The sequence below is a fragment of the Etheostoma spectabile genome, chromosome 11 (genome assembly GCF_008692095.1).
Source record: "Etheostoma spectabile isolate EspeVRDwgs_2016 chromosome 11, UIUC_Espe_1.0, whole genome shotgun sequence".
NCBI classification, from domain to species: Eukaryota; Metazoa; Chordata; class Actinopteri; order Perciformes; family Percidae; genus Etheostoma; species Etheostoma spectabile.
Window position 1 is genome coordinate 13,876,792 of NC_045743.1, and position 63,396 is coordinate 13,940,187.

A 63,396-nucleotide genomic window follows, 5' to 3' on the forward strand; every position below is an offset into this window, starting at 1 on the left:
GTATGGTATTTAGACATCTAGTAACACACACATACACACACTGTGATTTTCTGCCGGGAGGGTTGTCCAATGAAAATAAAGCCAGCATCTACTCTAGTCTCCATTCAGAGCAGGGAGGCTCAGTGGACACAAGCCCCAGACAGATGCACAGACACGCTGCCCCGCATCACTGGGCATGGCCCTGTACTCTCCAAGGCCAAGGCCTCTGTTGTTTCAAGAATTCTAGGTTGGCTTGACCACCGTCATCACCACTCTGCTCAAAACCCGACAACTACTTGTACTTCAGAAGGCAATGACCTACTGTATTCAGCAATCAGTACATGCAGCTAGCCTAAACAAGGCCACTCTCCCAGACAACTGACATTTTTTTCTAGATTCACATCACACACAGTAGCGATGTGCATGCTGGAGAGTTTTAAGTAAAGTAAAAGTTGCAATACCACAATATAAAATACTACAAATACATTTAGTTTTCAAAGTTTTACTAAAGTAAAACAATAATCAAAAGTAATGTTACCTTGTGTGTATAGTGTTTATGAGGCATCATATTTGATAACCTCATGATATCTTTACTGTACATACAGTTTATTCTGAAATGTACAGTAGTCAAATTTGAGTAAGCAGCAGATACTCAAGTAAAATATATATAGTTTACTTCAAAAATGCACTCAATTGCAGTATTTGAGGAAGTGTACATGTGTGCAGTGCTTTACTGCTTTGCACTGCAATTTTCCAGAAATTAATTGTTAATCAAACATTCCAACTGCAACAACATTCATTCATCTACATTGTAGACAGGAGTCAGGCGTTAAACTGCCCGCCTTACAATTATAAGCCTGAGCCAAAGCCACCCCTAACTACATGGTTGTTCTTAAATTAAGGCCCATCCAACATGTAATGATATGACATCCAACTTTCAATTGGCCATATAGAGATCATACAATGGTTATTCCTGTGGATTATTTTTAATCAGTACAGAACAGTGTTTACTAAATGAAACCAGAGTACAGAGTATAAATTGTTCATTATTGTTGGTGCGGTGGCACAATAGTGCTGTGTGTTTTTTGTTGTTGTGGAGTGCCAGTGTGATTTAAAGCTGCTGACAGCACCAGACGCTTACACTGCACTAGGCTCCTGCTGTCTCTCGTCCTCTATCATTTGTATCGATGGATATAGTCTGTCTGCTTGCCTGACAGCCAATCTCTACTTCTCTTCTCTTCCTTCCCGTTCCTCCATCCCCAACCACCGCTCTGTACTCCTCCTCTCTCTGTTTCTAGCATTCCCCCATCGGCTTCTCTTCTGTTTCAGGCTTTCACAAACATCCATGAGATTTAAAGATTTTTTATTTAAATTTTTTTTACTGATGACTACACCTCATATTTTTACACTAACAAATTCAGTTACATTTCAGATATTCTGCAGATTGTTTAACCTTTTTGCCCATAAATCTCAGGTAAATAAAGTCACTTGCATTAAAGCATTCACATTTTTGGTAAAGAAAAACAAATCAATACAAATATATGAAGTATACTATGGTTCAGGCAGACCGAGCTGTGATTGAAACTTTGGAATTGTTAATGTGTTTGCTAAATACATACAACCTAAGACTAAACATAAGACTACAAAGCCCTAAATAAGGCTAGTAGCTTCACATTCAGGACGTTAAAACGTTTTAATGGTGATGTCTTATTCCTGATGAACCAGTAGGGTTTGCCTTATGCTACAAAGAGACAATTCCATTTAGTTTAATTTCACTTAATTTAATGATTAAATGTTGCTTTCTAACGTATTTGGAATCTATTTTTGTTGATTCATTTTGAAGTTAAGTTTGCTGCCCTTGGATAAGTGTACCATAAGGCATGCATGTTAATATGTATTAGGATTAGGGGGATATTGTGATCAGGATTTTGCTTTGTATTATTAAGAGAGAAGGGCAGAGAAATTTGAAATTGGGTTGGAATTAGAAAAGGATGTTTACATCCAGACATGAACAGAAAACAACAGAACAGTGGAGATGCTTGACCAGTTTAACACCAGAGTTCATTGACCTAGAGTGGTAACATTACAGGCCGATACGTATGTAGATTTTCTCTCAGCCTCTCGCTCTGTGTGTATGTGTGTGTGTGTGTGTGTGTGCGCGAGAGAAAGAGAGAGAGAGAGAGACAGTGAGAGGCTGAAAGAAAATAAGAGAGTGATAGAGAGAGGCCCCAAACAGTACCTGTGTATAGAAAAATCCTTCAGTGCAGCACCTGTGTCTGCAGAGAGATCTAGCAGCGCGCTGTGCACCCTTGTTACAGAACACTGTTGGGATGTTGATGTTTTGCTTGATTCACAACACATCTTCAGGAGACTAGTTTTTCATTGATAGGCTATTTACAACTTGTATGATTTTTTATTTATTTTTTTATTGTGTAATTATTGTACAGTTTCTGTAGGGATAAACCCATACCCTCTTGGTTATTAAATAGCATACCTTTACCTGTGAGTATACACTGTGCATTCAGATCATTCACTTAAGTAAAAGTAAAAACATCACCATGTAAAAATCAATTAAAACAATAATAAACAATTAAAAAAGTCCCAAGTACAGCTATTATCAACAAAGTCATCACAAAAGCATCAACAAGTAAAAGTACTGTTAATGCAGAATTTTCCCCATTCAGATGGTTTGCTAGTAAGCATCTTATATTATTACATTTAACGTGTATGCAGACTTTCGATGTGGCAGCTTTGTCAAGCTATTTTTTTTTCTACTTTATCAGATGTTGAATCTGTAAGAAAAGCGGATACTTCTCTTTAGTGAAATCTAAATTTGGAAATTGTCTATTGTCAGAGAAAGGTAGTAGAGTCATACAGATAGTATGACAAATAATTGTCATTGTTCAGTTTTTCAGTGTGTGCAGATGTGCTGCTAACCTGCAGTATATTTATATCTGGTGTGATGTGTGGAAGTATGAAGTAGGCTAGAATCAAATGGAAATAGTCTAGTGCAAGTAAGCCTACCTTGAAATTGTAGCTGCTTTAGTAGAATACTGAATAAATGTAGGCCTACTCACTGTAGCTGCTTTAGTAGAATACTGAATAAATGTAGGCCTACTTACTGTAGCTGCTTTTCGGTACAGTATAGTGAATCTATCTATCTATCTATCTATCTATCTATCTATCTATCTATCTATCTATCTATCTATATATCTATCTATCTATCTATCATCGGACTGAGTCATGTTTCCTTGAGTTACATTGAAAAAAACATGACCAATTGTAATGTCCCCGGTCCCCAAACGGGTTTTTGAACAAGCGACCTATCCTCGGCCCTCTCCGGCTCTTTCCGTTGATGTTGATGGTGGGTTCGTCACCGCCTCTCTCAGACTGCTTTATGTCTGGCAGCAGAGACCATGCGCGGTCGCCATATTACGGAGCACCCCTCCCCTTCAGTCCCGTCACAGCACAGAGCCACAGCAGCGTTGCAGGAGGCTACATACACTGAACAACGCTACCGCTGGGAAGGACCAGTGATACAGCAAAACCAAGACTAAAACGAGGATTCAGTGGAATGGATTAAACATTTGTGCGCCGCTATTAAGTGATTGTATTTGGTTTTACATCGCAGTGCACCGGATGAAAGGTTGCTTGTTTACTTTTCCTTTCCTTTGAACAAATTCAGCAGCTAAAACGACTCGCTATAGTCTGTGTTTAGCTAGCCGGGGATGGAGACAGGCGGCTAGCTAGCGGACGTTACTCCTCTGCCAGGCTAGTATCTAATATAAGGCTAACTTACTTAGCAGCTGTCGTGATTTTAGTACGAGTGGCAATTGCAGCATATTTTCTTATTACAAAACCCACAAAATGTTAGCTTGTGCTTAACAAAGGCGCAAACGGATAACACTGGCGGTTATCCGGTGAATTAAAATTGGCATCAGCTGACGTTAGCTCGCTAGCTGATCAGCAAGCGGCCACTAGCCTCTTTTGCCTCGCTACCTGTCATCGGAGAACACTGACTCGTGTATGAGAGGCTATAAATTACATATTGGCACAACTTTGCCTCATATTGGACAACTGGTTTAATATTTATTTTTTGATCGTGTTGTCTGTTGATCGTATTTTAGTCAAAACGGCGCCGTTAACGAACTGCAACCTTATTGCATACTGTCAGAGACCAACTTCCGCCCGGATTCTCTCGAAATGCATCATCCGGACCCTGCAGGAGACTCTGGCAGTGTTAGAAAGATGGCGCACCCGGCTGTCTTTCACAGAAGGGGTAGCAACACAGGCAGCGGGAGCGGCTCCACGCTGTCAACACCGGCAAGCCCAGTGGTCAATAACAGCCACGTCCCAGCCGATGATTATCAACCCTCCCTGTTGATCCAGTGCCAACCTCCTGCTGGTTCATCCTCCCCAGGTCCTCATCATATTCCACCCCACAGCCTGAATCTGCATTCCCAGCCCCAGCCCACACAGTCGACTGGAGCTCAGATAAAAAAGAAGAGTGGTTTCCAGATCACAAGTGTGACTCCAGCACAAATATCTGTGAGTACCAACAACAGTATTGCTGAGGACACAGAAAGCTATGATGACCTGGATGAGTCCCACACAGAGGATCTCTCTTCTTCTGAAATCCTGGATGTGTCCCTCTCCCGAGCTAATGACATAGGTGGAGCAGAGAGAAGCTCTTCGGAGGAGACGCTGAATCATTTCCATGAGGCAGAGACTCCTGGAGCTGTCTCCCCCAACCAGCCTTCACACCCCCATTCCCTGAACCAGGCTCAACAGCATGGCGGGGCAATGGTGAACGGGACTGTGCACCATCAACACCCTCATCATCCTAACCATGCCCAGGTCTACTCTCTAACCTCTGGACCTGGGAGCACTCAATCTGCCCTCACTTCTGGAGCTTTACCTTGTGTCACCCAGAAAATGCCTTCTAACGTGGGGGTCCCTCAAGAGAATGTTTCCCAGGCTGCCCCTCTAAGTATTGTTGCTCAGCCTGTTGGGGTTGTGACCCCTGGATCTGTCTCTGGAATGCACAGCTCTGCTACGGGCACTACGGTTAGCATAGTTAATCCCCAGACCAGCACTGTTAGTAATGTGAATATGTTGAGCTCTACCAACGTGCCTGTGAGAGGGGGACTCAGCATGAACGCTAGCAGTGGTGGCTTTTCTCTCAATGTGATAAGCGGCAGTGGGGGGAGCGGAGGTGGTGCTGTGGCAGCTGGGGGTAACCCTATAACCACCACTAATGTCAGCTTGATCCAGCAACAACAAAATATCAACTCCAACATCACTATGACTACAACTACTGCTGCTGCTGTCCGTGCCTCTGGAGGGATTGGACTCTCCAGTGGGATCCAGGGAAGAGTTGGATCTGCTGTGCTGCAGCCTGTGAGTGCCCCTGTCACAGCTGTGGCCACAGCCCCTGTACCAACCCCTCTTGCCCAGCCTGCCCCAGCTGCAGCCCCTGCAGTGGCTACCACCAGTTCTCGCTTCAGGGTGGTGAAGCTGGACTCCAGCTCTGAACCCTTTAAGAAAGGAAGATGGACATGCACTGAATTCTATGACAAGGAGACCCCAGCTTCTGCTCCCAGCTCCTCTGCATCTGATACTGGGTCTCTCAGCATGCGCCAGTTTGTCTATGAGAGCTTTGCTGGGGCCTCAGAGAGGGAAAGCACAAGTGGTAGTTCTGTGAGTAGCGCTATGAGTACATTGAGCCATTATACCGAGAGTGTGTGCAGTGGAGAGGCAGGGGGACCCACAGTACAACAGCATACCCAGGATTATGCCTCCCCTCCTCAGGGCTTTCAAGGAATCCTCCCCAGTGGCTCAAGCATGGGAGTGCCCCAACCTCACCTGCACCCCCAGGATATTACCCATTCACATGTGAAGACTACTGTGGCCCCCTCGGCCCCTACTAACATTCATCAGCCTGCTCCCATGCAAGGCCGCCACACCGCTAGTGGGCTCCCTACGTCGGCTCAGCAGCTCACTTATGCCCAGGCAGTTGCTAATCAATCCTCAGGCTCCACACATGGCCTTGTGGGTGTTCAGCAGCAGCAGCAGCAGCAGCAGCAGCAGCAGGTAAGCTATGCTACCCTGCCACAGCAACCACCTGCTACCACCCAAGTAGCCCCAGTGCAGGTGAGGGCACCTGACTACACCCATTCACACCAAGGTATCCCACAGGCTGCTGCTTCTCAACCTCTGTCAAACCAAGTTGGATCAGCTCCCTCCGGGTCAGCTAATGGAGCATGTCAGATGATAGGAGGCCCGCAGCAGTCACAGGCACTCGTTCAAACACAGCTCCAGCAGCCCTCGGCCCTTCAGGCTACCCCCTCCAGTATGACCCCTCATGTTGGAGTAGCAGGTCTTGGCCAGCAGCCTCAGAATCACCCAGGCCATCTGGATTGCCAGCAGCAGACACCACAGTCACTCCCAACACAAATCCAAAACCAGGGCCTGGGCACCCAGCTGCCCTCAACAGTCCACCAGAGCCAAGTGTCTGCATCAAGTGTGCCTCCTCCCAACCCTCAGAGCGCTCCACAGGCCCAGCCCCAAGCCCACAACACTGGGAATAGTGGTAGAATGCCCCCACAGGGTGTTTCACAGAGCCAACTGTCTATTGTTAGCTCTTCCCAGGACAACAGCAGTGCCCAGGCCCTGGCTCATGCTGCCCAGGCCAGTGCCCTCTATGCTAGTCTGCCCACTTTCACCACCACTCAGCTACAGGACGCCCAGCGGCTGCTCCTCCAGCACCAGTCGGCTTTGTTGGGGCTGCCCAAGCTGTCCGGAGGGGAGGATGGATTTGGATCCAGCACTGGCCAGTGTAATGAAGCTGAGGGCATCACCGCTACCGCCAGTGCCTTAACTGCATCAGCTGGTCTCAAAACTGCAGATGGAGAGGAGGATGGGTAAGAGATTCTATTTCCTTAATTGTTTTGTTTATATTTATTTGTTTGGTTGTAACCACATTTCGGAACATTGCCAAACATTTTAGCACAAGTCGGAATATCCAAGTAGATTTCTGAGATATGTCCTGTTAAATGTGTGTTGGTACACCAACTCAGCATTCCGAGTCTTGTGTGTGTGAAACTGGAGGATTTCACTGGTTGCTGTGGCAGCTGTGAGGGAAGAAAAGTGTTGTTGTTTTCCTAGATAGCCAGCAGACCGTTGCCAGGCTGCCACAGTCTGTATGTCTTCTGTCAGTGGGACACAGTGCAGGGCTCAGCTGGATGTGACGTCTACTGTCTTTATCAAGTGGCTGCAGTGATTCAACATTTTACCTAGCCTGACTCCTGACTGTCTTCCTTACAGGGCTCAATTTCTGCTGGGTGCACATTTCGCCACACACACTCTCTCAGCACATTTGTTGTTGAAAAGCAGGAAACAAGGTGGCGGCTGTGTGATTATTTAATTATTTTATGTATAGCTTTTCTGTTTAACAAACCAGAAAAAAGCACAGAACACAACAAAGTAACCCGCCCATAGAAAAGCAAAAAACAATAACGATAGACTAACAATAAAGGGGTTGAATGAAAAAGAACATATTGTAACCAAGTATGAATACATCATATATACAAATAGAAGATGTAAAAAAGGGGTTGCTCTTTCAAGAAACGATAAAACCAGTTGACACAGTCACCAAGTTAAAATAACTGTATTGAACAGTCTTACGATGTAGGTAGTGCAACATTTTTTAGATGAAAGCCCCAGTACACGGGTCTAGTACAGTATCACAGTCATAAACATTGGAGTGGCAGGCAGAGATATCTGACCAATATCTGTGTGATTATTTAGTTAGCGAAAGAACAGAAGGTAACTACACATGTGATACAAATGATAGTCAAATTCTGCAGATGAGAGAAGACATCAGACCATACTTAATTTTGTTTTACAGCCCATCTCTCAAAGCAGGGTTTAAAAAGACACTACTATCGTTCGATGAGCTCATGAGGAACAGATGGTGGTTTTCTTGTTGACATAAAAATATAGTGCGGTAGTACTTTTCTTCACTAAAAGCGTATTGATTTTATTAAGAGCTCTCTCTCTCTTTGCTGACTATCTCTTTTTCCTTCAGCTCTTTCTCCTCTAGGCGTTAGTGTGCTAGTGATTTATGCTGTGAACCAGCTGAAAGTCCCGTGGAATGTCCTCCCTACAATAAGTTTTGAGAACTGATTTTGAGGTTGCAGGGGGATTTTAGTCACCCAGCCGCATTAGGAAATTGCCCACATTTCAGTCACTCTTACAATCTTAAGCCCATTTGCGGGATCTCTGAAAATGTTTCAGGTTGTTTTGCATAGCCGAGTTATAATTATAAAGGTAAGTTGATTACTGGACTGGTTTTCAATACTGGGGACGTAACATGGTTGTAATGATGCTAGTTTAGCTCCCGTCTATCTTTATGGGCCAGTTAGATGGATGCTGAAGGATGGCTACTGTTATCACATGACGTTTAACTCCGAGGAATGTGAAATCTATGGGGATCAGGTGGATTATTGTCTTTGATGATAAGTAGCATTCGGGTGAAACCAAAGCCCTTGTTTCAAATGAGAAGATTGTCTTGGGGAATTAGGCTCATTGTTAATTTCTTCGTAGTTTACCTGCTGTCACGCGAATGCAAGTAGGTGACCGTCTGTTTTCTTAGTAATGGGTGGCTGCAACAGGAACTGGCTCAATTTGAAGTACTGACAAACTACACTGCTTAATTGGAGAATACATACATTTAGAAAAGCAAATTGCTCTGCAGAGTTATATGTACATTAATAAAATAAAATGCTAAACCTGAGGAAAAACCTGAATGAATAGGATCATACTGAGCACCCACAGCGTTGAGGCCAAGCTACGTTTTGGTTACTCCTTCACTAAGGAATCTGTTACTCTTACATTGTTATCCATGTAACTATTTGCAATGCTCGGGGAACTTTAGTTGTGTATGTTTTAGTGTATAAAATCTTGTCAGTTCTGTATTGTTTGTAAGTGAGTTGAGCATTAATTTAGCAGTTTACTGCAGATAATAAAAGGCTTGATGTATGAAGTTTTTTTTAAATAACGGTAATATTTTGAGAAAGAAACTGATAATAGGCTATTTTAATAGTAGGCCACCTTTACTTTGGTTTTCAGGTAAAGTCCTTGGGACAAAAATGGGGGAAATATCCTTAATTTGAATAAAATCTAAGTGCGGCTGGGCAACAAACTTTTATTTGTTTGAACAGAATGTTGTGAAATGCTAACAATATATGTTCCTAACATCACAATAGGATTGCACTATATGCAAACGTCCAGTATTATTGAAATATTGCCTTAAATCTCATAGTTGTAACATAGAAGTGACTGAGTATGAATTGCTTTCACTTGCTTGCAAAAAATAATGGCCATTTTGTACAAATAGGTAGTAAAGTATAAGTGATTGCACCTTTGTAAAGTCACTTAACTGACAGCATTTCTAAGACCCAGGACATTTTTCCTTTGCGTACTAATGCCAAGACAGTCCCTCTCATGAATCTATTGTTGTAGAAGTATTTCAAGCATGTTCTGGGGGGGGGGGGGTTCAGTGCCATTACATTTCATATTTATGTGGCATGAACTCCCTCTCATAAATTCCTCTGAGACAGCTATTAAAACGCAGGGTTTCTAGTGTCGGGGGGGTGGGTGGGTGTTGCATTTGCTCTATCCATGACAGTTTATGGATACATTAGTGGGTGCTGGTCATGTGTGTGGATGCGTGCTAGACTGCGGGTTATAATCTCATGATGTGAAACAGTGGTTAGATAAAGAGGTCAAATGTAAAATGTCATGAGCAAAATGTAACTATGCGAAAGCAGCATTTTGTGTTGATGCTTTTGCAGGTTTCCACATGCATCCTTTGGCACGTGAGGATGGTTGCTGTTAAGTGGGTGTGTTGTGTGTGTGGGTGTGTGTTGTGTGTGGTGGTGTTTGTGTGTGTGTGAGTGGTGTAGTGTGTGTGTTGTGTGTGGTGTGTGTGGTGGGTTGTATGTGTTGTGGTGTTGCTGGTGTGTGTGTGTGTGTGTGGTGTGTGTGGTGTGTGTTGTGTTGTGTGTGTGTGTGTGTGTGTGTGTGTGTGTGTGTGTGTGTGTGTGTGTGTGTGTGTGTGTGTGTGTGTTGACGTCTTGTAGTAGTTCTTGTTTCAACTGTTCGGATGGAAGACGGTGTCTGGATGAGAGGTAATGTAGGTCTGGTTAGCAAAGTTGTCTAGCATAGTTCAGTAGGACCTGGGTAGGACTAAAGTTATGGTTTCTGTTACCTTTCATGTAAAACACTTTATTAACAGCTGTTGTCATTGACAAATTGGGTGTTTTTGAGGGTATAACTCTTATAGTTTGTGCTTTTTTTCCAAGTCACACCCAGTATCTCTAAGGTTGACCTTTTTTATTAGTAAGTACATTTGGAAAACAACCCTTGATGATTTGAGATTTTGGTCCAAGCTTAACTACTTTGTTTCTAATTTTTAGTGGTTTCTAGCAGCATGTTAGTACAGTTTGAATGAAGCCATGTTGGTATTAACAAGATATTACATTTATTACAAAACGTCTTGGAATAATAAAGCGATTATTTAGTCAAGCATTTTTTTGTGATAAAAATCTGTTACAGGCAAAGATGGACAATATCACCACTTAAACATATTTGGATCAAAGCCAACGGCCAATGTTCTTTTTTTTTAACTTCTTTTTTGGGGAAATTACATGTATGTGCCTGACAAACAGGAATGCATTTATTTTTCCAGCTAGTCTCAGAAGTCAAAAGCGTTCAACACCAGTACTGTGTTGAACGCAAGAATTAGAAGTATGGTTGTTCTGACTAATAACAGCACTTTGTTAAATAAAAAATAAAAATAAAAAAAACACCACCAAAGGTGGTTGCATTGGTGTGTTACTTCAGCCACTATGAATGTAGACTTTACGGTGCCATTTACAATGCATTCTGGCAATATTTTAGCCATGTAGAACTTTTTTTTGCCATATTTACCTGCATCCTTTTGGCCGAAGCCCCTGCTGTGCCAACGCAATGGTCTCATTGAAATGAATGAGGATGCTGCAACACAGCGCTATTGTTGGTCTGAACACAGCCAAGGCTCGGGGGAATGTGGCTCTGGCTGGCAGTATGATGGCTATCTCTGCTGCTGGCTGTTTTGAATGTAATCTTGCCCCTGGCAGTGCAGGGAGCCAGTGTGTGCTGGGCCTGTTGCTCATTGTGCGGAGATCAACAAGATCCCCAAAACTCACCACACAGAGAGGAAATGACCCAACCTGACCCAGCCCATCTATGTCAGGTCTACTGAAGCTTGTTGAGAGCACTGAGGACACAGCAGACTGGACCAGATGAAACCAGACTGGGCAGAGTTGTGCATCAGTGTTCCAGCTCTGATAAGTCCCGCCATTGTGTTGATCCACTATTTCCTCCATTAGTGTGCCCGCTCTGTAGATTTCTTTGTATGAGCGTTTGCTTGGGGAAGGTTATACCATAGATTTTGACAAACCTGATGTTGCAGTCTGTCTGTTTCAGGCAAAATTTTCTTTAATGTTTGTTCCCACAGCTGTATGAGTTTAGAGGCAACACTGTCATTTTTTCAGGCCAAACCCACATTTGCCATCCTATTGAGTGACATAGGTATCCTGATATATCATAGATGGTTTCCTTCCAATAAATTCAATAAAAATATGCAAAATGGTGTAATACCACAGCGTATACTCATATACTGCATTACTGCACAGCACAGATGGTTCTGAACATAGCAAAGTCTTACATGGGGTTGACTTAATTTTGAAGGCAGTTAGAATGAATTCCAATAGTGACCAGTTTTAACATTTAGAAAATGTTTAAAAATGATGATGAAAAGTAATATTTCATATATCTTTGATATGCTGACAGTCGTTCCTAGCGTCGCTTGGTCCATTTTCTCATGTGAATCTGTGATTTTGTAATTTTCATTTGCGTGTAGCAAAACAGAATGTGTCAATGATGCGCTCCATGTGCTGATTATTAACAACCTTACTTGGGCATTTATGTTCATTGGTCACTCCAAAAAAGGCATTTATCAAAGGCTGCTAAATCCAAATGATGAGAATGGTTTACCTTCTATATGTCATGACAAACACGCAAACTCAATCAGCATCAATATTGTTCCAGTGTTTGGCTGATGCCTTTTTATATACAGCTCTGGCTTGTCCAGTTGAACCAAAAGTGTTTTCACTAAATGTAAACAGCATTTGTTATTTGTTATGCTGGCTGACGCCCCCCCCCCCCCCCCCCCCCCCCCCCAATTCCCACCACATAGACCAAGCCAGAGAACACCAGAACACAGCAGAGCAGCAACATGCTGTGTATGAGCAAGAGAGGGAGGTCTCCCTACACGCTACTGAATATTTACTATGTCTTTCTAAGCCAAGCGATGAAACCATGAATTGCAGAATGAAACTAATCAAATGAAGACAGTGAGCAGTTTACTGTGTGTTGATGAAATGGAAGTTAATTCAAACCACTTGCATATATGCATATCTGCTATAAATTGCCCTTGTTTTGCCCTTGTTATTTGTATGCTTTGTGCATGCGCTTGATTCCATTTGTCTCCATTCCTCCCCTTTTAGATGGTCTATTTTCCATCAATAAACTGGATTGGTCACTTAAGAGTGAGTGGGAACTCCCTACATGCTATGAATATTTCTTTGTCCTGTCTAAGCCATCGATGGAAAACATGATTGCAGCAGAAACTAACAATAAGACAGTGAGCATTATGGTGTGTTTGATGAATATGAAGTTAATTCAACACACATTGATATATGCATATCTTTATAATTCCTATTTTTCCGTTGTTATTATGTATGCTTTGTAGAATGCTCATTGTATTTATATGTGTACTTCTCCTCTTTTAATGGTTCTATTTTATAATAAAACTAGATTGAAGTCACTTATAGTATGTGTGGTAATAATGGCTCATAATGTGATGATAATGGATTGTGTATTGTTTACTCTGTCATTATGGTAAATTGCCTTCTAATACTATGTATATAACACACATACACATATAACAACAACATTTTATATATATATTGTGTGTTATGTATGTGTTATATATATATATATATGTGTATGTGTGTGTGTACATACAGACATTATGCCATGTTTAAAAACTGCTCCTGCTGTTTTCATTTGGTTCTTTTTGTACCTGTACAATACTGGCAGAAGCACTTCAGATTCCTGCATCAATGATTACTTGTTTATTTATTGTCTTTCCACTGAGAGGGTCTGTAGTGCATCAAAATCAATACTGGTCATCACAATAAAATCACACCCAAAATGGGTTGTCCCGTTGGGTTCTTGAGAGGTGCAGTGTTTGCCTCTCAGTTTCTTGTGTGAATAAGACAGTTTGGAGCCCTGAAAAGAAAACACATTAACCAAAATAGATATTTTTGTAAAAAAGGAGTCACTTATTAATTCAGGAGAACTTAAACATTATAATCCCTCGTAGATTGTTTGGTTTGGTGCTTGACGCTAACGTTTTACAGCAACATTGTCAAGTTTTGACCTTATGCTAATAGCGACACATAGCTTTAGGAATCTATAAAAGTTAATAATCACTGTAGATGGACACTGTACTTCCTATAGTCATTTGAAGTGTTTGCTATGTACAGTACTTCACTGATGCTCACCAGTTTAATATCTATGGTAAACAAAAGTTCATGTACTCATGAGAACAGAGAGACATTTTGTTTTCTCAACTCTGGTACAAAGATTGAAACAGGATTGACTCCAGATCCTTGATGAAATAGTGCTGTCTTGTTAACATGGGGTTTGAACAGTTAAAATAAGTGCAAGTAGAAGACACTTGCTTTAGCTATGTGTTGTTGAAATGTACTTAGTATCAAAGAAATAGGTGTTCTCATCATTTGTTGGAGAAGCCAGCTCTTTTGTGGTAATTATTGACCATTGTCGCTCGTGTGGCATAATATTTATGTAATGTTTGACTGTTGATGGGTTTTATGTTCAGCCACTTTTTTTTAAGGCTTTAGTGGGCTGTCACTGTCATCCCCCTAAACATGCAGGCAATGTGCTGAATCATGGCGGACATTCCTGTGGTCAGAACACTGTTCAGTCAGCTTCAGGAATCTCTCTCTCTCTCTCTCTCTCTCTCTCTCTCTCTCTTCTCTCTCCTCATCCTCCTCTACTCCTCACTCACTCACTTCACTCACTCCTCCTCACTCCCTCACTCCTCACTCACTCTACTCACTCCTCACTCCCTCACTCACTCACACACACACACACACACACCACACACACCACACATACATATAAACAAATACTGTGCATGTCCCTCAAAACGTTATTTTGCCTTATATTGTGACAGAAGACATATTTAGCGGCTAGCCATGCTTTTATATACTTCCATCTTCCCCTAATAAAAAAGGAAGCTTCCTGTCCTCAGTGTAGGCAGTGAAGCTTGGTATGCACTCTCTCATTCACACAATTAGAGAGTGCAGTGGATGACTTTGCAATCAATCAATCAATCATTACTACATGTCAAAAAGGCAGGAAGTTCAGAAGGAAAGGTAAGTGCAGACAACTGCACGATTATGGCCAAAATGATAATCACGGTTATTTTGATAAAAATTTTGATCGCGATTATTTGTTGATTTTAACCAAAACAAATTTTATTGTCAAATAGGCTATTTATAACTGCGAGAGGGAGTGTGATGGACGCTACTCACAGAGAGACAGCTGATCATTACCGGTCGAATGGCGGATACACGTCGTGTGTATGAAATGTCTGTATCTTCACTGCGCTGCATTTTTATGAACTATGATATTCTGGCCATGGGTCACATCTCTGGTCCTGGTCCAGCAGACTCCGTCTCACACGCTATTACTCTACCAACTGAAGTTAGCTGCATTCAATAACTTCTGTGTTCTTCGCTGTGGCGGCCGCGATAGCAGAGTTACCCGCGGAAACACTGGTACAAATACAGGTTTGCCCCTCATACTTAACAATATACAGCTGTGTTAATAAAAAATTTAAACTGTAGACAAATGTCAGAAGTGTGGACCGGCACCGCTGAGTAAGAGGAGAGAGAGTAGGACGAGAGAGCGTAGAAAGATCCAACACAGGCACGGCTTTACAGACGAAATGGGTCATGTAACGCAAAATTAAACCATATCCATATAAACAGCATTGCAGCGGATGCGAGGACATTAGCACCGGTGCGTCCTAGAGGAGCTAACAGCTAACAGACGCTACTAGCTAACAGCTAACAGACGCTAACTAGCACTGGTCACTGCTGTTGTCTGAAAAACCACAGACGGAACAAAGTGTTGCGTTTACTGGTAAACTGGTATACCTTAAGACGTATGACCGACTGCTATCTGTTGAGTTTTCCTCCCGTTACTCTGTCCTCTGGGATGTCTACATCTAGAAACTTAGCTGCGCGGTGCAGGGAACTACTCTGACAGGCTCATGAGCAGACGGCTTTACGGAGCGGTAGATTGGCTTTGCAAAAAACCCAGAGCGTTCTATGAAATGACGCTTAAAAAAAATAAGTCGCTCGATCACGCAAATTTGATCGTGGGAAGTCAAAATCGTGATCGCGATTAAAATTAGATTAATTTTGCAGCCCTAACTTCTGTTATACCAAACTTTAACTTACAGCAATTGTTTGAAGTGCCCATATTATGGAAAAAATCACTTTTCTGGGAGTTGGGGTGTTACTTAGTGTTTTTGGTGCCTCCACACACATACAAACTTGGAAAAAACAACTATGCTGTTTTGAGTGAGATACGGTTTATGAATGTCCTGTGCCTTCAGTCTCCGGGTGAGCTGCTCTGCTCACTAATAATCTGCACGGCTTTCTACGTAACCAGCCGAGACAAGGTGGCTAACTGTAGCATGCTAGCTCATTCTCAATGGCAAACAAGTGCGCCCTTGTTTAGAAGAAGTCTCTCAGCTGCAACAATTGAAAACAAACAACTGGCAGTTTGGGAAATGTGCTTTAACTATTTAAGAGGGTGAGACAAGAAGATCATATCAATGTCTTTGCAAAGCAGCAGTTGGGGCAGGGTTAGCATAGTTAAGCAAAAAAAACTGAGCTGATGGAAATGGCTAGCCTGGCTTATCACAGTTTCCTGCTGAAATATTAGAACCAGTCTGATGATCATCATGTAGTGTCCTAGGGGTAACTATTGATTTATGTGGTTTGCTAAGGTCGTTAGAGCCTCATTGTTTCAGCCTGGTTTCGACTTGGCTGTGATGACGTGAGAGCTCTATGTGAGAGTCTTTTCCCATAGGGGTTGATATTCATTCGCTCTTGCTTTGTGTGAGCTAATCCCTTTCTCTATGCTCTATGTCTGAATGAGGAAAGCTGCTGGAGGGAAGGGTTGAAGTTTTTTTTAATTATGTTTTCCTTTCAGTAGCCCAGCCAGCTGCCCCTTAATAACACAAATAAAGCACAGAGACACTTGGCTCATTTATTATGTGTGTCCAGTACTTAATGTCTGTGTACTGTACTCGTTTGCCATATATTGTTATTTAAGTAACTAGCACAAATACACTTGCTCCTGTTTTGTTGGTGAGCTTTCTACGTTTGTGTGTGCCAGACAGTTTTTTAAAATAACATTTCATCTTTTCAATGTTGTATTTAATACTGTTTTGAAGCAGACTGAATGTTCAGTACTGTTTGCAGTCCAGCTCACTCGCACTTCTCTGTGGAATAACCAAAAGTCGAAGGTCACACGAAACATTATCTTTAAATAATTTGATGCTAGAATAACGTTCTAGCATTCCTCATATTTCCTTTGGTTTCCATTGGTGCAGTCAATGTAGCATCAATGCCATCTATAAAAGTACCACTGTACTTGTTGTAGTGTTGTACTACCCCCTGCTGGTTGGCAAGCTGTGAACTGCCACACCGGGCTCATCATATACTGTATGTGGGTCATGTGACTGCTGTTTTTAGGCTTAAATTAACCAATTTGCCAAGCCCTATATGTATTAGCATTGACGTGTCAAGGAGAGTGCTGGAGTACACTCCTCAATGCTCATTTCAGCATGCTAGCCTCAATGCTGGGAGGGGAAAGTGAAGCAACAGTATATTTTCTTATAAGCATTTTATAAGAAAATATAAGGACTTAGGAATTTGAATTTTCTACTTGCTTAATGTCTTGGCAGATTAACTTTTAATCATATTAGGCCCAATTCCATCATCATTTGTGTTAGTCTTTTGCACATCTTTTTATGTAGCTAATGTTTTTTTATTTTTTCTAAACCTTAAAAATTAACTTTTATATTTTTTGAGGATTGCATGAAATAGGTTCATCACTGTACAATATAGAAAAGTAATGTGCACCCAGGGCTGCTGGGAGGTACTGATCACTGTAAGTAGACTTGAAAGTACAAAAAACGTGTTGCACACTCTGGCTCTTTATGCATTTCTCTAAATATTTTGATGATGTTTCGGCCCCTAGGCCTTCTTCAAAATCAACAATCAAAGTCAGACACATTCACTGATGTTACATAGGCCACACCCTTGTCACAAATCTGATGGGGATTAATCATATTGCACCATTAGGATAAGAAACCACCATATACATACAGTATAGTGATCTTAACTTTATATTGTTTAAATGTACATAAATATTAAACAATTCTAGTTGTTATGTGTTAGAAAAATTATCCCCTACACTTAAAATACAGAGATGAACTGAAGAGCAAATTCTGCAGTGTCCACTTACACATTGAAACTCCCCTCCCATCTCCATGCCTTGAACAGCTGTACTATATGAAAAGCAATTAAACACAACCTGACATATGAAAGGGAGTGAAGGGAAGTCAAGCCAGGTTTTGGAAGATAGCTTTGAATTATGTGACCTTGGGCGCTTCAGAGATTGCTATAAAACACAAAAAGTAAGAGACAGTCAGTTTAACAGTTACATTTTCCAACAATATATAGCACATGTCCATTCATACAGTCCATCACTTTTAATAATTAATTAAAAATGACATTTTGTACTGAGTGGTGCTGCAATAGAAAAGGGAATCTGTTTGAAAAGGTCTATGCATGTGCTTCAGTATCTGAGACTTCTTGAGAATCGGTCATGTGAGATTTATGGAGGTCTCAAAGCAGTTGTACGGTAAAAGTCACATAAATGGTATCCTTGACGTTCCACTTCCGGGATTGCCAATGGAAATTCTGCCAGATTTCACTCATTTAGGCCCAATATCCCTTGCCTCGGGCTTCCTTTGTGTTAGCATTTTAAACTCAGGTGGATTCATGAGGACTATGGTTAACTGCTCCTCAGATCTCTGCATGGTAAATCCAGACAGCTTGCTAGACTGTCTCTCCAATCTGAGTTTTGTGTTGCACGACTTAGACCACTTTTAACCCTTGTGCTGTCATCCCGTCGACCTGCAACTTTGTGTTTTTCTGGGTTGAAATTTCAACATTTTGTTGTTCTTTTTATACACTTTTCTCAGTTTTTTTCCCCTTGCTTTTTTGTAGTTTGTTTTTTTTCAACATTTGTCACTTTTTTTAAACGTTCTTTTCTGATATAGAAAGTTTTTGTAAACTGGTCAAATTTGACCCCAGGACAACACAAAGATTAAACGTACACATGTTCCAGATAAACAAGTTCCTTCCCAAGGCTTTTTTGCAGCGGCATTACGGCTTTTCCGGGTGCTTAAACCACAGCCCGTCTTTCTCCAGCCAGACCTTCCTCCACAGCGTTGCGTTGATGGTTGAAAGCTTGAATAAATTATGGAGGGGGTGGGACTGAAGGTGGGATTTTACCTCTAACTGCCTGGGTGTGAGTGAGTCACAATTGGAAGCAGTGCCGTTCATGAGGGGTCACTCTAGAATTTAAGGAGCCTTGGATTAAAAACAGGCTACTAGTCCCTCTAGTGGCCAATAAAAAACACCACAATATCTCAATGATTTTAAAGGCTTTGCTCAGCCAAGATCTTAATTTTTGGCTTGTTAAAAGTTTATTTTCCAAATAAGTAATACTTTTTATGAATGCACTTCATGAGTTTTCTCTGATTGCAAATAAAGCCAAAATAATGTGATCTTAGTACGGTTAGGTCCCATTGAAGAGACGAGCACATGGGTGAGCAAGATATAATTATACGTGTCACTGCAAAGAAAAACACCCGTTTTATTTTTTCTCTTATGTAGTGAACATTTTACTTTCACTGTACAGTACGTGACCCAGAGAATGTAGTAACACAGGTACACAGCCTATGAAGTAAACCATGCCTCTTTATTATAATACTTATTTTCTTTCTTAATTTAACATAAAATTGACAATAGTACATGTATCCTCGTCAATAAACAAACAAAGCATTAAGCAAAGCAAAAACTGATTAAGTTAGGAAAACAAAATAGTCACTATTGACAAAACTGAGTGGCAAAAAAGTCATCACTGCTTTTGTGCTTACATTTTATTTTAATTGCAACCCCCTTGTCATTTTCGTTTCTATGAACGTGTATAGGGGCACGTGCCAACATCTAACAAAAAGATTAGCTTTAGCTCAACAGTACGTATAACCACATATGTAATCACAGTTTGGCGTATCCAAACAAACCAACAATTACCATCAACAGCCATACCCCTTAGGACCTTAGCTAATGTCAGCAATTAATTGTGATTAAACAAAGAAATAGGGATTACGTAAAAATGTTGTTATTAGACAATTATAACGGGCCCAATCAACCTCCTTTTTTGGGTAATTCCAGATAGATATGAAATCTTACTGGCTTAATGAGGCTTTGTGTGAAAAGCAGTGAGTGACTCGATTGGCTTGTTAGGTCTGAACGTTGATGACATGTCCGGCATTTCTGTTATCAGCAAGGCACAACCAAGCAAAACACATGGGGTATCAAGTTTGGGATTAATTGGTGCCATTCTGCAAAAGGTGAGCAGCACACTTAACATGAATTCAACCCTACAACAGGAGCCTATTCAAGTCTTTTGTGAAAGTTTAATTAGTAAAAAGGCATGCGTTGGCTCTAGCATTTGCCACCAGGTGGCAGCGTACACCAGCCTAGATCTCTGAAGTCTCAATATATCATCTAACAGCCAGTGTGAAAATATATATATTTTTTCCAAAGTAATCAGATGAAGCAATGTTAGTATTTGCCTTTTTTACTATTGAGTCAGCAGTTTTAGTATTTTCCGTCATGTACAGTAAATATTGGGGTAATGTTCACTGTTACAGGAGTAAGGAAGAAAGGTAGTAGATTCAGTAATCAATTCAGTTTTAACCATCAAAGCAAATTTTCTGCAATTGATACAAATGGTAAAGTGCAAAATAGGATGCTTCTCTATTAGCAGTGTAACATAATGTGGCTTCTTGAATTTAAAAAGAACATCTATGATAGAAAGTCTTTTAATTGCTAAATACTATTGCATAATTAACAGTGTGTCATGCTCAGGAGGAATGTTAAGGAACCTAACTGTGGCTGGGAACTTCATCAGTTTTTACTGTTTTGACTAACTATGATCCGCGTTTTATTTCAAGTTTGGTCGAATCCAGGTTATAGGAGGGCAGCGTAATGGTATACTCCTCTTCTGTTTTCAGTCAGAATGGCTACTGATTGTCAACTGAAAAAGCTAGAGAGTGCATGAGGTTGCATCTTATCTAAGGCGGTCCAAAGTGTCAGAAAAGTCCACTGTGGCAGAGAACATAAATCTCCAATTTATTTTACTTAATTCAAGTTAAAGAAAGCTTTTTCAATGGAGAACAGGGGACTTCTGAATTGAACTCTGATTTCCCACCAGAAGATGGCAATGTGGCTTTTAGTTACTCTTTCTGCATACAGTAATAAAATGTGTTGATAGACCATTTGTATCGGACTGTGGAATTTCCTTGTCAGCAAACCTTTCCTCTAGCTGCTTGGTAACTCCGTACAACATACTTTGGCGTTTTTGGTAAGCTCAGAAAGCAATGACCAAGCTGTCCAGATGAAACCTCAGAAATATCATACTCTGTAAGGGTGGCCTTAACAAGTATGCCAGCAGTGTGTAGGGGTGAACACTGTACATGTGAACAGGATTTATTGCAAGATATTCAGCTGATCATTTGTACCAAAACCAAACCAGGCCCGGATAGTATACTGAATATAAGAGCAGAAATATCCAGCAAAGAATCCATCACCTCAGTGAAAGTGGCACGTTGATGGTGAAAGCATCTGTATTGTCCTGCCTGACTATAAAGCTGTGCAGGAGACAACAGTTTGTTTGTTTGTAGCTAAGCTGTGCTTTTGATAGCTTTGCTGTCGTCAGAGAATTAGGCTCTGACGGTGAAGTCATCTTTTGTTAATCCACTCACTGCTCTGTCCTTTTCTCTTCACTTGTAATCTTGCATAAATGTACACACACACACACACACACACACACACATCTGTCTCTCCCCTCCCCCCTCTCTTTCTTTTCTCTCTCACTCTCTCAAATGACACCCTCTGTCTTGATGAGAAGGTAGGGAAATTAGGCTTGCAACGTAATGGCTCTACAGCTATTGATTTGATGAACTCTCCCTGACTGTTACTTTCTCACCGTTACCCTACTGCAAGACAGCAGCTGAACCACAGCTTTAGGACTCATACAGCGTGTGTGTGTGTGTGTGTGTGTGTGTGTGTGTGTGTGTGTGTGTGTGTGTGTGTGTGTGTGTGTGTGTGTGTGTGTGTGTGTGTGTGTGTGTGTGTGTGTGTGTGTGTGTGTGTGTGTGTGGTGTGTGTGTGTGTGTGTGTGTGTGTGTGTGTGTGTGTGTGTGTGTGTGTGTGTGTGTGTGTGTGTTGTGTGTGTGTGTGTGTGTGTGTGGTGTGTGGTGTGTGTGGTGGTGTGCAGCGCGCGCGCCAAATGACCATGCTTCACCCTGACCCCTCAGTCTGTCAACCCAAAGTGAAATAGAGCCGAGCAAAGACACTGCAGCATGGGAGGGATGGCAGAGAACGGCACCGTAAAACAAAGCAAGCAAATTGGAAGGAGGTTTTTCATTGGTTGTAGAATTTCTAAAATATTATATATTTGTAAAGTTGTCTAACAGAAAAAGGGAATATTTCTATTGGGAAGTTTAGGAAGAATACAGGGAACTTTGCAATTAAGCTACTTTATCACATGTACCTGAATATTTTTAGTTTGTACTGCATATCAATAGCTTTATCTTTTTTTTTTTCATTTACATCAGCTGAGCTGTAGTGGAAACTAATGAAAACATGAAGCTTGGTGACACTTCAGAGGTTGGAATAGTGTACATGCAATATATTGATGTAAAATAGACACGTATTGGTTAACGTATATTTCATCTGCTCACAGTTTAAAAAAAAATCAGAGGACTCCTGATGCTGTTAATCTTGTTGGCCAAAAACATCTGTATACAGTATGTTACCAGTGCCTCTGCCCACAACTTGCACTGACCCTGAAAGACCTTTTTGGTCGCGTCAAAGGGAGGTTTGTTGAGATGTAGCTAGCCTACAGGGAGGTGAGAGGGAGATGACTCACTCGTTCTTTTGGTTCGGTGGACTGTTACGCGATAAACAGCCTCCCAGCCAACATTCAAATGAAAGGAGATAAATGTAACATGAGCATAATGAAAGAAAATGAGGACCAATTTGAGTTCAAGACCTCCGTAAGTAAAGTAAGGACTATTTCTAAGATGTAGTTTCATCCATTCCAAAAAAAAACTGTCCAAAGTTGAAAAGAAACCCCCACTGACTTGATAAAGGTCTCTCTGTAAAGACTACAGCACCACATGCATATCTTGTTTTTATTGTAGTGTTGTATATCACAATATTTTCTCATGACTTTCAAAATCCATTACTGACGCCATTGACTATATAGACATAGCTGTGTTATTGTGTAGGGGAAATGTGCATTTTGAATTCACTTATAATACAAAGTAATAAGATGTTATCGCAGTCATTAAATGGGGACTAGTGGTGGGATCTCTATGCACCTCACAATTTGATTCTGATTCATAGGGCTAGGCACCTTGATGCATCCAATTTTTAAATTTCTATATTTTTTTCTCACTGTGTGACTACTTGCTACTTTTAAAACATAGCATATTTGTAATGACCCATTATTCAAATAAACAGAAACATTTACTTCCATTATCTTTTATCAATGCAAGAAACATGAAATGAAATTTTCTTTTTGTGTTCCCAAAGTATTTTAGTTCAGTTACACTGCAAACTGTTGGGGTTGTGCTCGTCACACACACACACACACACACACACACACACACACACACACACACACACCACACACACACACACACACACACACACACACACACACACAACACACACACACACACACTGCAACAGTTGAATTGTGTTCTTTCTACGCAATGCAAATCAACGAATAAGAGACTGATTCTTGCTGTTTGAGTTCACTAAAATATAAAACTGTCTTAACTTATCAGGACATGGACAGCGGGGCTTTTGCTTGTCCGAGCATCAGCACAATAGTGGTTTTTTCGGGTAAAGTACTTAATTATTGCAATGCTAATTTTGCTAACTTCCGCCATCAACAACAGTCCGTGGTAAGGAAAGACACGATTTGTTATAAATCAACCTGTGATTATGGATATATGATACCACAGTCAGCTAATCTCATTCAGTTATAAGACAGCAATACAGTAGTGCATAGAATCTCCATGGTTACCACGCATTGATCGCTTGACGTTTACTCGCGGAGCCTTGTGTCACTGCCCAATCGGAGGCGAGTTCAGATTTGAGTCGCGCATGCTCAGATTTAAACGGTTTACGACATAACTGTCATACTGAAATTTGTGATATTCATTAAATAATAAACTTTTGTCATTGCAAACGATAACAGAAGATGGGAATCATTTCAAAAACGTTTTAGCTATCTACGATTGTTTGATAGCTAACGTTAGCTCAAAACACCATTCAAGTGACAGCATTTGTTGTTTGTTTGCTAGCTTGTAGCTAAGCTAGCAGTCAATTCAAAATGCTAATCTTTGCTTGCGCAAAAAGCTCAAAACAGCATTCAACTGACAACCTTTGTTGTGTTTGATTGCTAGCTTGTAGCCAGTAGTGAACAAACTTGGTTAAGACCATTTTTACTGTATTGACATTACAGAAGTCTTGCATTAGCATCTTAAATGCTACTTGTCACAAATTGACGCACTCGCCTCACATTAAGCAGTGGCACCTTGTCCTTCACACGAGGAGCGTAGTAGACCCCGCGGATCCACGCGACTATGCAGGCAGTGTTGCTCACTGTGTGCAAAGCCCTTTACTTCTATTGTCTGGTCCTCGGAACGCTGTGTGTTCTTAGGCTGCTAATCCTTTTAATGCCAGGTTTCACTCCACATACTCAATCTGTGTGTGTGTGTGTGTGGTGTGTGTGTGTGTGTGTGTGTGTGTGTGTGTGTGTGTGTGTGTGTGTGTGTGGTGTGTGGTGTGTGTGTGTGTGTGTGTGTGTGTGTGTGGTGAACAATGCAGATGGTATTTGTTAAACTATTTACTACAGATAGCATTTGGCAGCAGGAGCATAAGGTCTACCTGCTATACTTAAGGGTCATCGTTTGTGCTATTATCTCAAATCCTTACAAGGATGTTAAAGGACCGCACCTGGGTTTGTTTTTGCATGTAAAGCCAATTTGCTAGACGTGATTTCCCTGTGTGTTTATGTGGCTGGTGCTTGAGGTTGTACGGATAGTCTAGGAGAGCAGCTATGGTGAGTTGCGAGCGATATGTTTGCGTCCATCCTCCTACATTGTATTTTGTAAAAATGCACAAACATGCATCATACATGGTAATGCATTTTTACATTTTTGCATTTTTTTATTGCAAAAAATGTCCTAAATGCACAAATCTGACCCAATGATTGGCTAAACTTATAGTGGAAAGATCAATCAGAACATTAGTGTGACATACAATTAAATGTCTGTCTAAACACAGTGCAATAATACATCTACATCAATCAATCAACAATATTAGAAATATGTATTTGTCTTTGCATCCGTTCTCTGCTGTCCCTGTTTCCGTGACTTTTTGAGTCCGTTCTGTTGCCGAGGCCGTGGATCTGGGCCATTCTGGATCTTGTGTCTCTGGCGGACTTTCTCTCCCTCCTTCTCTACCTCTGCCTCTCTCCCAGTGTGTGTGCCTGTGTTGAGTATAGAGCAAGCACTAAGGACTTGCTGCTGTCAGCCCGAATGCTCCAATAGCACCTCTCTCTCTTACGTATGGAGGCCAAAATGGCCACTCATCATTCCTCCCTTTCCTCTCTGACTGACTCACTCATTAGCTCTCTGTCATTCTCCATAGTCAGGGTGTGACTATGGAAAACCACTGCCAGGGCTTACTGGTAAAGTCTGTGTGTGCTTTCCACTATCAAACTACAGCTCAGCCAAAAGCCTTTACAATTCAACAATTCAATAGACCTCTTTTTTTCATCACTAGGACATGCCAGGCCCCTTTTTTTATTAAGTTCCAATTCCCTCGCTGCTTTACTTAACAGCCTTTAATCAGGTTGGATTGTATTTACTCTGTGATTTTTATAAGGTGATGTTTGCAAAAGTAGAGTAGTGCATTAATTATACATTTTTTACAAAGTAGGCTTTTGTTTATAACATGCACTAATAAATGGGCCCGCTCATGGATGTAAACATTAACTGTACAAACGATTCAGGTAGTATCTTTTTGTTCATTATGCATATCTGTTCTAATGTCGACCATTGTGGATTTTGTAGCTACGCAAAGCTTGACTACATTTTATAAGTCTATTATTTGGCACACGATTTAAAGGAGAAAGTCAGCGTATTTATTTATTTTTTTATACCTGAATCTGGATACTGTACTGTTTATAGGAGAAAAAAAAAAAACGACCAAAATTGGTGCTAGCAAACTGGAGTGGCTGCAGCTAATGGCCAGAGCTCCCAGTTGGCTAAAAGGTCAGTGGTGGGGCCTTTGTGCCTCTTAACAGACACAAAATGCAATCAAAATTTCTGTACAACATACAGGACACTTACATGACAACAAGATGCGTTTTCAACTCAGACATGGCAAAGAAACCGTTTAAATTCCAAGTTTGTACTGTCTCCTACTTCTTTTTCCATCGGTCGCCCAGAAGAGTTGATCACGGAGGTCATGCCTGGGTGATGAAAACATAACGTTTATTTCCCCCTCAAAAATAGGTAATTGATCACTGTAGTGGGTATGACCATATCAGTAACTATGTAACTACAATCTGGAACGGTACATGTGTTTTATCGGTTTTATTTCTTTAATGTTTAATTTCTTATGATGAATTTTGTTGAGGAAAGGAATACGTATACGTATAAAGGTTGTGTAATACAGAGAGACTGACTCGAACGGTAACACTTTAAAGAAAGTGTGAATGTGTAGTGTCAAAAGTCTGAAATCTGAAAATCACGCAAAGAAGGTCGTTAAATAGACGCTAGATTGGCTTAATTAGTGTGAAGAAGAGTCCAAGGAGATGAAAGGTAACGTCTCTAAAAATAGAATCGTGAAGGGTAGTGACACTGAGGGTGATCACGAAAGGTAGTGTGAAGGGAGTCTCAAGTTTATAGAATACATTTTGTTGCTTAATGTTTTTATTTTTAACTGTATATACTTGTGTTTTACCTGTTTTTTTTTCTTTTTTTGTTTTTTAAACCAATTTTGTGTAAAGCACTTTGAATTGCCTTGTTGCTGAAATGTGCTACACAAATAAAGGAAACAGTCCAAATGATGCCGTGGCTTGCACAGGGCTAGCGTTACTGAAGGGTAGCTCTAGTCTCGCTCTGAAGTCCCGTGAAGAAAGTTTAGGTACTTGTATTTGCCACAATTCGGAAAGGCACAAACGCAAACCATTTCTTTTCCACAGTAGATCAACACACGTTATTCTCACTCCAAGCTTCTTCACTTGTGAACACCTCCGATCTTCACTCTTCACACACCAGCCCCGATCTGCACACCGCTGTTCACCAACTGAATTCCCACAGGACTAGAGCTACCCTTCAGAAACGCTATTACTGTGCAAGCCTCAGGCATCATTTGGATCGTTTCCATATAGTTACTGATATGGTCATAACCACTGCAGTGCTCAATTACCTATTTTTGAGGGGGAAATATACTTCAAGTTTTTGTCACCGAGGCATGACCTCCGTGATCGACTCTTCTGGGCTTGCGGTGAAGCGACCGATGGGGAAAAAGAGGTAGGAGACGTTCAAACTTTGAATTTAAACCGTTTCTTCACAATGTCTGAGTTGAAAACGCATCTTGTTGTCACGTAAGTGCCCTGTTCTTGTTGTACAGAAATCTTGATTGCATTTTGTGTCTGTTTGAGGCACAAAGGTACTCTTTAGAACAGGGGTCTTCAACAGGGGTCCGCGACCCCTAGGGGCTCCGCGGAGGTACTGCATGGGGGTCGCAAAACTTTTGGTTGATTAGACTTTTTTTTTTATATTCCCCCCCCCCCCCCCCCCTGCAATTTTTTCCACTTATTGAAATGTCTTTAAATACACATTAACATGAATTCAACACACTGTAGTAAACAGATAAATGGAGGCAGAAGATGTCTTTCAGTCATCAGTGCACACATGGCACTATAGGACCAGTTTGATATAACACAATTTTATACAATATATATAATTAGGGGGTCCCCGCTCCATCTCGCCATCAGTTTGGGGGTCCTTGGTCTGGAAAATGTTGAAGACCCCTGCTTTAGAACATGGCCCCACAACTGGCATATTAGTTTACTCTGGTCATTAGCTGCTTTAACTCCAGTTTGCGAGCACCGATTTTGGTTGTTTCTTTTCTTTCTTTTTTCTCAAATACATGTAGCGATCAAGATTCAGGCCGCCTTCTCCTTTTTTAACTATTAAAAAAAAAAGCATTCACTGATGATAATTAATCATTGGAGATATCAGATACACACTGAACAAGTGATTGAACTGTGCAGTGTTTAGATGATGACATGATACAACTATAATTGTAGATATAAAATGAACAATGATACTGCAATTGCATGGCCCGTTTGGCAAGGTTTTGGTGGAAAGTTGTTTTGAGTCTACTCCTTTTGGTCAGACTTTTGGGGATCTGTCTCAAGTGTTAAAGTATAGTGTACGTTTTTACTGCCAGTTGCTACAGGTACAAGTAAACCGTGCATCCAGGTGTGTAGTGTGGCAGTCATGCTGCTGTTGGCTCTTGCCCTAATCCGTTTTTGGTGACGTTAGCCTGCTGTTCAGTAGCCAAATACTTTTTCTGACAATCAGTCAGTGCTTGACTTTACATTTGGCATCAAAACAAGATGATGTTTTGATAGAAATTATGACATTTTTGTAACATCAGCTGCTTGAGAGGCTGCATTTCTCATCGTTGCAGCATTCACTCTAGTTGAAGTGTTGGATATGGCCATCCAGTGACAAGTAATTCTGATGCTGCAGGTATGTTAGGATGTCACATAGAAAACGTAGTATTTTCCAAATTAGTTTTAGTTGATCGAACAACTTATTACTTTTCTTAATAATAGTGAGAGAGGCAGAAGGTTGAAGTTTGATTCAAGGTAATTGGAACCTGTTACTCTAACCGCCGCTGCCGTATGACTTCATGACCCAACCAGAAGTCCTGTGATACTGATTCACCGCAGCACATGGAGTCTGTTAGGACAAGTGAAATCCCCTGCATTATGCTCATGCTTTACCTGTTGTTTCTTGGCCGGCCTTCCCTAAGCTATGTTGTGTTTTCTGTCTGCTGAGGGACTAAGCCATCTTAAGGGGCCCTTTAAATGAAAATGACAAGATAAGACCCTGAGACACAGAGGGCTGGCATAGAAAACTACAGAGTGCGCAGGGAAAAAAAAAAATCATGATTCATTTTGAAACTGCCAACTAAACCAACAAGTGAAAGTGTCAGGGCTGCTTTTGCGGTTTTGACGAGATGACCAAAATCCCGATGACTTTGACCTCTCAGTGGTTCGGACAACCTTTTTATGTGACAATAAAAATATGTAGTCTTATTTGTAATCTCTGTCACCCTTGACTTTTGGGACAATCTGTACTGTGAAGTCCCTCATACATCACATCCAAACCGTGGCATTGGACGTTTAGATATTTATGTTACATGTTCAGTACATCTGCATTCCTGGGGTCTCATTTATGTGCTTATAAAACATTATTCTAAAGAGACACATAATTGCATGTTGCTCAGTAAAAAGACGGCTGCTGAAGGGACGTCCACAGTTTTATTGTACATCCGTGTCTCAGGCTATAGAGGGCCTATGGTGTAGGAGCTGGGAAATCACTGGGCCACATGCTAATCTCTGGTGATGGTTTATGTAACTCCCAGTGTCACATGATCACACGTCACCACCCGCCCAGCTACTGTCTGTACTCAGTAATACACTCACTAGTCAGCCATTCAAACACACATGGATGACATAGACAGAGGAAGAATGAGGAGCACACATATACGTAGTCATCATAACCTGGCACGCTGCCTTTGATTCCCTTTGCAGCTGCACATACAAATGCATCTGTAGGGCACGACCTAGATCTGTTCACTAAATTTAAGAAGGAGCGAGGAGTGTCAGAAAACCCAAAACAAAGAAGCTCGGCAGCCTCTGTTACTTTGGAGTGTACATGATCCTGCTGACGGGCGGCTCCATGAGAGTGCAGGGAGTACAAGCGCAAGGCCATGACGAGATGGCAATGAAGCTTTTGTTCTGGGAGCTGGAGCAGCATCTCAAAAGGTAAATAAAGACAGGGAATCACCAGGGAGTCAGTACAGTGTGGTGCTGCTTGAGCCAATCACAACAGTAGCTGCACACAAAGGGGCTGCATGGCTATATTGTTCTGTTCCCTTCAGTCATTCATGGCTTCTGGGGCAGCGGTAACACAGAGCTATACTTTAAGCAGATACTATAAACAGGTTTGCTGGGTACTCATATCTAGAGTAAAGATGTTGGAAGGTGCGTTAATGTACAGTAAACTATAGAAAACTGTGGAGACATAGTTGGCATACAGTAGTGCTATACATGTGTGCCATTTAGTAATATCTCCAGAGGACCATAAGTAATTAAACCCACAGCGTGTTTCTTTTATGTCACTGAATTGCTCTCCATATTCTTTTTTTGTAACCGCTCTGTTGCCATCATCATCGTCTGTCTGGTTCATCATTTCACATTAAGTCCCCCTTTGCTTCTGCAACAGTATAGCTACACAAGTACTACAAGACGATTGTTGTGTGACTCTTAACTTTAGCAATGTTGTAGCACTCCCACTTTTTGTATTGTTTACATTTTTGTAAGAATTTTGTAAAAGAAACTGCACTGAACGCTGGAATTTTACATGTGGCGATACATAGTTACTAGTTTGTTAGGTACAGTACATGGTCATTTGTTGTGAGACTACATTTTCTAATCAGTTTCTGTAAGTTTTTTTTAAATAACACTTGATAATATTAGTATATACTTCATATACGTATACGTTACAGAGTCTCCATTTATTTTCTTATTCATAGTATAAAAAAGTTAAGTTTAGCAAATTAAAAACTTTGTACAGATGTAGTGCAAATTTGTATTTGGAAAACGCGTGTGTTCTCATATGTATTTAATTGCACAACAGTCTTGAGTGACCTTGAACGTTGGTCTGCATACATTTTGGGTTATTCCTCACTTAAGTTGCATTTAGTATGTCACTGGGAAGTTGTTTTCAGCAAAGCAGCAAGGCCATAAATCAAGTACATGTATCAATAAGTAAGCAGTATTTTGTGATGTTTGCATCTCCACCAAGCATCACAGAAAGTCTATAACAGGTCTGCTCCGCTGGTGGAAACTAGACATGGTGATATTGCAGTAGAATTGAAATAATGTTTATTGGTTATAAAGGAAAAGAGCATTGTGTTAATTTCTTAACTGGAAGAAATTAATTAGTCTCAATAGTGTAATGTTTTTAACACCATGGACCATGTTGGAAATAAGTGTTTACACCTTAACATGTTATCCTTTTGGATTATGTTGTCTGTTAAATCCAAAATAAATAAAATACTTTTTTTTTTTTTAAAGTAACTTGGATCCAGTTGTTTTCTAGTGTGTTTTAAAGCCTCTCGCCATTGGCATGTGACCTATTAAGTGGAACTCTTTCCCTTTTTTCCCCTCTCTCCCTTTGTGCTTGATCCCCAAAGTATACCCAACCTCTGTGCGCTTTTGTGAAATTAGAGTTGACCCTGTTAGTCGGGGGTGTTTTCCTCAAGACTGCAGTTGTCGGGCCTTTTTGGGGGGGAAAATTTTCCCAAAACCCTTTCCTTCATTCAAAGATAAACCCGGAACAGAAAATTTGGGGTTTTTAGCTTTTTTGGCTTTTTAAATTAAGGGGCTAAATTTTTTGCCCGGGGATCACGGGTTGACATCACTAAACAACATTACAAGTATTCGGGCTATCTTCCGGGTACTTGTGTTTAAATAAACCAGGATGTTCCTTGTATCCCCCCAAATTAGCTAATCCCCTCTTTTTAAAGGGGCCTACTGACTTTTAAATCATTTGGAAACTCAAAAAACGTGTTTCTGGGGGTTTTTCGGATTGTATCCCCCCCTTTCCCCTTTTTCCTTGTCTCCTACACTTCTAAAAATTCTAATATTTTTTTTTGGGGCCCATCCCCCAACCTGTCCTTCCCTTTTTTTTTTTCCTCAGGGTTGCTTGATCCCCACCCCCGACCTTTTTTTTTAAATTTTTTTTAAAGCTTAACATTTGACTTTTGTCAATGTTTCAAAGATTGAATGCATTTCTTAATTGGTCAACCTTATCTTAATAGATGATTGGTGAGAAAAGTAATGAAAGTAGGATTTCTGTATTTGTTTTTCTTATGCTGAGGTCTGGGTGTGCGTGCGTGTGTGAGTGAGATTAGAGTCAAGAATGTCAAGAGGGTGTACACATATTTTGGGGTTTTACATGGATTTCCGGGGGCCTTTTTGGGACTTTTGTAGGGAGGTGGGGTGGGGGGGTTTTATTGGGGGGAATGTTTTGAGGGGGGAAATTTTTCTTTGTGGACGTTTTTTTGGTGTGTCTGTCTGACCCGATACCCCCCTTTAAAGGCTGTTTGGGTGTGCTCAATTTTTGTTTAAAGTCTTTTCACCTTTTTTGTTTTCCCCCTGCTAACTTTTTAAAGATTTGTAAAATGTCAAATATCCCAATAAAATTGGTATAACCCATCTTGCAAAAAACAGTTGTCACCTAGTATCTCCAAATTTTAAAAATTGCAAAAATTTTTTTAAAAATCAGTCAGGGACAGTCCACCATTTTCTTAAAAAATACGCACTGTTTGTTTGTTTGGTGCCACAGTGGAGTATGGTGGCCTTTTAAAATTTTTTTCTGTCCAAAAAATTTCTTATCAATTAAAACCTTTTTATAAAATCATTTTGAATGTTTTAATTTTTGGGGACATTTTAAGGGGAGCCAGTTTTGGGTTTGATTGCCCCAAAAAAAATCCATTCCTTTTTAAATTATATTAAAGAATTTAAACCAGTTTTCATTATTATTTTTGTTAGTATATTTTCCCCTTTGGACTGTAATTCCCCCCTGTGCACCCAGGTATTTAAATATGTCACCCTTTGCACCTTCTCTGGCTAAACGCAGCCTAAACACCAGTGTGTTGCCCTTTGTGACCAAGATAAGACTTGATTATTTGAAAAGACATTTAAATGTTGGAGGCTCGTTTTGCCAGGCGTTCTTGATGATGTGGCTCAGCCCCACAGTTCTGCGGTGCTGCACAAGGCCACATGGGGGCAACATACGCAAAGTCCCGATGGCACTCCATGGATGTCCAGAGCATTTTGATTGAACACCTGCCCATGGTTTATTTCTATCTGATTATTATATTGGATATACAGCTTGCGTTACTATGGATAGTATGGATAATGTTGATTTTCAATCACATTTTGGTTGTGGGTGGTGTCAAATGCTGGTATGTTTTTTGACATACAGTTAAGGTAACCATAGCCTTAGTTTAGGCCTACTATAGTATTGTTCCCAAAACAGGCAATTCATTTTGTAGAAATGGCTATAGTGTAACAATGGGGTGGGAAGCAAATTTTAACATCCCTAAAAATTGAGGTAAATGATGCAACAACAAAAAAAAGCATAAGAAGGAATTTGATTAAGACCAAAACCTCCAAAATTGTTTAGATTTACGAACATTCTGGAGACTAATGGCAGATTCCACATATCTGTTTTGTTTGAGTCTCTATAAAGCCAATTTATTAGCCGAGGGATTCCCTGTTACTGGTCCCCAAGGATCGAAAACACTTCGTCGTCGTATTATGGAGATAAAAGCAGGATCACATCTCGAAGGTTCCTGTTTTAAGAATGTCCAAGGCAACACTAGTGGCGGGCACATTCACATTTAAACAGAAGCAGATTAATGTGTATTGTCTCTGTAATTCAACCGCCCCGAAAATCTGGCCCTTCCCCTGACTTGTTTTTCAGTACTACTGCTCTTTCTTCTTCCTTTCCCATCCGGTTTTCCCCGGTTCCATCCACCTACTTCTTGTTCTTGGAATATATTATGCAGAAATGTGTCAGCTGAGCGGCAGGTGGGGGCGTTCCTGAATAGATTATTCCAATAGCCTCTCTCTCGACCAATCAGGGCCCGGCCTCTCGGCGCGTCGCTGGATGAATTATGCGGGCTTGTCCAGGGCTGCAGATTTTTGTCTAGAGACGAGATGAGCTGACCTTGGATTGTATTCGTACCGCTACGGTCGGTGCACGAGCTTTAACGGACAGAATATATAGACTTGGCGCGTGTGGATGTGCTTTGCGGAGCTGGTCTCGTGGAGCTCCAGTCGGGACACTGGGCTGTTCGTTGACGGACTGTAAAACATGAACAGCATGAATACGCCGTGCTACACCGTGGCTATGGATCTAGGCGTCTGCCAGCTGAGACATTTCTCCATATCGTTCCTGTCGTCTTTACTAAGTGCCGACGTGAAGCTCGACAATAGGTAGGCTAAATGCTGAGTGCTCCGTGTGAGCTCTGTCCTTTACCAGTTCGGAGCACAGCAGCGTCTGCACTCAGGGCTCAGTAATGTCTCCGCTGTGTGATGGAGGTAGTGCTCAGTCGATGGATGCTACAGTATCGGCACACTCAGAGCCCACACAGCCATAAACTCTTGTTGTTTCACAGTAAAACCAGGCCGTTGATTTTATAGACATTTCTAGAGGCTTCATGTAACGACCCACATTTCAGAGAGGAGAGAGAGGAGGAGAGAGAGAGAGAGGGAAGCGAGGAGAGATGACGAGAGAGAGAGAGAGAGAGAGAGAGGCTGGTTCTCCGTAGGCTGCGCCTCTCCATCGTTTTTACCAAGGTTACATCGCAGATTTAAAAATGTTTTATTAATTTCTCTTTTCTTCTTTTGCAGTTCGTCAGGAGCCAGCGTTGTGGCCATAGACAACAAGATTGAACAAGCAATGGTGAGTCTTCAACTTGTTTCTGTCTTTACACTCTGGGAAAGAATGCCTTTTTAATCCATACAATATAACTGTGTGTGTGTGTGTTTTGAAAGATAGGACTTAAAAAGGAAACTTTCTGGTAATATTGTGATAAAGTAACGTAGGTTATATTGCATTCCGTCACATGCTTTTGTCTGCGTAGTTTAATATGTGGGACAGGGACACCAGAGACAATGCTTAAGTATACAGTCCTGGTTGATTTGGAATTTGTATTTAAGTTCTAACAATGGAATTGTGCTGAGAGTTTGGCATTCTGGAGCATATAGAACGACTCTCATTCTACAATAGAGTGAGTCTCACATTCTATTTCTATGGCCTGGAGTCTTGTTGTTGAAACGCGAGCTTCAAGTTTTCAGAATTGTGTGCATAGTTTCATTTGTTGTGTGTGTACAATAGAGAAACCACTGTACTGTACCAACAGCACTTTTTCCAGGAAATGTCACGCCAGACACCCAGTTTGTAATACTGAAATTATATAAATATAGTAATCTTCAGTAGGCCATATGCTCTATTATTGTGATACCTAAATACAGTTTATGCTGATGTAAAGGTGTATCTAGCGTCCTCTACGCAACATAGTAGGCTAATGGTAGCTCCCTCAAACTAATGTAACCAGTTTGAGACAACATCGTGTTAAGTATTTTTATCTCTCTTTTTTTTCATAATGCAATACATTTGTTGGATCAGTAGTGGTATTCAATTATAATTTACAGCCCCTCTCCCATGGAATGAAACGGAGTTTTATTTTCGCTTTCAGCCTGTCTCTGTTGTTGTCACTGCAGCTCTGTTGCTAGGCAAACTTAACGGCTCTCAGCCTGGTTATAAATATCTCGGCCTTTGATTGGCCCACACTTAAATGGGGGCAGGGTTAATGACGTGGCACCCTGGGAATACCGGTACTCCCATTTTCTCTTTATCATCAATTGTATTATTATCAACATCTTATCTTAAATATTGCAAAAACTTTGAAATTTCTGTTTCCACTTATGTGATTATGCATGTTTAGTTTGTATTCATATTTAGTGACATATTCCAGTGGTGAAAATTCACACATAATGCACAAAATCGTCTGTATTCCCTGCTGTATTACATGATGACTAGTTGTGACACAGTTTGGTATTATCATTAGTGTTATTCTTTAATTTAAATCGGGGGAGGGGTAATGACTGGTTGTATATTGTAATAGTTAACAAGCCCTGGAAGTGCAACACATTTTGACAAACCGCTTACCCATATCACTGTAAAATCTAAGAGCAGCAATGATTTTATAAGATCTTTTAAATTTACACCGGATAAGCCCAAGATGTATTCTTCTTCAAATTTAGGAAAACTCTTTTTTTTTAATGTGTCTTAAACGTATGTTTATAATTTATATTTATATATTTGCAATATATTGAACAGATTTTTATGTGTACTTTATTGTCCTGTAAGTGCAGTTTACCACCTTTGGGGCCAGGACCGCACATGGGTTAGCCTAATATATATAGATATAGATAGATAGATAGATAGATAGATAGATAGAGATGTTATTTGTGTTTGATTTTTCATGACCTCAGAAATTAAATATATAAAAAACAAACAAATACAATACATCTGAAACATGGGCATGGGCCATACATTAGTGCCTAACTTTTCTTTTATGTGAATTTGACAATATATTCCAGTCATAAGCCCATCTCTCTGTCTGTCTCAGGACCTGGTGAAGAGTCACCTGATGTATGCCGTGCGTGAGGAGGTGGAGGTCCTGAAGGAGCAGATCAAGGAGCTGATTGACCGTAACTCTCAGTTGGAGCAGGAGAACACCCTGTTGAAGACACTGGCCAGCCCAGAGCAGATGGCCCAGTTCCAGGCCCAGGTTCAGACCGGCTCCCCGCCTGCACCTTCAACATCTGCTACACCGGGACCTCCAAGCACCGCTGCACTTGCTCAGCCCCCCTCGCACAGCGCTGGCCCGTCGGCGTAGCCTGGTCTGCACGGAGTGACTGACTTTCTGACCGTTTTTCAGTTCTGCTACAGCAGCAGAGCTAAACCTTGCCTTCTACAGCAGGAGGTTACGCTGTTAAGACAAGAATTTGCACATATTTATCTCTCAAAAGGATGCAGCCAGCGGGACGTGAAGTGCTTTACAGCACAGTGGTCGAGGGGGACAATCTTGAGATGCTTTGTGTGGGGGGGTGGGTGGGGGAGGGAGAGAGAGAGAATTGAAAGAACATTTGCCAAATAACCCTTGGACATATCAACTAGAATGTCTTACTAAGAAGAAACAAAATAGCTTATCAGTGGCGACAATATACTTAGCTATAGATAAAAAAATCACTGTGCCTGTGTCTGGATTTTAGGTGATGTCATTTTTAGAAGGCGATGGAAGAGTAGGAGGTGAGGATTGTATTAGTTGTTACCTTTCGTTTGCTGAATGGTGTAGTCTCTCGCAAGGCTAGATCCTAAAGTTACAGGCGGCGAGACTTGAGAGAGAATTAAAGCCTTCTCAGAGTGACAAATGAAGAATGTGAGCAATTATTATGACACAGTCCCCATCTGGAATGGGGGAGTCGGGGGAGGGCGTGGGAGGGTATTATGAACAACACTGAGCATTGATGACGTTTCTTCAACTGTGGGTTGGTGGGATGAACAAACCGTGGTTTCTTACGGAGATGATGATATTCTATTTCAATATTTCACTTTCAAGCTTCTCGTTTCGCCCTCGACGAAGCTCATCATTGCTGTTTTCTCAACCCTGCAGTGGCATGTCATTTTAACCTTATTTGATAGGGTTGAGATATTGGGCTAAGCTGCATTTTCTTTTTTTCCTAAAAGTTTGATGGGCAGATGATGATGATGTATATTTCTGTATAGTGTAAGTACCATGTAAAATAGTGAGGAGAAGGAGAACAAAGGCTATCTTAGTCACACAGATTGACGGCGGGTGAGCGATGAACGTGCTGGTCTTGCCCAGTCTGTGTCGTCTATTTTTAATGCTGTATTTTCAAGACCGTGGAAGGACAGGAGTTTTGGTTATTAAACTGACAACACACAGCCAACCAAATTGTCCATATCCCTTACTGCAACTAAAGAACTCTTACTGTAAAATCATTTTCACTTTGCTATTTTTATTTCTGGATTATTGCACCTTTTTTTGTTTTTTTTTATTTGACAGTGAAATACTTTTGGATGAACAATATCTTAAAACTCAACATACAAAGAAAACACCAAATACAAACTGTAGAGATGGGTTTTTTTTTCATTATATGTATCAGTTGTATGCTCATGTTCTGTGCATGTTTCTGCTAAGACCGGATGAGATATTGTAACATACATACCACAATTGCACTTGACAGCTGCACTTCACAACTTTCAATAAACGTGCTTAAGGAAGAATAACCACCTGGTCACCATCTCGTTCTTATCCTCTCTAATGGCTGCTGAGCTCGGTCTGTGGATGAGACGGTGCAAATGTGCACCAAGCCTCCCAAGTGCTGACAGCCAGTTTGTCTCTATGAAAATCCCATCACGTGTTGAGTCACGCTGCTTCGTACATGCATGGTGTGTAGTTGATTGTCCTCTGCTTCAGGGTGTTATTGAACCTGTCTGTTGTTGAATCCTCCTGTTAGCAGTGAGGTAAAAGCCACAGCCAAGTGGTGTTTGGGTTGAAGCTGCTACAAGATGATGGAAGTTCATACATTAATTTTAAGGTTCAACTAAAAACAAAATCAATTGGTAACGCTTAAATGGCGCACCATTTCTTTGGACGTTTCTATGTAATTTTGTACCACTTAAATTCAGACAATATAAATTGTTTGCAATAATTTGTGGGTGTGTGTCATTACAAATCAGAAGTAAAACTAAGTGCTTCCTAAATGTTGGAGTTTTATTTGAAAAAAGAGTCTTCTCACATAACACAGACGAATACTTGAACAGACAGATATGGCACATTGTCAGCAGGAGTCACTGGCCACACACACTCTCAAATCAGCAGTCACAACTTCAAACATACACACGCACACACAAGGGGTGCCAAGTGAGTAATGAGACACAAACGTTCTCCAGCCGACGTGGTTTTAGACTGTCAATAGAAAAGTTGTCTGTACCATAGACTGCAACACTGTAAACACTGATCGAGGGCAGGCAGATGTCCCCAGGAGGGGTTGGTGGAGGCAGTGGTTGGGGAAGCTTCTCTCTCTGAGGTCTGCTGGATCCAAAGCTTTGGCGTCAGTCTCTGGGCCTCTGGAAGGGGTCAGGGGTGTGCAGGTGCAGGCTAGCCAGGCTCAGTGAAGGCAATGAGGGGGGGGTGAGGGAGTCCGGGCGCTTCTTCTGCCTCACATCCCCATTCGGATGCTCTGGATGATCTGAAATATGGCTGAGAGCACAACCAAAATACAGAAACAAAGCTGTCACAACCAGCATGTCCATAGGCTTTTTTCAAGTCCTTCAACATCTCACAGTAGGACAGCACGGGCGTAAATGATATGTTACCAAATGAATAATGGCTGAACTCCATTTAGCTGCATTAATGTCAGGCCCCTGGTATTGTTATGCTGGCTCACTGTCACACTATCATGGCTTACTTAGACACTACTATCTTACTACCATGTTATTTTAAAGCACCAGCATAGTAGCAACATTACTTAACATCTATATTTGCGTAGTCAACCACTATATTAACCACGGTGGTTTATTATCAACAAAGGCAAACACAGGTATGTAAAAGGTGCATACCTGATCCACACACAACAAATACAAAGAGTGCAAGCAGCCAGGGACCCACAGGATACTTCTCCTCTTGTGGTCGCTATAGAAAACACACACACAGATATAGTACATTAGCATTACTGCTACAACAGAAATGGGACAGATGGGCGTAGAGCGAAAGTAAAACAACTTTGAGCGTGGATGGATTTACAAAAAGGTTTCCCATTTCCATCCACTGCTTTTTGCTTGGTCACTGTTTCACCTCAAACCTGCCACCACAGATTATCTTGTCTGTGATGTTGCTGGCCAAAATGTCCACAATAACAACGTTGTGGGTGCACTGAACTATATATGCTAAAAGGTGCTGAGTTAGCTGGGGTTCATTTTCCTCGAATTGTGGCTCATGTGGAAAAGATGAGTAGAACAGAATGAGTCAGTCAAGACTGATTTGTGAGACCCCAACAGCTTTGACCAGATGATATCATCTGTTTGAACGTACAGTACATGCTGCTGGTGAGGGGGGAAGTTACAGTCAGTATGGGAGCAACTTTCTCACGTTTTGCTCTTTTCCACTAAAATAAGGAACTGTCCTTACCAGATGGTGTGCAAGCATTAACAGCAGAGCAAACAATTAAACATATGACAAAAAAAACAACTTCAACTCACAAGGACGTAACTGTTCTGAGCTGTACTTGAAGCAGCGGTCAAAAAAACGGATGGATACAAACCAAAGGCCCCTAACTGAATGACAGCTAGGCTTTTATTCACCAGCTGATGCAATTACTGCCTTAATCAGCTGATCGTCCGAACGCTGTGACGATATGCCAGTCATCAAGTTTAATTAACACAAATTGTCAGTTCATGATGAGTCTAGTTTACTCTAAATAACACTGCAATTTATCAAATAAAATGTAATATCAAAATCCTAATTTTGGCTCCAACAGTCAGGGATGGTCTCACTGATGCTGGAGGAAATGGAAAACGGGGCCCGAGCAGCCTCAATGTTTTGATATATATAAATAGAGCCTTACCACTAAAGGATGTTTAAGGTCAATACCGATACAAATATTTGCTTATTAAAAAATCCGGTATGCCGATATATCAGCCAATATACTGTATATATATATATTTTTTTAATCCAGAAACGCGTTACAAAACAAACAGATTTCCCTAACATTAGTTATTTGTAGTCACTAAAATAATATGATCATAATTTGAACAGAGGAACATCAAAATATATCAAAGGTCTGATAAATAAAATGTATAAAAATACAAACTTAAGATATGAATCTTAAAGTCCTCTGAACAAAAACACAATAACAAAAAAGAAAATCAGTGTTGCCAACCGGTATGTTGTAGAGCCCCCTCTGGTGGACAAACAATACAACACCAACGCTCATAACATGGTTGACCATCCGTTTTTATTTTTTAAACATTCATTTATAAGAATCATTTATTTGTTATTATAACTGATTCTGATGAATGAATATTAGATCAGGAAATGCCTAACTCAAATCTCTAATCTCTATGCTACTGTTTTAACTATATTTAGGGCAGGAGGAAGAGGAGGATAATACATCGTCCCCCTTCATCAATACTCTTGAGTACTTAAAGGTTAATTATGGTAGGCTATATCTAAATAAATAAACACCCTTTAATACAAGAATATTATTTTCAAAATATACATTTATATATATATATATATATATATATATATTCTTCTAATGATGAAATAATATAGCAGAGAGGACGGGTAGAAAAATATTTTTCAGTCACATATTACTAAGAATTTCAAGATTTTACAATTCTTGCAACTGATTTCTTGCAAAGATTTTAAAGTGGAAACATTTTAATAACAGATTCACAAGGAAGATGGCTCATATTCCATCGAGAGATAAATGCGCTGCTCTCGAGCTTTTGATTGTATCACGCAATCCTCCTCAGCCTTCCCTTGTTGACTTTGGAAACTAAGAGAACAGCTACTACAGGAAATGGACCTTGTGGTGAGTTTGTTTTGTTAACAGACTTTTCCCACTCCCTGCTCTCTCTCACTAGTTCTCTCTTCAACACCTGATCAGTTTTCATTCTCTGAGATTTCTCAGAACGAGGTGATTAAAAACTGCACTCACTAAAAAATTCTCATGCCCGTGATATCCATGGTGTAAACACTTTGTTTATAAAGACTCATGCTGATAGCCTCATACCTCTTTTTCAGCACCTAATCAACCAATGTATTAGGCTATCCGTTTTTCCCACTAATTGGAAAATGGCTCAAATCACTCCTATTTTTAAATCAGGTGATCATACTCTTGTCTCAAACTACAGACCTATTGCTATACTTCCAGTAATGTCTAAGTTGCTTGAAAAAGCCCAGCTAAGTTCTTACCTTGAAACTAACAACTGGTTCAGTGATTGTCAACATCGTTTTCTTGCAAAGAGATCAACCATGTTGGCATTACTACTCCTCACTGAACAAATACGTGGCTTTCTTAACAAAGGTTACATCATTTTGTGAAGCTTTTGACACAGTGAACCACCAGATCTTGCTTAATAAACTTCACTCATTTCATTTGTCATCATCTGTGATAGAAATGCTTTCATCCTACCTAACGAACAGGTTGCAAGCCGTTAAAATAAATCATGGAAAATCCCAACCCGGAATTTCTGATATGGGTGTTCTACAAGGCAGCCTTCTTGGACCCTTACTTTTACTTTTGTACATCAATGATTTCCCTCAAGTGTGTAATCATTCAAAATGTCTACAGTATGCTGATGATACTGTGGATTTTGTCTCTGATTCAAATCCTGAGGTCATAAATTCTAAATTATGATCTGATCTCCAGCTTTTATACGACTGGTTGAAAAAGAACCCTTTAACCATCAATGTTCAGAAAACTGAATGTATGTATTTTCACTCATCCAGAAAAAAAGAATTCTTTTACTGATTCTATTACTTTTGACCAACCAAGAACTTGTTGTCACAAAGACTTACAAATACCTTGGTGTGCTACTTGATTCTCACCTTACATACCGGAAACATGTGTCTAACTTAACAAAAAAGTGGAATCAGAAACTTTATGTTTATAATAAGATCAGATCATCAGATCTTTCTTCTTCTGTTTCTGAAACCTACTGACATGCAATTGTGTTTTCAACTATGTCCAACTGTCTTCCTATTTGGTCACTTACCACGAAGGAAATTACTGAACCGATAGCACGACTATACCAACGAGCTCTCAAGATTCACAGTAACCTTCCAAAGTGGTCTCACCATTGCATTGCACTTGCACGTTCTAAGGCTTTGACTTATGAAAACTTTATAAACAGCCACGCAATTGCATTTTATTTTCAGATTCAAAATACCACTTTACCAGCACTTGCTGCACTTCTTCCGTCACACGTGAGACCAGGTCGCCTCACTAGGTCAGTATTACAGGCTATTTTTCCAGTTCCTCCATACAAAAACAACTTTGGTCAGAAATCTTTTTTCTATACATATACCAAGATTTGGAATGACATTCCGTGTCACATGTTTCAAAAAGGCATACAAACAGCTCCTTCTTAACAGTTATACTTGCACGCATTAATTAATTTGCTCATGTATTGTCCAAGCCTTGTTTGCGCTGTCCATATTTGTCTAGCCCAGCTGATGTCTTGTATAAATGTCTTTGTCCTTATGTAACTGCATTGTTGTTTTAGTTGTCTAAATTTGTCTTTCCATATCGATGTCCTGTACAAATGTCTGTCCCAAAATGCTGTAACCATGTTTTATGTTTCTGCAGAACAGGAACCTGCTGCAAACCATTTTTCAACTGAGTCAGGCCCAAACATTGTAATGTAATGTTACTTTTTAACTTTTCCTGTATATTAAATATAAATGAATGAATGAATGAACTGCTGTTACCGAGGTCAAGATTGAACTTTCAATGTCAACGTTTCAGCCCACACGGACGAGAGTTCCTTAAAATTCCTTAATCAACCCATTGTTTCAGGACAAGCTAAGACATAATGTTCATGTAGCCTCAACACGTTCCTACCAGAATTACATAGGCTACATGAAGTTGCAGCTAATAAATCCAAACTTCTGATGCTGTGTTATGGCTCATAAGCCTGCTAATGTTTTGTGATAATGTTTTCCTTGAGTAATGAACTGCTTGTTTTATTACAAGTTACTATTAGTCTATTACAAACAAATTCATACATCATCATTTTTCAGAACTCAATTTGCTGTGTTAAACCAACCAAAATCAAAAAGGTACTCAATGTGCTATTGTTTGGATATTTTGTTACTTTTTAAAGTGTTTACTATCGCCTTTACATTACAATGGGGCATTTATTCAATACATACACAATGCAATATACTATTGCACTACTGTCTCAACCTGTGTAGTGTGTATATATTGTTTGTTTTGTTGTTTGTTTTGCATTAATAAGCGCATTGTGAGCAATACAATCCAAAGCAAAATTCCTCGTATGTGTCCTCATACCTGGCAAATAAAGCTGATTCTGATTCTGATACATTGAGCAGGAGCACTGGTTTCAATTATTTTCCAGCTGACATCACACCCCCTGCTCATCTCTTACTCTCACTACTCTACTCCAAACAAAGTAACGCGCAGAGTGAATCCAGTGTGAATAAATTACATTTTAATGAAACAGCTCAACTTGGTGGGTCATAATGCAAAGGCCTACTAAATATATCAAAGAGGAGGTGGCAGCTCTGAGGTAAGATTTAGCTTGGTTATATCTGTGTGTGTGTGTGTGTGTGTGTGTGTGTGTGTGTGTGTGTGTGTGTGTGTGTGTGTGTGTGTGTGTGTGTGATTGTGAGAGTGATGGTTAAACAACCATTCGGAGGCTATCTGTGATAAGCAGGATTCACATGGCCAGCTGGCATCATCATCTTCATCATCATCATCATCATCATCATCATCATCATCATAATCAGCACCATCATCATCACTATCATCATCATCATCATCGTCATCATCATCATGATTACCACCACCACCACCATCATGCTGCTGTATTCATACCGGAGTGAACGTCACCTATCTGGGCTAATGTCATGCTGGCGTCTCGCTGTCAGTTAACGGCTCACCAGCGTCTTGGCTACGTTTCCTCTCTGCGTGATGTTCTTGCTGTGTTTCTCGTTGGCCATGCGGATCCTCTGTTTAGCCACCATCTTCCGGAACGATTTTTAATACCCGGGATAAATTAGTCTGCTTTATTTTCTGAAGCTGCGGGCTGTCGACAGCACCCCTGCATCAAGCTAGATGACACAACCACACCGGATATGTGATGCATTTTCTTTCAAAATACGAACATGGAATATTGTTTGACGATGATACCATTTCAAGAGAAGGCAGGGAGAGACATTTCATTTGATAAAACTACAGAAAGCGGATATGTATTCGCCACGTTATTTGATCGTGTTTTCCAAATTCTCAAAACAACTTAAATGTAAAGTGGCTGTGTGAACCTTTATTACGAAGGGTAATACAGGAAATAACATGCTTCATTTTAGTTTTCTTCACCCTTTGCGCCTGGCAGGGATGAGCGCGTTGCCAGGGGCGCGCTCCTCTAATCGATGATAGATCTGTGTTGACAACTTTCGGGAAAAATAAAACAAATAAAGTATAATAGTCTATACTGTCACTATATATTTTTTTACAAAGTAAACCAACAGACAGAGAACATGATTTGCCCATGTAGATCCCGGGGGAAATTCGTGTGGGGTTTTTTGTGGGTTGTGTGTGGTGTGTGTGTAGGGGTGGTGTGGGGTTTGGGGTGTTGTGTGTGTTTGTGTGTGTGTTGTTTTTGGTGTTTGTGTTGTGTGTTTGTAGTTTGTGGGTGTGTGTGTGTGGTGTGGGTGGGTGTGTGTGTGTGTGGTGTGTGTGTGTAAAAAAGGGGTCGACATTCAAGAACTCTTGAAAAGTTCGGGTGCTTAATTTGTCTCAAACTCAAACTAAGCTCCCTTTGTAGAATGGTTTTTTTATTGTACCTATTTTAATTTTCGTCATACAGGCTGAAACAGGGGGGGTGACAAAAATTAAAAAAAAAAAAAAAAACTATGAAAAGAAAGACAAAAAAAAAGAAGGAAACCAAAATTTTCTCCTGGGGGTAAAGGGGGGCTTTTTCGGGTTTTGTACTAACGGGATGGTTTGAGTTTGGGTATTAATAAATGGAGTGTTTTTGGCACGGGGGTTTTGTTGTTTTATACACCAACAGGGGAGATATCATTTTTTCTCTAGGTTATAAAAATTGTTTCTTCCGGGGAGCATTTGGTGCATTTTGTACTAAAAAAAATGATTGGTTTTTAATAAATTTTTCCCAAACCCATATTTGCAGTAATTCCATCTATAGGCTGTACACACAATCAGGGGCACTTTTCACTCCAACAGACTGCAGCCTCAGCACCTTAAATTATTCCCTTTGTTAAAAAAGCCTGCGCCCAGATTTTTTTTGGATCCTAAGTCCCATGTTTTTGGGAAAAATGAAACAACAGATCAATGGGGTTCAAAAACTCGGGCTATTTTGTGATTGGTGGGGGCCAGCTTTATATGAGTCAGTTACAGCTGACTTCATATTCACTCCACAACAAAAAACATTTTCTCTCGAAGAAATAAGGCCTGAGAAAGGGGGAGAGCAGAGGTTGCTAGCAAGCATAAAGGTTTGTTTGGGGAAGGACACCAAACCCACCCGGTGGAGAAAAAGAAGAGTCTGAGTTACATATAAAATAAAAAGCGCTTATCCCCCTACATAGTATCATCCCCTGGTGTACCCCCTGCATGGGGGATGATTTCGGGGTCCCTAAACCTGAAAACCATAAACTGGATCCGGGGTTTGTGTTGTGTGTGCGCGCGCGTTGTTTTTTTTAATATAAAATTAGCCCCCACTAAAAAATACACCTGTTTTTGCCCCTTTCTTTTTTGTTCTACAATTTTCAAAACAAAGAACAAAATGGGACCTTTCGCAACAAAGTCATGAAAACACTCGCTTTAAAAAATCACAGAATTTTGTCAGTAACCCCTAGACATAATTTTGTGTACTCAAAACTAAAGGGTTTTTAAAAAGGGGTGACTATGTAGGTTTCAAAATGTTTTAAACCCCCCTAATATAGTGAAAATTTGGTAAATTTACACCAGTCCCCGTAAAATGGGAAACCCTTGTTGTAAACCTTTTCATACTATAAATTTTTATATGTACATAATTGTTGCCTGGGGGTTTTAAATTAGCCAAATTCGCTCAGCTTTTGTTGGTTTTTCGTCTCCTTCAGTTACAAAGATTCCTTACAACTCAACCGGGTTTTTCCTTAGTCAAGAAAAGTTGTTGGAAAGCTTTCAACCCTTCCTGTCAAAATCGTTGAAAAGAAAAAAAAAATCGTTCTAAGCAGAAACTTATATGTTTTTCCACACGTTTTTGCCCAATTATTTTATTGAATGAAAATTTCCCTTTTGGAAATTGATGGAAAATTTATGAATATTTTCTCAAAAAGGAAAATACGTCATCGGATTTACCCTTTTTTGTTATTTTTTTTTTAAATTTTCCAAATAAATAGTGAAGCAATTAATTTTAGGTATTTTACGGGTTTTTTGGGAACCTGCCCCAAAACAAAGAAAAAAAAAGTTTTGGTGATTTTCCCCAGATTTTCTTCTGTTCGCACAAAAGGCGGGGTCAAAAAGAAGATGGGGGGACGGCGAGGAACCAAGACTTTTTTAATTCAAAACATCAGAAAATCGCAAAGGAAAAGGCCCCAAAGGTTGCGAGCATGGGACTCCTCCCGGATGAGGTAAATGGAAGGCACTCAAAACAGAGTTGTCTCAGCGGTGCGGGAGGAAACACAAATGGGCAAGTTGCATCTGCATCGTCATAGCAATGTGTTCATAGCGTCGTTGTTTTCTTATAATAGCTTGATATGTCGCTCTCAGCTGGCACGTGAGCACTATCAGAAGTTGGGCAGTATTGATGAGGTGTTGGTAGATGGCGCAAACCATTTTGTCTCGCAAAACTTTGTTTGCAAAACTTTGCTTGAATGTTGTGCGATTCAGTGCAAAAACAAATGGAAACAGGTTTTTATTTGCTCTTTTTTGGAATGGAAACGCACTTTCACCAGCTTTATTCGCATACGTTTTTTTTTGCCAAACTTCAGATAACTCGATTGACAAGTGTATGGAAACTTAGCTTGTGTGGGGGAGATTCTGTGTTGACAGCAAAGAAACAAGCTCTGCCAAATGTGCAACATATTAATTTCATGTCGACATGTCACAATGTACAGACCAGGTGTACAGAAGTTCTCCATCTGTTTAAACACTGGGTTTTTAATGTACACATAAAGACAACACAACGTGACAGTGGTAACATGGATGTAAGTACAGAGGGACCTTTATGTTGCTCTTACTTAGACCAAACAAAATGCACACATGGGCAGGCATTAAGCAGTTGCTCTGGATGATAATTATGCAAAAATAAAAAAAAAGCCAACATTGTTGTTGTTAACATGAATGCACAAGCAACACAGCAGCTGCAGTGGAATTTAACAGGAAGAATACCTGAGATGTTGCAGTTGTATCAGGGAAGCACATAAAAGACAATGTCTGAACACAAATACAATGCCGAACTACACACACCTGCAGGTGAAAAGCAATACCTACCTCAATTCAAGCTCTCCTTTCGAACCCCACCCACACGCCCTTTTTTGGTTTTCTAAACGAGTTCGTTAAAAAAAATCGGACTTAAATTCTGGCTTGTTTACGTCAAAACCTGACCCACTAATTACAATAAACCCCCAAAAGCCTTTGAACCCCCTCAACGAGAGGGCAAACAGTAGTTAACGCTAGAAAAATAAAAAACTGGGGAAATGATTCAGGAAAGGGACGGGGGGATGGGGGGGGAAAGGGAATGTTTGGTCTGTGTTGGGGTATGACATGACAAAAAACTCTGTGTAAAAACGAGGGGGGGTCACTGGTTGGAATCACTACCCCCCCCAAAAACAACCCCCTTTCTTTTTTTTTGATGACCACTCCACCCACCCCACGGCCTTGATGCTGCCGGGCCAGACAGAGCTTCATCTGTGATTTGACATACAGTAACACACACATTGACACACCGACACACCACACTTTTTTCCCTCCACCCTCGGTCCCTGCTGTCCATCAGAGTCGCGCCGCTCTCTAAATCCCGTGCTCCGTCACGAATGTGAAAACCCTTTTTCCTGCCAACCCGGTTTTTAACGTCCCGGGAAAAAGCCCCAAAAGGTTTTCCGATTTTCCTATTTATTTAAAATACTGGCGACTCCACCCCGAAGAAAACAAACTCCCTGCCTGTGAAAATATTTACTTAAAACTGCAACCAAAATTTTCCATGGCCCAAATAAAATTTGGTCCCAAAAAAACACAAAAAAGGACAACGAGGTAAAAGTGACTGAAAGGGCCTTTTGGGTTTGGAACTGCGGTTTTCCTCTGTGACTTGGGGCACTTATTACCGGTTATGTTTTTTCACACTCAAGAACCCTAAAACATTTTAATCAAAAGTCCTTTCTCATAAAAGGGGGTTTCTCGATAAGTCCAAAGGCCCCAGTGAATCAACATATGGGGGGAGAAAAAAAAAGCAAAATTAAAACAATTTCAATTAACGTAAAACAAACACCACACAAAAATAAAACCAAACAGAAACACCTCCAACTTAAAAGAACATCTTACAACCCATTAACTGGGGCAAAAGGGTTCAAAAATATTTTTTTCCCCCTGACCTTTTTCACGCTTCAGGGCAAGCATTTAAGGCCCCGCCCCTCCCTCCGAAAAATTTCACTTTGTATCTCTCTTAATATGTCGTCACTGTACCCCGACTATTAAAACTATTGGGATTTAGTGTGGGGAAAGGGATTTTAAAAAAACATGAAAGCCCCCAAAGGGGCACTAAAAATTAAATTCAACACCTCTGGGAACGTGCGGGCCCCCCCGAAACTAGACTCGACTTTAAAAAGCCAAGTTCTTGATTTCTTATATGCCTTGTATAGCGCTTTTTTTTGTCTCAAAAAATACTAAAAAAGGGTATTTCCGGATTTCCCGGGGATCTCGAACGGGTCAATAGACAAACCACCCCCATGCTGCATTAAACATCCAATTTATGGTCATGCCCCTTTACCACTGCTCATGCCAAATGCGAGCAGGCGCACCCCCCCCATATCCCAGTGGCCTCGGTTCGCACCCAATCTGAATTGAAGTTTCTTCCAGGACATTTAATCTGCTTTCCTGGACCCAAACCCCAAAAACCCCCAAATACGACACTGACTCAATTTGAATCACTTCCTTTTAAATCATAAAATTTCAACAGAAAACCCCTTTTAGGTAAAGGGTGGAAATAGTGTTTGTGTGTGTGTGTGTGTTGGGCTTGATTACCCCTATCCTGGGGTCCAAAAACCGGGGCCTTTTCTTTTTGGGGGCCCCCCTTTGGGGCCAAAACGGACCACCAACTTCAAAAGGGCTGTTTTTTGGGGGGGTTTAAGACTTGGTTTTGGTTAGAATTAGGGTTTGGTTTTGGTGATGTAAAAGGGTTTTGGTTAGGCATTTAGTTGGGATGTTAGGGTAAGGGGCTAGGGAATGCATTCTGTCAATGACGGGTCCACACAAAGATAGTGCCACAAACCTGTGTGTGTGTGTGTGTGTTAAAACAACTCAAACTTAATGCTCCCTGGTCAGTATGAGTGTCTTCTCACTTGTCTTTCTTAACTGAATCACTTCCAAAGATTTCAGTTCCACTAGTCTTTTCCCTTGGGCTTTCAAACGCATATCCAGGTCTTTATCAGTCTTGTGGAGGTAACAAGGGCTACATTTCCCCCATCCTTGACAAATGAGCACACACACCTGCTGGTGAAGACTGTGAGAGGTGGTTGAAAGCTCTGAAGCAAAGCTAATAATTGGACCTTTGAGTCAAGATTGTTTTTTTGAATTACTATTTCAAAGGTCAAGAATGATGTGATTAACAGCGACTCACTCACATAGAAGATACACAAGAAATGTACCTCATTCCACACAAAATGTACAACAAACCACAGCCAAATAGAGGTACAATCTATTAAATAGCTAGGGTCAAGTAAAGAGACACAGGGCAGAAGCCAAGGAATCGTAACTCAAACAACGCATAACCCAGTAGAAAAAAAGGAATACAATAATCACATCACATATCAAAAGTAAGAATGGTTTAAAAGTAAAGCTGTTAATCCAAAACATCGCTCTTTGGGAAGCCCATCTCCTGCAGGGGCCAGGAGCTGGGTTTGGGTTTTTGGTGATGGATTGGTTCTCATCCCTCTTTGTCCTGATGAGTAGTGCTCCCAGCACTTCTTTGTGTGGTTAATCTTGTGGTTATGTTGCTCCAACTCACTTCATATTTTGCTGCTGTCACATAACCAATGCACTGGTTCAGCCGCTAACCGCTGCTGCAGCAGCTTCAGACAAAAGACGCACAACGACTGCAAGCCTGAAAAACTGGAAGATTGCAAGAGCAAGGGGGAAAGGGCACAGACACACATATACACTTACAGTATGTTTGTAAAGGCAAGGGTTTACACACACATCTCACATGCACTCACACGTGTACATCCAGAAGCCAGCCAAAATGCACAGCAAGATGATCCACAGAGAAAGTCATGCAAACAATTCATTCTATTCCAAATTAGGTGCATAAATGTTGAGACTCTACTTTCCTGCACTCGGTAATCCTCTCACCTTGTTTATGTCTCAGTTTCTTCGCTAAACTTAAATGACACACATACACACACACACACCAAACAAACACACACATGCATGGATGTGATGGATGTATGAACTGGAAAACTGCTTTGGGTGTGGTGCAAGAGAGAAAAACAAAACAAAAATTTCACCCAAAGCCATGATGCAATTATGTGCTAATGTCAGTGCATGTGCAGATGGACATTGGCCATTGGGCGGGGGGGGGGGAGTTGTTTTGGAAGTTGGTGAAGAAACAACAAACAAAGGATGGTGTTTGTCTTGATGACATCGTCCTTCTTCTGTTTGGGTGCATGAGGACGGCCAAACACACCTCCTTTTACTATCACCCTGATGTGAAGAACACGTCAGCAGGACTCCAGATGGTCGAGTAGCTCCATATTGACCAACACCATTTCACATGGTATGCACAGTTAACAGTGTTTTAGGTGTTGTCTTGATAAAAATGTCTTGAATAATATGTAATTTACTGTCAAGAAGGAATGCATACAAAGCAAACAAAGACAGAAACAAAAGTGAGCAGCCGGAGCACAAATTCTTTTTGTTTTATTTGGATGATGAAGTCAGGTTAAGATGTACCTTCTCACTGTGAATACATTTCAAATACATTTGTGGTCTTCGGCTACATCGTGGGACAGGTCTGCTCTCTGTCCCTCAGAGTCAGGACTGAACTCTTACTCTGCACTGTAACTTTTATACTTGTATTTTATATACCTGTATTATTCTGTTATTCTATTTAAGCTGTTTTTATTTTCTATTCTCTTCACTATTACTGTACGGTATAATGTTTTACGTAATTGATCTTTAATGTTAAAGCACTTCGACCAGCCTTGTTGCTGACATGCTATATCAATAAACTTGTTCTATAAAATTCCTTCCTCAGCACTAGATCAATAGCAGTGGCACCTCTGAGGTAAAGTGTAGCTTGGTCATTTGTGTGTGTGTGTGGTGTGTGTGGTGTGTGTGTGTGTGGTTTATGTTTGTGTGTTTGTGTGGTGGCAATGGTTAAATAAAACATTCCTTATTGGGATGTGAAAGAGGATCTGTGTAAGTGATGTAAGTGTGTGTGTGTGTGTGTGTGTGTGTGTGTGTGGGGGGGGGGGGGGGGGGGGAGCTGGAACTCCATCTTAGGCCTCCACATGACAGAAAGAGTTGGGTGTAATTAATTGATGAGCATTTCTGGAAAATGCTCATTTGACACTTTTCATGGAAAAGAATGGCATCACACTGCAGGAATTCCCTTGCTGGGTCCAGGATTGTGCTTACAGTAAACACAGATGAAAGGAAGAAAAATGAGGAGCATAGGGCTTTTCTTTTATACAGGCATTGCACATTTCACGTATGAAGCATTGCAGTACATACAGTGCAGTAAAGTGTGTGTGTGTGTGCAGCAAAAGAATAACATCCAGGGGTTTAACTACTAACATTACCACACACAGCAAAGAGTTCAAACATCATCATCAACACCAGTCTACGTGCTTTCTTGTTGCAGCCTTTTCATATGTTCTTGTTTCCTCCAAGTTTTCCAGAATAATGGATCAGCCAAAACAATTGGAAAACAACACATTTGCCTAAAACAAAATGCATTTATCTTACTTTATTTTTCATCTCACATAGCTTGCAGTATGAACCCCATGGCAGACAGGGCCCTTTCATTCCTGTGGTCACTGTATGGACAAGAAAGATAAGGGAATATCTTATTTTTGTTTTATAATTTCTTATATTTCTTAACATTTTGCATTCTCATGTGATCAAGTTTGGAAGTTTTTGCTGTTTAACTTCAAAGGCCCTCCCGGAGATGTGAGTCAGGTGAACATGTGCAGGTAGGTAGCCTTATTACATGTCTAATGGTGCGTTCAGATGCAACGAGAAATTCAGAGATTGCACGCATGCAAACACACTCACAGTTTACTGTAACAGCCCACCATGTTGTCACCACAAACTGCGGCATCCATTTTGTCCTGCTGTAATGTAAGTCAACAAGACAGCTGTTGGTTCCTGCACAGACTTCATACTTCTTGAGATAAACAGTAGTCACAGTTTGGAAAGCTTTCTATATTTTGCTTTGTTAATTACCACTGTGTGGCAATGCAGCTGTGAGCAGGGACTGTTTTGGAAACTCGTTCAAAGGGTGTGTTCAATTCAATTCAATTCAATTTTACTTATAGCATCGATTCATAACAAGAGTTATCTTGAGACACTTTACAGATGTCTCTGAGTAGGTCTAGACCACACTCTATAATTTACAAATACCCAACAATTCCGGTAATTCCCCCAAAAGCAACCTTTTAGTACGACAGTGGAGAGGATACACTCCTTTTAGGAAGAAACCTCAGACAGACCCAGGCTCTTGGTAGGTGGTGTCTGAAGGTGCCGGTTGGGGGTATGATGAACAGTGGCGATTATAGTCACAATTAAGATAATGAAACGACCAGAAATATTAGTTGGCATAGCAGGTCACTGCAGGGCGTTGCAGGACGTAGCAGGGCACAGCAGAGCATAGCAGGGTGTAACAGGACATAACAGGGCATTACAGAGCATAGCAGGGTGTAGCAGGACATAACAGGGCATTACAGAGCATAGCAGGGTGTAGCAGGACATAACAGGGCATTACAGAGCATAGCAGGGTGTAGCAGGACATAACAGGGCACGGAGCAGGACCATCGGGACAGCTGCAACCATGATTTGGGTGCCACCCTAATCCAAGGAAACATGCTCTGGGAATATTGAATATCGGCTGTTGAACAGTTAGTCCGCTAAAAAAGAATCACCTTTTCCTTCTTTTCATAAACACAATGATACAGAAACTCATTTTCATGTAATTTAAAAACATAACACTAAATTAAACACTTTACATACAAAGTGTTTATTTTCTCCATTAGAAAAGTCACACATGACAACAGCAACACGGCAACGCACATTTACCTTAACGTTTCAGTGTCACAGCAGCTGGCGCTGTTTGACAAAGCTCTTCTAAATGGAAGCCTACGGTACGTAAAGGTGCTGGCTCATGTTGTTGTGGATGTAAATATTCTTGTTTCAACAATTTGCCACAAATTGTCCACACTTTTATTTTGTTCATTGTGATGTGTTCTGTGTTAAAAAAAAAGGTCTTTTCTGTTTTGTAAAGCAAAGTTAGTCATTGTGGAAATGTCGCAGCACAGCCAAAAGAACTAAAACTATTGGCTGTCTAGAGAATCTGAAATTATTTTCTATTGTATCTCTCATTGTATTTGAAGACAATGCTTTTGAAAACGCTCAACAGGTTAGGGGCTGAAACTTGCAAAATCATCTGCGTGGGCCCTCTCAGGCCAAGTCTTTCATGACAGGTAAGGTGCTTTGGTTTCACTTGGGCAGACAAAGAGCCATTGTGGTTGCAGACTGTCGTGTAGATAGCACTGCTCACAAACAGGGCTCCCATCCAAGAGCTCATGTGGCTGTGGTGGTGGTGGTGGTGTGTGTGTGTGTGTGTGTGTGTGTGTGTGATACACGACACCCAGAGTCATCACTGAAAGTAGCGGTGATGAGCACATGGCGTGGGAACAGATAATTAATGCACATCGACCAGCTGACAAAAGTCCTTTTGGTCTCTCATTTTCTTAAGTTACTAGAGTGTTACAAGAAGACGATTGGAGCAAATACTGACATCAATAAAAATGACTTATATTTATCGTATTATTGAGTAGAAACAATAAGTACACTGTATGGCCTTATAGTAAAACAAAGGCCATTTATTATATGAGTGTATTTATTTATTTCATTTTTAATTTGTCTCTCTCTTCCACTCACTCGCTCTCCCTCAGACTTGAAGTGCATACTAGGTTTGTGCGAGGTTAATTTAAAAGTCAATAACGTTAAATGAAATTGCCGTCCCTAAACTTGATTTGTGTTCACTGGCAACACGTTGTCCCTTTGCAGGAAGTAACAGTACGCAGGCTATTCGTGCAGGGACAAGTAAATGAGGACAGTCTGATGTACATGCCTTGCGTCCCACCTCATGCTTCAAATCAGTGTCTTTTTTTCTTCTTTCTAAAGGGTTAACCAAGACCATGCTCTTGGTCTTAACCATAGTCAAGTGTTTGAGCAGCATAAACATGACAATAAAATCTTTTGACATGCACGTTACGTATTGCAGAGTGGTCTTAAAAACACTACAATGGGGCGCCCGAATAGTTCATTTTCTGCATGTCATTCCCCCTCTCTCTCGCCTCTTTCATTTCCTCAGCTGTCCTGTCAATAAATGCCTAAAAATGCCCCAAAAATAATCTTAAAAAACAAACAACAACATAAACACTGTGAGGCAAAGCACACTAAAGTGATGAACTCACTATTGTTTGACACTGACGGGTTAGCCACCTTCTAATGTTGCATGAGAGGACAAACAAGCGATCTCCTATAGATTATTTACTCAGTCATTTTTAGCCAGGCTAGCAGCATGCCACTGCAATATCTCAACAACTATTGGATGGATTTTCATGAAATTTAGAACAGACAATTACGGTTCCTAGATGTGAACCCTACTGGTGATCCTCTGACTTTTATTCCACTGCCACCATGAGGCATTTTGGGTTTTGAGTGAATTATCTCAACAACTATGGAATCATTTGCCATGAAATGTGTTACATATATTAATGCGCACTCAAGATGAATTGTATTTCACATAGCACCATCATCAGATGAGTGACGTCATTTGGTCATGTGGTAGGTATGAAACACCAGTAATGATGCATTGGTTAAGTGCAGTTTGAGCTACAACGCACACACATTTAAGATGAACCGTTGACCAGAGTATCTTAAAATATGACACTTTTCTGTTACAATAGACAGTAATGTGCCCACTTCTTCTACATTTTGGGTAGAGCAGCAACAACAACATGGATGCAAAAATGTGTGCATTTTAAGAATTGATCGTGCCTACAATTTGTTTTTATTTGGACCATTTACATGTATGTTTTGATGTTTGGGATATGTATGCATGTGATTTTACTGTGATGTTGACCCACAGTTTGAAATACATTGAATTAAACTGGGATCCATAACAGGGCCAGACCCCCCCCCCCCCCACACACACACACACACACACACACACACACACTCTGTTTAGGGTTTGTGTGCAGAGACATTCCTCTAAACCTTTCACAAACACCAGCCCTCATTTTTCCAGTCCACTTTCAAATATACCAAAAGGTCTGTTTAAAAAAAGTTACAATTGTTGGATGCAAGGCCAACCAAACCGTTTATCTTGTCCTGTGTACAACAATATCTTATGTGGAAGGTATTCCTTATTTATTGGCATTTTTTTATGAATAAATGACCTGCATTTGGCGAGATCAGCATTTTCAGTTTCTTTTCTTCTCCAGTGCCTTGTCTTAATTCTTCCCTTTGTTGTCCTTCACACGAAGGACGGCGTGACTATATCTAATCTGGAAATGATGAGCATGAAGTCTGCTGCTGATGGAAAATCTGTGTCTATTCCAAACTCCCTCCTGCAATTTGCCAGTAGCTGGAATGCCAAGGAACACTGAGCACAGAGGAGCAGTGTTTTATTACCCCCCTACCCAAATATGAATTTAGCTTGAATGAGATTGCTGTTTAAAGTATGCGTACTTGATCAGTGGCCCTCTCCAAAATTCATTGTCATCCAAAGAATATGCAAAAAAAGACAAATTACAGTAAGACGTGTTCATAAAAGAACCATGTAGTCAAGATGGATGGTATAATTGGCTTCTAATGTTTTTGTGCACACAGCACATGTGTGAAACACAACTGACTTAACTGACAGCTTCAGTTTAAAAATAAACTGGCATTACAGTAAAAACACATACGAATTCAGTGGAAAGAAAATTGCTTTTTAGTTTACGTCCCTGGCATGTCATTAACGTCCACTTATTTCAGTAAGATGGAAAGAGAATCGGGATGTTTATTGGTAAATGAATGGTGATGGCAGACGTACTGTAGATAATGGAGGCTTGTGTATCAGGCATGCCAGCATTTAATCACGTCAGGTAACTGGGTCAAAAAATCCCGTGTCCGCCTTCAAGTACGAGGAGGGACAGAAAACACACACAGAACCGGAGAAAGAGAAGAGGACAAATGAGCCATTTTTGTGTCCGAGCACCAACAGCAGCTCTGTGCTGCAGAGCACTCTTTATTTCCCCCGTAGGAGCCAAAAAGGCTGTTTTCGTTTATATATAAAGAACAATAGTTATTATTTTAAGACTTCCCAGATTTTGGTTAAAGTTCTGATCCACTGATAGTGCATGGTGCCTCAATGAACAACAAAGGAACCAAGGTGCATTAAAACCACTCTTCTATTGCTGGGGCAGTGGGTATCATTTTTAAAAGGAATAGCCACTACATCATGTTTGCATGCTTTAATCCCTTGCACTGTCAAACCTTTCTGTCCTTTACATAAAAAAATCCCAATGAAAATGTTCCTGCAAGTTAACCTCCATTGCCATTTGGAACTGCTGATGTGTAAAGATGTTTATATCAGACGTCTCCTTCTTAATCTGAATATAGATAACTGTCACACCTGGTTTCTAATCTTTCAAATAAATGAATACTCACACTCACAGACATATTCTACTCCGTTTTGAAGCAGGAGGGTTAACATGATGAGACTTTATAACTCTTTCTTTCTTCCTTCTCCACCTGCTTAGTATTCTCTTCTGTGCTCGCCCTGTCTGTCTCTCTTCCGCATTAATTTCTCTTGTCCTCTCTGCAGACAAACACAGCTGAGGGACGGGCAAACCACCAAAGTGTGTGTGTGTGTGTTAGAAGCTGTGCCAACCTGAACCTGGTGAACTGCAGCTCTGACAGATCCTCAGCTCTCTCTCTCTCTCTCTCTCTCTCTCTGCAGAGGAGTTGGATGTCAGCACTCGCTGCACGATGGAGCCAGAGACACAAACCAGTCCACTTGTTATATTAGCACACCTTATTTGATTTACATGAACTTGATATAGGAGATAAAATACACAGGTAGGAAGTTACTGATTAAACCTGACTCATATGGCACAACCCTCCTCAACTAAACAAAGTGTTCCTATAGCCAAATGTGGCTGTAAAATGTGTGCAACGTCACATCAAGTCTGCTTTGATCCAGATAAGAGGAATTAACTGTATGAAAGAGACTAAGGCCCAAATGCACTCATTCTCTTTCCCACACACACACACACACACACACACACACACACACACACACACACAAACAGTGAAGCAATTCTTACATTTTTTAACCACGAAGTTGTTAAAAAATGATTCCATCAATGGAATTAAAATTGAAAGAGAGCTAAACACTAGCAGATATACCTTGCTGTATACCAAAAAGTACTGTAGATTGTGTTTTACCTCTTACATTTCCATCTAATATAGTTTAAGATTGATGATGAGGTCTAAGCGATGAAGGCCAACAGGTATAATATTGTTATTGTTAAAGACAGTAAGGCCTTCATCTGTTGTCGTCCTGGAGGATTGGGACACTGTCATTGTCATACTGCAGCTTTGTTATCATCCACATGCATCGTTTTCACCATCTCTGGCTTTCCAGGGGCTTGAAGGGTGTTGACATGATTTGCTCCACTTGTTGGCCTCCTCCATCCTTAATATTGCTATTTTCTGTAGTTTCCTTCCCAGAGCCTAGAACTTGCAAGATAGTACCAGTGTAAATTGATACTGATCTCTGGGCACAGACAGATGAAATGGCTGTGTGTTCTGCTGCAGGTTTTGCTCCTAAAGGTCACTGCCTCTTTCCACAATCCAGGCTACTAAAAAAAAAAAAAAAAAGCTTCCACAGTCTCTTTTGCTTCTGTCTTTCTAAAACACAAGCCAGCAGTTTTGATAGTTCTGCAGTTCCTGTGTATCCCCTCATGACTTTGGGCTTTGACACCTGGTTACAGGCCACTGACACTAAAAAGAGGAAAGGCATAAACAAACAGTACCTGTTGCATCCCCGAGAGATTCCACACCAGGCCTAGTGGATTTCCTGCCTGTCACAGAAATGACCATGTTCAACTGCAGCGATTAAAATCGAGCCACTGATGTCCTTACCAAATGAGGAGTTTATTTCATAAGTAATTTGCATACATAAAACTGTGTAGTGTCTAAGGTAAGCATACAAAAGTAATCGTAGTACAAGTGATGTCAACAATAATGCACCTCACTCTGAATCACCTTGAAAGTTGTTGCATATTGCCAGATTCCTTTTTGTTGATTTTAGTTCTGCCTTTAACTCAATCCAGCAAGACATCGTGCTTAGGAAATCAGTTCGGTTAAATATAAATCCCGTTTTAATTAGGTGGTGTCACGCCTTTTTGTCGAACAGGCCACAGCAGGTGAAGTTTAACTCCACCCTGTCTGATCCAGCAGTTTGGAGCACTGGCGCCCCTCAAGGGTGTGTCAGTTCACCTCTTTTGTTTACACTGCATCAGCTCGGAGCCAAACCAACATGTAGTAACATTTTCAGATGACACTGTCCTTCTCGGTTTGCTTACTAAAGAAAGCAATACAAGCATCCACCAAGTTATGATTCACACCAACTTCATATTAACACAAGCGTAACTGGGCAAACGCTGGTAGACCCCAGATCAGCTGGAGATCCGAGCCTTGTGGCCATCTATGATCATAACATCAAGCAGGTGTCCTCCTTTAAATACCCGGGAGTTCATATTGATGATGGCCTGATTAGGAGGACAGATGTAACAAACACACCAGTGTCTCCACTTTTTGCGCAGACTTAGAGTGTTTGGGGTCCATAAAAATATCATGGTAATCTTCTATAAAGCCACAATAAAGTCAATTCTTCGATATGATATTACCAGCTGGTTTGGGAATTTGACAGTCAAATCCAAAACTCAGATTTTCAATCTGGTTAAGACGGCAGGCAAAATTAATGGGCACACCTGCACCTCAAACCCGCAGGAGCTTTTTGATCAGGCAACAATAAAGCAGGCTAAGGCCTTTCTATCTGATGACTCTCACGTGTTGTCTTCAGAGTTTGAGCTATCGAACTCAGGAAAGAGGTGCAGGGTTCCTGTGTGCAAATATAACAGGTATAAGCACTCATGTGTTCCTCTAGCAGTCAAGCTCATTAATGAGCAGCGGATAACGTATGACTGTGAATTCTCTAATGTACATCTGTGACTATATGCATGTATGGATGTGAATAGAGTAATTAATGCACATGTTTAACTGAATGTATGAATATTCAAAAATAGATAAATTCATTATTTATTAATTTTTTATGACTGAATGCATGGATGTGTGTGAAAGTAGGAATGAGTGTTTGTACGGGAGAACAGAAGAATGCAGGAAGGATGGCTTTTATTGCATGAGTAGAGGAAATGGTAATTTGTAATCTGCACATCTCTTTGACTAGCCCATATGTATACTGTACACTTGTCTTTTAACTGTTTCAACCCTGTGCTTGTTGTTGTCTGTCTCTTTTGTAACTCTTGCAGCAATGTTTCCCAGTGTCCAAATACACTTTCTCCTTAGGGAGACTACTGAATTTACATTGACTTTGTGTTTTTTTTTTTTAGTTTGTGATGAAAGGTGGGTCTCTAAAATTGAACTTCAGCTCCAAATCACACATTGCTTCACACTTCACACTGTGAATTATGGCATCAACATCACCACATACATGGTCTTTTATTCATGTGTGATATTAATGTTACTGTATTCTTGCAGGAATAATCTCCAAGCATGTTACCATGACAGTTAACATGTTAAAATAAAGCAAAATAAAGCAACAAAGAAAGTGGTTGCAGGAGCGTGGGTGAAACTTGTTAGTTTACTGAAACTCAGCAGATTCTCCAAAATTAAATCCGACTCCTGGTGTAATCAATACTTGGAGGTTTTCTCTGTGCCGAGATCAATGACCTGAGATTTTAGGGAAAAATACAGCGTCAGCATCTAACTCAATGTTCCTTCACTGGTCAGTTTAATCAAATCTAACCGCCAGCTAAGAAAACTCCTGACCTAAAATTGAAATGTACAGTATTAGATGCACTGCATTTGCTGCCCAGACAGACAACGATCTGACGTAAAAAGGTCTTGGGTCTCATTAGAGGTCCAGACTTGATATAAAAAATAAAATGAAAAAAGAAACACACACACACAGTAATGTATTTGTCACACCCATGCAAGTGATGTCATTGAGTGAGTAATTACAGTATGAATTAATAATGAGCAGACACCTGCTCTTGTTACAGCACAGGCGCTGATCCGTGATCAAACTCCACAGGCAGGTGTGACATTAAGGTAACACTAGAGGCTTTGGTGGCACTGAGTTGTAAGTGGAGTAGATCTGAATCAACACTAGCTACATCTGCTGTCAAACGCAGCTATCTATGCCAAGAACATTGCACATGGGCCTGATTGTTGTCCATGACGTTGATGCAAACAATACTTCTGAAGAGAACAATAATCAAGGTCTTAAACATTGCATACTGCATAGACACATAGCTACGGTTTCATGATATTATTTAATGTGTATCCCTTAATACAAAAGTCATCAGAATTGTTGAAAAATAAGTAACCTGTGGGTCGTCACCCTGCAGGTCAAGAGTGAGACATCAACTATTTTCTCAGTCAGGGCCGAGTAGGCTGATAAGTCCACGAGTACTTCAGTCAATCATCATAATACTCAATAAAGAAAGACACATTTTGTCTGTATCTGTGTTACTTTTAGTACCATTGACATACTTTCAGGAACAATAGAACTAAACATATTTACTGAAGAACTTTACGTATCTTGCCTTCATCAGAATTTTTTACATTAACTTAGAATAAAAATGAGTTAAAATGAGATGTGTTAGGTGAAAAGAAGTGGCTCATGGAGACAACGGAGAATTATCAGCCATCTCTGCCATCCCACACAGCTTTTATGTGTGTATGTTGGATGGAGCCTCTCCACTCTCATGATGCCCTACCATCTTCCTGGAAACAGTGCCTTTGCATTCCATCACTGTGTTTCACATCAATCAAGGCAAAGGGTTCCCTCCTGTGTCCATTATGTGCCATTACCCGACCTGTAGCGTGTTGCTGAGTTGTGGTGCAGTTGTGTCACTCAATGTCAATTTTAGTAGTGCCAATGTTTTTTCAGCATTCACTCGTGTAGCTCAGTGGAGCAGCATCTGCTTCACATGTACGCGGTCCAGGGTTGATTATTTATTTGGTGGCAATACGAGCTCTCCAGAGTGTCTTCTTCTGGGAAACTTAAAGTAAGGACAAATAAAAAAAGACTATAGGCTAGAAACAAAAAACTCTGTTGAGTAGGCCTAATTTGGTTCAGTGCCCTCCACATCTTGTGCCAAAACAATAGAGCACGGATGGATGGATGGATGTGGATGGATGGATGGATGGATGGATGGATGGATGGATATTGAGGTCCAACCCAGTATAAGAAAGGTGTATCACTGACTAGGCCTACGTGTACATGCACACCAATATTCTACTAGTTTCCAAGGCATAGCTACTTTTAAACATAATCAAAGACTTGGATATCAACAGGTTTTTGGATATGTGCACACATCGCTACGCCAACCTTTTCAAGAAGCTGGGTAAAGGAAGTAAAGAGTGACGCAGTGTTCTCACTGTCCAACAAGTCCCCCACCGCTGGTAAACGTTGAAAAAAATCCTGTTTTGCACGGCTGCATGTAAACGGGAATATAAGTGGAATACCAATTTTTATTAGCAATGTAAACAGCTTAGTCGGAATATCATCTTTTTCGGAATTAGTGCAACACCGGAATATTATGTGCATGTAGGCTAAACGTAGTGACCACTGAGTGAATGTGTAAAAGACAATGCAAATTAATATCATCTCCAACATGACCGTCACCATTCAGCACCCAGTGACACCAGTGTGAAACTGGCGAAAAAAAGAGAGTAACAAATACAGTTAGCAAATGTCTTGCTGAAGGCAAAATACTTGACAGTGACAGTGACTTGGTTTGCAAAACTCTTTTCATCTTGCCTTATACAGTCACCACAAAAAGTTTTCAAATCAGCACCAGTTTAGATCATTTTCCATGTCTGATAATCGGATGTCAGCCTGTCTGAGTCTGAGTACATATCTCTGGACGATCTGTAGATGAAGGGGGGTGGAGCTCAGTGGTAGGGCATGTGTTTTGCATGTACAAGGTCCTGGGGTCAATCTCCAGCATCTCTTTTATTAGTTAATAATATACCCAACTGATTGATCCTGTTAGAACAATTTTCAAATAGAGGTACTGAGGACTCTTTACAGTCATTTGTGACATTTATTTAAAGGTGCCCTGCCACACAAAACCATTTTTCTTTCATTTTTTGAAATATGTTAGGTTCATATGTATATGTGTTATGTTGTGAATGTAAAAATGAACTGCTACCTCCTCTGTCAGCTCTAGCCACTGAAAACAAATAAGCAGAGAAATCAGGCCAATTACAAAAGCTGGTCAGTCTGATGTCATGTTGACTGAGCTCATTACTATTCATGAGCTCTCCCAGTTGCTCTGGGTA

At 40.7% G+C, this 63,396-nt stretch overlaps 2 protein-coding genes across 6 annotated transcripts; one reads left to right on the forward strand and one right to left on the reverse strand.

Annotated features, from left to right (window-relative positions):
* The first annotated feature begins 3,389 nt into the window (after positions 1–3,389).
* LOC116697974 (TSC22 domain family protein 1) lies at positions 3,390–36,886 on the forward strand. Of its 4 annotated transcripts, XM_032529643.1 has the most exons (4): positions 3,391–6,216; positions 6,277–6,902; positions 34,375–34,426; positions 36,159–36,781. In XM_032529643.1, exons 1-4 carry the CDS (start codon positions 4,183–4,185, stop codon positions 36,426–36,428), a joined length of 2,982 nt encoding a protein of 993 aa, XP_032385534.1. In that variant the 5' UTR covers positions 3,391–4,182; the 3' UTR covers positions 36,429–36,781. The 4 variants fall into 4 exon arrangements, with proteins under 4 accessions (XP_032385533.1, XP_032385534.1, XP_032385536.1 ...); XM_032529642.1 differs by having other exon boundaries at positions 3,390–6,902; XM_032529645.1 differs by lacking the exons at positions 3,391–6,216; positions 6,277–6,902 and adding an exon at positions 29,359–29,712 and having other exon boundaries at positions 36,159–36,886.
* Positions 36,887–37,695: 809 nt separating this feature from the next.
* On the reverse strand, positions 37,696–44,730 carry serp2 (stress-associated endoplasmic reticulum protein family member 2). Of its 2 annotated transcripts, none has more exons than XM_032529646.1 (3): positions 44,185–44,730; positions 39,179–39,251; positions 37,696–38,819 (listed from the first exon to the last, which is right to left on the reverse strand). In XM_032529646.1, exons 1-3 carry the CDS (start codon positions 44,216–44,218, stop codon positions 38,672–38,674), a joined length of 255 nt encoding a protein of 84 aa, XP_032385537.1. In that variant the 5' UTR covers positions 44,219–44,730; the 3' UTR covers positions 37,696–38,671. The 2 variants fall into 2 exon arrangements, with proteins under 2 accessions (XP_032385537.1, XP_032385538.1); XM_032529647.1 differs by having other exon boundaries at positions 38,310–38,819; positions 44,250–44,453.
* Positions 44,731–63,396: the final 18,666 nt, after the last annotated feature.

Excerpts from the sequence above, each read along its gene's own strand:
- LOC116697974 (XM_032529642.1), top strand. The coding sequence starts at position 4,183 with ATGCATCATCCGGACCCTGCAGGAGACTCTGGCAGTGTTAGAAAGATG. Across the intron at positions 6,903-34,374 it reads GCAGATGGAGAGGAGGATGG|TTCGTCAGGAGCCAGCGTTG; the intron begins GTAAGAGATTCT and ends CTTCTTTTGCAG. Across the intron at positions 34,427-36,158 it reads ACAAGATTGAACAAGCAATG|GACCTGGTGAAGAGTCACCT; the intron begins GTGAGTCTTCAA and ends TGTCTGTCTCAG.
- serp2 (XM_032529646.1), bottom strand. The coding sequence starts at position 44,218 with ATGACATTAGCCCAGATAGGTGACGTTCACTCCG. Across the intron at positions 39,252-44,184 it reads GATAGGTGACGTTCACTCCG|CGACCACAAGAGGAGAAGTA; the intron begins GTATGAATACAG and ends TGTTTTCTATAG. Across the intron at positions 38,820-39,178 it reads ATTTGTTGTGTGTGGATCAG|CCATATTTCAGATCATCCAG; the intron begins GTATGCACCTTT and ends TTGTGCTCTCAG.